Here is a 72089-nt window from a genome sequence, read left to right on the forward strand (position 1 = left end):
AGAAGGGCAAAAATAAAGGCTCAAGGTAGGCCCATCTTTGCCAGCACTGCTAAGAGATGATACGAGGACAGGAAAGACCTACAGACACAGATGAAAGGAACAATTGCAGGTTTATAAAGGACTTCTTTCAGGAAAGAGGACCGTAATTTGGGCAATTAGCCTGACCTGGGAACCTGCTGGGTGTCTGTGAAAAAGTTAAGTCTGCTTGGTTGCCTTCATTGGGGAATAGTGAGCTTTGGGTAGGATAGACCTGCATGTAGAATGTTTTAAAAACCCTTGTCCTTAAAAGCTTTGTTCCCAGGGCAAAACAAATAACATCTTTTTAAGAAGGCTGTTCGATCACTGTACACCGCTGCTCACAGACTCCTAAAGGGAAGAATCGGTGATGCCTCAACTCAGTCAGACCTCAAGGGTAAGCCCTGTGAATACACAGGCTGCTATAATCTGGAGCCTGGTCTGAAAAGGGGGAATTGGAGAATTCTTCCACAGTTTTGATAAAGGCCCATGGCGTGCCATGACATTTTGAGTAAGACATGCAATTCGGCACTTGCATGCAACCTATGAACTTGCATGTACAGTGTGTGGGGGTCACACTGTGCGGAATATACTGTTTTGACAAAATGGTGACTTTTACGTTTGTCTGGTACCAGATGGAATTGTCCCATGGACACATTTAGTGAGAGAGTCACATTCAGGACTTCCATGGGCATGGAACATGTACATAGCATGCCATCTAGTTAGGGATAGGTATTCAGTCAAAGACTCATAGACTTTACTAGGATGGGAACAGAGGCGCAGTCACACTATTCTCAGTGAAGCGTATGGACTTTTGTTAAGAAGTGCCAAGAGAATGTTCAGTCTCCCCACATATGTAAATTGTTATTAGATAATGTGTCAGTAGCTGGAACAAAATAATACATAGCATAGAACCTGGCAGAATTGTTTAGAATATTAAATTTCTACCACATGGAAAGTTCTGCTATTTTGTCATTCATTTCATTAATTGAAACGTCCTGAAAAATATCGACATGGAAACATCTGAATAAATACTTGAAAAATGTGATAAAAATTGGCATATCCCCTTGGAAAAGGTACATTTTGGAAAACAACATTTTTTAACAAGAAATATTTTTGTTGGAATACCTGTGACCAGTCGTAATTCCTGGCATCTGTAGGACTAATAAAACTTGTTATTGTGTTCACTGCAAGTGGCTTTCTTTGTGTTCTGGCCTTAGTAAAGGGGAATTCATATTTCTGTGTATGAAGGACTAAAGCTTGCAAGTGCATGGTTGTTTTGCTTTCCTTTTAGGGTTTTTTTATAGCTCTGTGGTGAGTACTTTGTTTTTAATTTTCTCATGTGTTGTGCTACTGTTTGAAAATGTACTAAAGAAATTACTTTGAGAAGAGACAGCACTGTCCTTTAGGAATTCTAAGTGCAGGAAAAGGGACTTTTCCATTGTTTCTTACCTTTCACTGATTGACTTAATCCTGGCACGAGGAAGGGAAACCATCATTTTGACAGAGTGAGACAATCCATGCTGGTTCAGCACTGTATCTGTGACCTGGTTGGATATACATATGGTGCAGGAGAAAAAGAAAAAATAGCTTTTCTTTTTGTTTGTGTAAGTATGTATGTTCAATATTCTGAAGTTTTCGGAATGATTGTCAGAAAATAGTGTGGTTCTTCTGGCAAGCTGGGTCGTGTATCCTAGCATACACTAATGCCAAGAAATATTCTTGTTGGTTACCCTCATTTCATGTGGCTGATAAGGCAAAACTTTTTAAAAAATAAATCCCAAGCAGTTTATAAGAATGGTTCTTGGCGGCTCTGTTTATCATAGAATCCTCTGGCTGGAAGGGACCTCAAGAGGTAATTGAGTCCAGCCCCCTGCCCAAAGCAGAATCAACCCCAACTAAGTCATCCCAGCCAGGACTTCTGTCAAGACAGGACTTAAAAACCTCTAGGAATGGAGATTCCACCACCTCTCTCTGTAACACATTTTAGTGTTTCACCACCCTGCAGGTGAAATGGTTGTTCCAAATACCCAACCTATACCTCCTGCATGCGGCGTCACTAGAGCAGATGATGGGGAAGGGTATTTTGCACTTAACCCAAAAGGTAGCATGTAGCCTTTTTGGGGCTTTTGAGAAAATGCAGCAGATTGTTTATCTTATCAGGGGCACATTGCGGCTGCTGCTACACTATCACTCTCCTGTTGGAGGAGCCATGGTAATGAAGCAATTTGAAGCAGGCTAATGAGTTACTAATGTGCATATTCAATGCTTCATTAGCACAATGGCGGCTGCGAAAATTTTAAAGTGCAGACCACGAATTGCAGATTGACCGTGAAATGGGGGCAGCTTTGAAATAAGCCCCCCACTTCGACATTCCCTGACTCTAACAGAACTAGTTCAGAGTAAGGGAATGTTGAAGTGGGGGGCTTATTTCAAAGCTGACCCCATCTTCACGGTCAATCTGCAATTCGTAGTCTGCACTTTAAAAGCAGTTTATAAGAATGGTTCGTGGCCGCCCTTATACTAATGAGGTGCTGAATATGCACTTTAGTGCCTCATTAGCCTGCTTCGAATTGCCTCGTTACCATGGCACCTCCGACAGGAGAGCGATAGTGTAGCAGCAGCCTTGTTCTTAGGTGCATGCAGCCTTGCTGGCGGCAGTTTTGGATGCATTTGAAACTAGCTTCAAGGAGAAGTCACTGCTTTAGGCAGTACAGTGGCTTCCGTGCTCATAATGTTGTCCTGGAGGATGTTGTTGGCTGCCATTGGGTACATCTTTGACTTATAATCAATCCCAGACCCTGTTGTACCTGTTAGTTGTATGCTAGCAGCCCTTCATTTGGGTCAAATGGGAGAAAATGAAGCCCCTTTCCTATGGTAAAAGCTTGTGTGAGAAAACAAAAGTTGCTGCCCAAGGCAGTAAGTTTGCATGGAATGCCAACAGCAACATAAGTGTCAGCAGGGAAACTGCCTGTTGGTGCATTTTCCAGGAACCAGTGCATCATGGATAGTCTTTGTAAATAAATCGGATTGCACCAAATGAACACTTGACTCATATAACCAGTTTCTCCTCCTAACGGAGACAAACTGACAAGGCTGTAGATAATGGCTAACTGCTCACACGAAGGTTCAATATTGTGTTACTTTATGGTTCCAAGTCGGGAAGCACCTGAAGCTGTCAGTAGCCCAAAGAAACTGGTGGGAGCACTTGTATCATGAGATGGAATTGAGCCTCATGAAAGCAGAATTTCTTCCTCGCTCCCCATTGCTCTGGGAGGAGCAGCGATACGTTGCTTTATTTCTCATGGTTTGTGTAGCTTATTCCTTCTGTGTGCCCACTTAGCTACCTTGTCTCTGCCCCTTCCATCGCTCCCATGTACTCACAGTGGGGAGGACATCAGGTTTTCCTGTTCAGCTACTCAGTTTTGCCAGGCTACTTCTTGAAATTGGTGAGTGCAACTGAGAGCAGAACCTAAGATGCTGTATCTGGCTTCCTTTACCCATTTCCCGCTTCCAAAAAGTACTGTGTCAGCACTCAGGAATTCCTCCCTAAGATTTTAAAGCATCACCTTTGACTTCTGTATTTCAAATCATTGTCTGGAACACGCCACATGCAAACAAGGGGCCCATTCCGTCAAATTCACATTTGGATAACTTGAGTATTCCCCTGTAAAGTTTCCTAAGCGTGTATTTGCAGGATCAGGGCTTAGGTAGACAATAAGGCCATGTGTCAGCAAGGTACTTAACACGTGCCTGACTTTAAGCATATGTGTAGTCCCACTGAAATAAAAAATCCCGACATTTCACAGTTCATTTTAAGGACACTAGTTATTTGCTTACAGTTAGGCGTGTGTATGTGAGTATCTTGCTGGAACAGGGCCTAAAACACTATAACTAAGGGAGCCATGAGAGACAGACAAACAAACATTATAGTCATGGTCTGTGGAAAACCAGGGGTGCATGCAAATAGAGGTTTTTACAGTTTTAACGTCAGTTTGTATTTGCTATTGTCAGCACTGCTTAGCTCTGTGCCTTCTCTCTGGCAGCAGAACCACAGATTTAGTGTGTCAACACTGTCCCACTTAGGTTGTTGGCAGGTGAGGTGACAGACTTGCAGTACCCCTGGGCAAGCAAGGGAGTGAGGTGGCTCCATGCTCCCAGAAGGGGTGGGGCCTTGGGTGCAAGCAGTGAGGCTCAGGCAGTCAGGTGTCAGCACCGCCTAGACATCACTGCCCCCAGTATGGTCCAGAGCACTCGGCAGTGTGCCGTGTAGTGCTTTGGTGGTGATTTAAAGGGTCTGGCAACCTCCAGTTTCACAATAGCAGCAGTGGCAGCTGGGAGACCCAGGCTCCTTGGAGTTGTCAGGCCCTGGGGCAATTGTACCTTTTGCGCCCCCTCCCATTTGTTCCGGGAAGCAGCTGGAATGTCTGGCTCCCAGGCACAGGTTTAGTCACAGGGGAGGGCAGGGCGGGGTCTGCACACTGTCCCTGCTCTGAGCACCAGCTCTGCAGCACTCATTGGTTCAGAACCATGGCCAGTGGGAGCTGCAAGGCTGGTACCTATGGACAGAGGCTGTGCCAATGCCCCCTGGCTGCCTCGCCACCTAGGAGCCAGACATGCTGGCTGCTTTTGGGAGCCATGTAGTATAAACACCACCTAGATGGACCCCCTACCACTTCAGAGGGACCCCACCCCATCCCTCCTCCCGCACCTACACTCTCCCCCAAAGCCCATACTCCATACCCCAACCCCCCCAATCCATGCCCCCTCCCATACCTCAGCCCCTCCTCCAGCCCTGAGACCCTTCTCCAAGTACAAATTCCTTGGCCGTGAACCCTTCCTTTCTGGCCCCATCTCAGACCCTGAACCTCCAGCTGGAGCCTTCATCCCCTCCTACACCTCAACGCTATGCCCCAACTCACTTTTGCCAAAAATTGAGTCAAATTCTGTTTATCTTTATATATATTTTGAACAAAATGCAAGAAAATCAACACATTTAGAACAAATTTATAAAATTTTAGTAAGTTGTGGAGAAACATTTACAAAGCCAGTATGGCCATGAAATATCTGTCTGTCTTTAATAATGAAGATGATATATAATCTAATAGTTCAGTTCTGGGAGTTACATACATGTATGACCTTAGTTCAAGAAAGCACTTACGTGTGTCGTGAAAACATGATTAAGTCCTGTTGCCTTCAGAAGAACTGAATCATGTGCTTTGAGTGCTATCCTGAAGGGATAAATTTTACTTTGTTACATGTTTGCACCCCTAATTAATTAATTAATCAGTTAAGTTGGATGCCAAATTTGGTCCTTTTTGTTTTGGAACATACTTCCAGAACCTTGGCCCAAGGGAAGACAGAAGTGGCCCCTTTACTAACCAGTGCAATTACTGGGGACTCCATGGATGTACCTTATTTGTATCACTCTAAATATTATATTCCATTGTTACCGCTCTTTAGGAGAAATTTCTGCATCTCGAAGGGTGCCTCTACAGTAGGAACTAATTTCAAACTTATCTTCTAAGTTAGGCACTACACTGAAGTACCCAGCAGAGAGTCTACACACATTTCTCTTCAAAGTTAAACTTCCAAGTAGGGAGCCCAATTCCAGGAATGGAGTAGTGCCCTTACTTTGAAGTTTAACTTCATAGTAGGGTGTGTGTAGATGCTCTTTTTCAAAGTTGTTTACTTTGATGTTATTTTCGTAGTGTAGACACAGCCTAAGAGAAGACAGCAGAATTCATAAGTGGCTGCACAGCCTTACTGACTGCTGGGTTTTACACACAGTGCTCTCTGGTATTTAAAATTTATTTTGATTCCTACTTTTTTCTCCCTCCAAAAACCTTCTCAATAGAGTCTCTGTATGGCAGCCACAATGGTAGAAATATGGGAGGGCAAATCTTAACGAGATGATACACAATACATGATAAATACAGTTCAGAAATCCTTTGTAAGCCTCTATTTGTATGCTCTCATCTACTTTGGACATTTTACATTGGGATGAAAAGAGAATTAGGCCCAGAGTCTAATAGTAAGAAAAAATATAGAAATCACTGGAATTTAAAGCAAAAGGGATAAATTTTACTTTGTTACACGTTTACATCCGCAAATAATTAATTAATCAGTTAAGTTGGGTGACAAAATTGGTCCTCTTTGTTTTGGAACATATCTGGGTTAAACAGCTAGTGTCTTGTTAAAATTCATCTAGCTAATAGAAAAAAAAAATCCTGACCTGTCTTACTAATAATGTCATTTATTAGAATGCATACACGATTTTTAAAATCTATTTTTCTATCATTATAATGATTTGTTTGCATTTGATCTTTATTCAGGTAGGACAATCAAAATAGACTACTGTTGTCAGTTTTATTTTCTTGTTCATATACACTAACACAGTGACCCACAGCTTGGATGCAAACAGCATGTTCACTCATAGGCATAGGCACAAACTTCACAATCGAATATTATTATTGTGAACCACCTTCTCACCTCCACAGATTTTGCATTTAACAGACTTGTGACATCATGGTATTCAGCTAAAAGCTGTCAGCCTTGTAGTTTGCTGAAAATTATAGAGGGTATTATCTTCTCCATGTCTCAAACCCATCCTCCCTTTTTTTCCTTACATTGCTGTGCATTGTATTTATGCAAAATCTAACCTTAAAATCTCAGACTTTTTCCCTGACTTAATTTGGTATGGTGGAGATAATACTGGAAGATTCAGGTCTGTAACTTTATGGGTATGCTTGAGTTGGACTAAGTTTCTTTTAATCTTTGTGGTGGTGTTGAAAAAGGTTCTTGGGTTTTCTTTAGATTGCCTCAAACTTCTCGCCATATGTGTTTGCTGTTGGGGCATAGGGAAAATGGGTGGTCTTGAGGCACTGAGCAAAACTGGAGAGGAACCACTTGTTTGTTTCTTTGATGTTCCCATCCATGAAATCTTTTTAGCTATGGTATCTCTCAAGGCATCTTGTCTCAGCTTAGGCAAAGGGGAAAGCGGTGGAGTTTCAGTCATGAGTAGATTAAGACTTTCCTTTTCTGAGAACAGCAGTGTTGGGGTTGGCATATTCTCATCCATTTCTTTGAGAAGGTCTTTAAATCTTGTGTCCTGTTGAGGCATAGGACTGTGTTCTAGGACTTTGTTTTCTAATAGAGACCGTGGGGTTACTCTGCTTGTACATGACATTGTAGATCTTTGAGCCTGGTGGTTTGCAGAGTGTGTTGGGTTATTTGCTAAGGTAGATGGTGGTTTCACAGGAAGACATGATTTTCTTACTTCATCTAAGTCTTTATAATGATCCACATTTTCCTGTAGATCCAAGAGTGGTTGATTCATTGTCCTACATGAAGTATTTTTATTTGGTGATTTAGGAGGTTCAAGGTGAACCCATTCTCTATCTGCAAACTTGGAAACTAAACAGAATACAGAATGGATAAGATCAATTCACAATTAAATATGAATAAAATCAAGAAAGGTAATAAGTTAATTCCAAAAGTACATACCCTCATGACTGAATTTTGATGATTGTTGGTAGAGTTTTGCAATATTATAAATAATAACAAAACCTTGATCTAATGCTGCAAATTTACAAATAGGCTTTCAAAAGTAACTTCTGGCCAACTTTAGATACTTTGAAGGTTCCTGATTTTCAGAGGATGGGTGACGAATGCTCTGAAAATCAGATCTCTTCTATGGTGTTGGCATTCAAGAATTAGGCATCACTAGTCACTGCTGAAAAATTACACCTGTGTGTAACCATAATTGCTTAAAGTGGTGGAAGGTTCTGTAGCAATGATTACGCAGCACAGCTTACATCCAAATGAGGAGGAAACTATTGATGGGCAAGATGGAAGGGGAAGTGGGCAGCTTGGTATAGGGCGCCTACTTTTTCATTATTTCTGTTCAGCACTGGGACTATTGCTCAGCATTTATTAAATACGGCATGAATCTAAAAATATTCAGTTGCACAATGATTGTGTCAGAATCGAACAACCTTAATTTAGAGGTCAGATTCAGAACTGGGATCCGATCATTCATCACTGTGTGCACCTTGCACTTATCATTTACATCATGATTTGGTGCAGGGAAATGGAGAGTTTAAGTGGGTGCAATCATGTAAGTTAGCTAAGCTTTGACTCTTATATCAGACCAGGATTCAGCCTCAAAGTCATAAGCCATGTTCTGTCTATCTCTCCCAGAATAATCAGTGCTTGGAATTTCATGACCATGGATGGTCCTCACAATACTCTTTACTGGAACTCAGGAGGAAAACAATGGAAATGACTTGGATAATGACATGCAATGGGCAATTACTTATAATCTGTATATCCGGTGTAACAGTGAGGTTAGATGCTTAGTTATGGCTATTCTTGCTTGTATATATAAAGTTTTTAAACTGATCAGCACAACTGAGGTTCGGGAAAGAATTCCTCCAAGGGTGTAATGTCAAGGCCCTTGGGTACATTAGATGATTTTGGGAGCATTGATCATCATTTATTGGGCATATCTCACTCAATGAATGTTTTCTTATTGCAGAGGAGGGCGGATATGGAGGGACCTTGTTGTACCATTGACTTCAATGAGTTCAGGATCAACCCCTAAATCTCCTTCACATCGACTCAGTTAGGGGAATGCACACTTCCAGTCATTAAAATGTGTTTGAACAGGATGTGCATATAGTATAATACTGGAGATATTTCTATGGGGGAAATGCTGTGTGAAGCAAGAGAATTAGGGCTCATCTAATTTTTTGAGTGCCTCTCTCCCCCCATAAAAAAGCAGGAGAGGATTACTAAAAAAGTCATACAGTGTTTTCACTTTTTACTGTCTTGCTCTAAAGGAACATTTTCATATTAATAAGCCATTAATATATATTAGTACAGTACCTTCTGGTAAATGTTCTTGGTTTTCCAAAGTAATTGCAATTTCATCTTCTTCAATGACATTTGGAGTTGCTGGGGTTAGTGCAGAAGGAAATGTCTGACTGTCCTGGTTGCTGAGGTTTTCTGTTGCGCCCTGTTCAGCCTTTGGGGAAATCTGAATATCGGCATCTTGATTCAGATTTTTAGGAGGTTTACCGTCACATTTTCCTGTCCCGTTTTCCTTCTGCAAACATATCAGTCATAATTCATACTGTCTTAAATTGAAAAGAAGGCATATACAGAGAAACACAATATAACAACCTCAGACAAGTGCAAATGGAAATGTGCATTTTTCGTCCCCATAAGTCCTGCAGAGTTCCCCTCCTCTCTGCAATGTGATACAAAATGAGCCAGCACAAAGTTTGTTCATTGGTCTCCCACTGATCCCCAAGAACCACACCATTTGTGACCTGGCAAGCCCTGCTTCCGGACGGAGCAATTAGGGAGAGGTCTGCAAAGACATTTCAGTAGATTTACTCTCTTTTAGCCCCCTCCTGCTGTTTTACCTGCAGAAGGAGGTGATTGTGACCAGGAACAATAATTCATCTTATCCATTCCCTCTTTGCGTCTTACTGAATTCTTGGCTTTAACTACCTCATGTGGTATTGAGTTTCGTAATCCAATTGTGTGTTATGTGAACAGCATTTCCTGTGATCAGTTTTGAATTTTTCATCTTTCAGTTTTATTGAATACCCCTTTGTTCTTGTGTTATGAGGTAGGGAGAACAGAAGGTCCAGATCAATGCTCTGTAAATTATTCATTAGTTTATATATCTCTATCTCCATTCTGGCATATTTGTCTCCCTTTTAAGGTAAGTTATCTCCTTGTAAAAGAGAATTTTTGCCATGCCCTGCCCCATAGCACCTTTCTGATTCTATACTTCCATGGAATTTGGACTCTGTTCACAAGCATGAATAAGTGGATTGTTGAGGCAGGATCATTGCAAAGTGTAGTTAGTCCCTTTCTTAATTCTAATGATTTTAGTTTGAAAATAATTTATTCACAATGAAAAAAAAATCAGTCTCTCTCACTTTTAAATTTTAACTTCTCCCCCACTCACAAAACACAAATGCTACATCGACACTACAGCGCTCCTTCGAAAGACATTCTTCCAGAAGATCTCTTCCAAAAAAACTTCTTTCAAAAGAGCGCGCCCACCCACAAAAAAAATGGATAGAAAAAAATCAATCCACTCTTTAGAGAGCATCCACACAACTCCCACTCTTTTGAAAGAATGGGCCAGGGATCAAAAAAGCTAGTGCCATGAGGACTGCTCTTTCAATAAAAGGGCCCTTGGGGCATCTACACACTTTTTTTTCCTGAAAGAATCTTTCAGCAAAAGGTGCTCTCCCTCTCTGGGGGAGCGCAAGGGCAGCCGGAAAAAATGCTGCTTTATTCTGATTTCATATTGAAAGAAGACATTTTGGCTGGGTCTACACGTGCTCCTTCCTTTTGAAAGGGGCACATTAATGAACGGGTTTGAAAGATGCTAATGAGGCACTGCAATGAATATGCAGCACCTCATTAGCATAATGGTGGCCGCGGCTATTCGAAAGTGCGGCTTTTCGAATCGCGCACCACCCGTGGAGACGGGACCTTCCAAAAGGACCCCCCACAGTTTTTGAAAGCCCTTCTTCTGATCACATATAGGAAGAAGGGCTTCTGAAAACTGGGGGTGTCCTTTTGGAAGGTCCCATCTCCATGTGCGGCGCGTGATTCGAAAAGCCGCACTTTCGAACCACCGCGGCGGCCATTATGCTCACGAGGCACTGAATATTCATTGCAGTGCCTCATTAGCATCTTTCAAACTCACTCATTAACATGCTCCTGTCGAAAGGAAGGGGCATGTGTAGACCCAGCCTTTGTGTGTAGACGCACTGTGGGACTTTTTGAAAGAGCTCCCATTTTTTCGAAGAAAACTTGCTAGTGTAGATGTAGCCAAAGCGAATGAAAAAAAAAGTTTCTTTAAAAGTTTTTCACCAAGAAAGCACTGCTTATTTGACCAGATATGATAGTAAAATGCTTCAAATTGCAGAGATGACTGCCAGTTGGACAATAGCGTGCTTTACTTTTTAAGTAAAAAAAACAAGCATTTTATGTTAACCTTTCCCGTTCAACTTTCCTTAGCTGCCTCCCTTAGTTGTCTGCAGCCCCATGATAAGCAGCAGTAGGTAGGAACCCATTATTTGCTGCTCCCTCCTCTAAAAGAATGATACAAACTAAGTGACCCTGAGAAGTTAGTGGAGGAATGAGGTATACTCAGGCCAAGTTATTGGGTGGGATGTGGATAAAGAGAGGAACTAAGGATTGTTAATGAAGCAGGGAGAAGAAAGAGAAATGAGAGAAGGTGCTCTGACAAAAACAGGGTCTAGGAATTGGAGCTGCTGAATGTGGAGCAAGAATGAAAAGAGACTGGGGAAGGAAAACTGCTCAGTGTGTGCATTTGGGGTGGTGGCAGGAGAGAGAAAACAGCTGTGGAGCAGCAGCTTAGTTGAAGGGATTTATTTTAACTCTTTTCCTCCTGACACTGCCCGTCTGGTTCCACCGTGACCTTTTCTTGATCAATTTCCCTGCCAGCATCCCACTATTGTGTGCAGTACTGTAGCCCTCTTGATCCCAGAGTATTAGAGAAACACAGTAAGAACAGAGCATAAGAACAGCCATACTGGGTCAGACCAAAGGTCCACCTAGCTCAGTATCCTGTCTTGTGACAGTGGCCAATGCCAGGTGCGCTACAGGGAATAAACAGAACAGGTGATCCTCAGGTGATCCATTCCTTGTATCCTATTCCCAGCTTCTGACCAACAGAGGCTTGGGGACACCCTTTTGATCCATCCAGGCTAATAGCCATCGATGGACCTATCGTCCATGAATTTCTCTCTGTTTTTGGACCCTATTAAAGGTCACCTTTTTATTGCACCAACTGCTGTCAGAGACAGAGAGTGAGAGACACGGTTCTAAGCTTCCCAAGCTTCTCTAAGCTCAGTATAAGTCTGAAATGTCTCTCTCACTCTCACCAATAGAAGTTGGTCTAATAAAAGATGGGACCTCTCCCACTGTGTCTCTCTAACATCCCACTGAACACTTTCACTTTCCCGGTCTTGTTGAGCATTTGCTCCTTTTTTGGCTGCTCCTCAGACCAGCACCTTCCCTGCTTGGCCCCATTGCATTTAGCAACCTCCTTTCTTTTCTCAAAACAAGACTTCAAGAGTTACTCTTCTGTGTCTGAGCAGTCTCCTGAACTTGGGGAATTTTGAGTAAAGACTACAGTTACTTTGTAGAGAAATCATGACTTGCCAGGCTGATTAAGGGGGAGAAAGAAAATCCTGCCACCCTGACAATGGCACCTTAGCTCTTGACCATCAGAATTCCCACAATTAAGTATGGTGGCATGACCTGGCTCCCTCATAACTTGGCATTGTGACTCTGCCCTTCCCCACCCTATTTTCCACATACAACATCCAGACAGCAGAGGACTCTGTAAATACCAAGGATCAGAAAATGGAAGTACACCGTGAGGTCTGAGGGGACCGGACTTTGGAGAGAGCTGGAAGTCATCTGGGAACTGGCTGCAGAGGTAAGGCCAGGTGGCGGGTGTTGTAAAGGCTGTAAGTCAGACACTCAGCCTGTTGCTGACAGGGAACTAGAAGTATCTTCAGCAGAAAGATAAAGAGCTGGGGACTGCAGGCAGGAAAACAGTACTTGGGGGTCCAGTGAAACATTAACCTTATTATAACTGTGTGTTTAGCCTGCCCTTAGGGGGTCTGAGTTAGCAACTGTTGGTCTTTCATATGCTGTAAAATGTTGCTTAACATTGTAAAAACATGTTTTTAAGCTAATGTCCCATGAAAAATGTTGGGTATGATTTATGAAAAAAGAGCTGTCTTGAAGATTGAATGCATTTTGTGAGTTAGGAACATGCTTGGAAAATTTTGAAGTTTATCTACCTTCAAACTCTTTGGTTAACCCATCCTTACTCTGCATTTGCAACACCCAAATCACAATTAAATACATGATCTTTAGATTTCTTATTAAAATAAATTAAAATACATTTAATTTGATAATGTATTGTTAACATTGCACTAGATCAGTTGGGAATGAGATGTCATAACCATTTTAAGCAATGCAGTCAAATAGTCTCCCAGGATTTTACACACTGCTTGTTAAGAAAACAAATTTTCATCTTACATTTTGCAAGCTGTCACCTTATATACAGTACATCAGAAAACTTGCCATGACTGGTTTTACTGCCAGACCTCTTAAGAACTAATTGGTTAAGCACCTGGACAGGAAGCTTTTTGGCAGAAACACTGTTTTCGACAAGGGCTAGCTATAAAGTTCTGGATGGCAAATTATAATCATTAAGGCTCTCTTCTACAAAGAACACTCATAATGCAAATTCATTACTTGGAAAAATTACCACGCAAGAAAGGAAGGGCCATGTGTTATATTTATCCAGTGGCTTATGGCTCAGATTTGAATATGAAATCAATCTTTTAAGGGCCAAACTTTAAACAGACTTCTGCAATTGCACTTATGAAAATTGGAATTGCATCTGTTTGCAGCCACAAAAATCCTTATCTGCATCTACAAATGCCAATTTGAGTGTAAAAATCAGCATTTGGAAACACAACTACTCATTTGACTTATGGAAACATAGTTTGTTGTAAATGCAAAAGAATGGACTTGCAGTTTTTGCAGTTGCAAATTAGAAAGCCCATTGAAAAATTGTCTGTAAGAATTTATATTTTTGTCTGATTTTGTGTAGAAAGAAGCTTTTGATTACTCTATTGATTGGAGCCAGCTGAATATTACAGAAACGATGTTTGCAAATAGTTGAATTTCAAAAATATCTGGTTTGGCCATATTATTACCTTTTTATTATGTGCCATTCATACATTATATGCTTGAGTTGATATATTGTGCATCTTTTGGTTTTTATTGGCTAGAATTTTCTCAAAGGACTCAGGTGCCCAAGTGTCATTGAATTTCAGTGATGAATGCGGTGCTTAATTCCCTCAGGCACCTTTTGAAAATTTAATGAGAAGTTCTGTGGCTCCTTATAGGGTGCATCTACACTAGGAACTAACTTCAAAGTTAACTTCAAAGATAGGCACCACATTGAAGCAGCCAGCAGAGAGTCTACACACATTTTTCCCTTATTTCAAAGTTAACTTTGAAATAGGGAGCCCAACTTCGAAGTCCTTACTCCATTCCTGGGAGGAGAAGTGCTCTACTTCAAAGTTTAACTTTGAAGTAGGGTGTGTGTAGACACTCAACTTCAAAGTTATTTTTGTAGTGTAGACACAGCTGTAGATTAACAGATTTTTTGGAGCCTAAACTTTTGTGGCAAAGATCCACTTTGTCACATGCATCAGACGAAGTGGGTCTTTGCCCATGAAAGCTTAGGCTCCAAAAAATCTGTTGGTCTGTAAGTTGCCACAGGACTTCTCATTGTCTTTGCAAATACAGACTAACATGGCTACCCCTCTGATACGTTTGAAAATTTCAGCCTCTAGGAATATCCATATTCAGATGTAAGCAATAGTTCATGCTGAATATTTTGGCCTCATCCAAAGCCAATGAATATTTGTCCTCAACAACTTTTGGATCAGGCTATATTTTCTGTGCATTGGCTACTCTCCTGTTTCACATGTTTTAGGCCCTGGCTCTGCAAGCACTGCTTTGTATGCTTTCAATTTATGCATCTGCAGTACCTGTTCTGTTAAAAAAAGAAGGAATCAGGTCTCAGCTGGCTCTCCACCTCCAGGCAATTACCTGGCTAGGGCTCCTGAGATGCTGGTACTCAGTAGCAGCAAGTACTGGGATAAAAAAAGCACTGTGCAGTTCTATATTGTTTTTCAGCTCTTGGAGAGCAGTCTTGTGCTCACAGTAAAGCATATATTAACTTAGGGATTAGCAGTTGTCCTGTGTGACTTAGTGACCGATCACAGACTGCTACTGTTACTATCAAATAGCAAATATTTGGCTTTATACGGTATAAAAAAAGCATCATTAGAGCTACACCAGTTTATTCTTGCTGACAATCTGCAAAATAGTCTTAACATCACAACTAGCTTTTAATGTTTTATAATTCAGCAGGTACAGTTTTTTTTTAAGAGAAATATTGGGAGAGGTGTGTACTCCTTACGTCATGTCCTGTCAAATTTAATTTTTAGGGGAAAAGCAATTATTTGCATTTGCAATATGACAACGTGGGGCTATCTCCATGTCCCTTAACTTGAGATGAAATTAGAATAGAGACACTGCATATGCCAGTATGACTTCAGGGTTGTGTGCTGGGATGCAGATCTACACCTACTTATACTTGGCTAACTAATTTCTAGAGGAGTCAACTGGACCATCTCAAAATACAGTTTCTCCCAGGCTAAGACTTTAACTGGGATTCTAATCTCTGATGTGCATTGTTTTGTAATTGAAACATTCCCTGCTGCACTTGTGTGTTAGAAATTGGAATCTGGCTTCCTGTTTGCTTAGTTTCTGCCTGAAGCAAAATTTTTATGACTGAACTGTGAACCCCTTAGTAAAAATGGTTGTAAAGGAAAAGCTTACAGACCTTTTAGCTAATCGTGGCCTCAGCAATTACTACTATATAGTATTTTCTAATTTTAGCTTGCTTCTCTCACTTAGTTAGGTTTGAAACATGAACCTGAACTACGGTGGTAGAAATTGCACAATACTCACAGGAGAAAAGAGTGGAAACGTGTAACTTTTGAGACTTCCATTCACATTAGTGAATGTAAAATTTGGCCCTCACAAAATAAAGAAGGTTTGAGGTCAGGCAGAAACTAACTTTCCTTTTTCCTACTGGAAAAATCACCTGTTTTGTAAAGAAACAAAATTCCCATTAACATTGCAACTGTCAGTCCCAATTTGACTGCTTGTAAATAAAACAATATAAATTTTCTCTGGGAGAAAATCTGTTACTGTAATCATGTCTCAGAAGGCCACAAATAAGCCTTTGCAGATTATATACATGGTTGTAGATCTGTTTCCAATTTTTCCAGTGTTTGTATCATTAGTACTTTACACAATGTATTTAGAGCCACTTTACTCACATAGCAACAAAAGGTCCTGTGGTACCTTATAGACTAACAGAAAAGTTTTGAGCATGAGCTTTCATGAGCACAGACTCACTTCATGATGAAGTGAGTCTGTGCTCACGAAAGCTCATGCTCAAAACTTTTCTGTTAGTCTATAAGGTGCCACAGGACCCTTCGTTGCTGTTACAGATCCAGACTAACACGGCTACCCCGCCAATATTTTACTCACATAAGCCCTCCTATCAACTTCTGTGATGCTGCTCACATGAGTAGGGTGAACAGCGGTTGGTCCTCAATATTCTGGTTATGAGTTGATGTCTTACCTTCATTGATTCATGTTCTTTTTGATACTTGACCAACTTCTTCAATAGTAAGCAATAAGAAGCCATGATAGAAGATGGTTTGTTGTTTATCAAAACATGGATAACTTCTGAAAGCCTGTGCTCCATTGTTTCTGTCATGTAATTTAGAACAACAGGGTTCAGTTCATCAGGATGAAGTCTGAAAGGTTAGGAACACTCATTTAAACAAATCGAAAATAGACAAGTGTAGTTGCTTGGATTTAAAAGAGAGTGGTTCAGTCATTAATGGACCTCAGTAATTTGACAATCTGGATGCTCAATATACTTCTAATCTTAAATATTCTGTGGGACAATACCAAGATCATTGCTGGGCTAAGACTTTGTTACAGTATTGTTAGATATTGAAGAAGTTAATGGGAATACAAGTGATGCAGAGCAGAGGGATTAATTTGAAAGGATGTTCCCCAACATTAAGACTGCAGTGTGACAAGAAACAAACAATTAATAATCTGCCATGATCTGGTTTGACTGCTTGTTTTTTGGTACTCAACGTAAGAGTGTGGGTGGGAGTGAAAGGGAGAAGACCTGTGTGTGTGTGTGTAAAAAGATGGTTAGACCTGAGGAGGTTGGAAGATCTCAAGGGGTAAACAAAAATCTTAGGGAAGGGGGTGAGAAGTTCTGTACATAAAAGTGCTCAGAAAACTACAATTATAAATAACTTACAAATAGAGATGTTTTTGTAAGCAGACAGTGCACTTCAAAGAAGATATTTCAGAAATGTCTTGATATCTGATTTTTAAAATCCCCAACGATTTTTTTCCCTATAAAATTCCTATAGTATTGCAGGAAGCAGTGACAAAGTCAATGCAGGTGGTGTGAGCCCCATCATAAAGGAACTGCAGGGCAGACTCTTTAATGAGCTACTTAATGAGTGCAAACCCATTGACTTCTGCAGAATTGGGCCCCAACATTTTCCCTGTATCAAATTATTTTTAGTTAGAAATAATAAAGACTTCAATCACTAAAATTAGGTATTTGAGAAGATTATGCAACTATTAGTATGAAACACTAAATAATAAAACTGTAAAAGTAGAGCATTCATGTATAAAGTGTCATATTACCTCTTCAAAGACTGATAATTAAAGTAATAACAAGACAGGTGGCCAAATTTTATCCTCGGAGTGGGAACTCTTTGTCCACATTTAAGAGAAAACAACTGGCCTGAGAAGGCAGTGTTTGGTGGTGTCTTACATCTGTACACTTCTGTGGTTTAATAGGTGCAGTGATCTGACTGGGAAAACACGAACTGCAGTAGAGCTTGATTTTTCAGATATGCGAGAATAAAATCAATGTAGCAAATACGTTTTTCAAAATCTCTCAAAGGGGAGTATATTATAATTTTGTATTTAAGAAATAACTGGAGTCAAACAATACAATGAAACATACTCAAAATAACTGCAATATATGCACATAAATTCATTGTGTGTACCTTTTATGTAAAACAGATATAAATTCAGGAAGGGTAAAGTAGAATATTAGTGATTGTTTATAGTACTTGGATTAGCTCTGAAACACAATGGACTATACACAACTAAATGGAAGAGAGATTTGAAATTACCTATTTTTATATGTAGCACAGTTCAGTGGTTTCCTGATGGACTTTTCATTCAGCCATTTGTCCTTCATTGCATCTTTACAAGTAGGCCGCTGAGAAGGATCAGGTACAAGTAAGGAACGCACAAAGTTTACAGCTCCTGTACAGAAATTTAGATGACATGGCTTGACCGCTATACTAATATCTGTTTATTCAAACAGTGTTCTGAGGATCTGGGGCATTGCCAGGTAGTTAAGTGAATTTATATGTAGAGTTGCCTGGGAAAAGGTTTTCACATCCTGTGAAAATTAATGAGATGGCAACATTTTTTCCCGTTCCAAATCAGGAAGATAAGTTGAAATCTTGATTTATTTTTTTATTTTTATTATTTTGCAGACAAGTGACCCAAAAATATTTGATTGAGTCAATCGAATATTTATTTCTTTTTTATCATTTTGAAATGTTTTCTTTCAATTTCAATCCTTTACACTTTTTAAAAAAATTAAATCTATTTACTAAAACTTTGAAACAGTCTCGTTGAATCATGATATAAAACTTGTAGTTTTGATAATGTAAAAGCTATTTGACAACTTCAGAACTTCAATTTTTTTTTCTAAATCAAAAGATTCCTCAGAACTGAACCTTTCCCATGAACAGTTTTAGTTCTGACAAATTGGTATTCTCCTTAAAAAAAGAGCAATAATTTCTGAACAGCTCTAATTATAAATCTTGTGCTGACCAACTGCTCAGGAGTATTTTCACTCAGCCAGTAAAGCTAATCTCTCTGACGGGATTTGTTACTTTGTGTGCATTTGGCACATTTTAGCACTAATGAAAGTGAGCAACTAATATCGTGGCTCCAGCCACTTGTAACACTCAGATAAAACACATGTAAACATCCCTGTGTATATATAGTTCTGCTGACACAAGTCAGGGTACATCTACACTGGGAAATTAGGTCAAATTAGTTAAGGTTGATATTTTAGTACTCGATTTTGTAAAGTCGAGGGGCATGTCCACCCTGGCACATGAAGTCAATGAAATGCGTCCCCATTAGGGTGGGCAGCTTCGATTTTGTCAGCAATGCACTGTGGGCACTGTGGTAAACCCAGTGGTAGACCCTTACCTGGAAGCTTCTAGAGCCTTCTAGAAGGACAGTATACTGGCTGGTGGGCCAATGCATTTCTGTTCCCTGTCTAGGCCCAGACCTTCATCGGTCAGATAGGCCCTGTGCTCCCTATAAAAGGCTCCCCATCTGGTAGCAGGGGGGGAGGTTTGGGGAGGTGCACCAGAGGAGCAGAGCGAGAGCAGGAGCAGGAGCAGGAGCAGGAGCAGGAGCACAGCGAAAAGGCACCACGGGGAAGTGGTGGGCGAAGTGGCCCAAGGTGAGGCTACTACTCTGGGGGAGGGGTAAAGGTCCTGCCAGTTGCCTCTTGTTCTCATAGGGACCCTGGGCTGGAGTCCAGGGTAGAGGGTGGGTCTGGACTCCCCCCACCCTTCCCCCAAGGGATCACTTTACTGGAGCAGGCGCGGGCCTGCAAGGGGACTGGTATTATTCTCCCTGTACTGGCCCTGCCTATGATGAGGATGGCTCGCTAAGCGGAGACCCCTGCCTTCGGAAGGGCTTGGGCAAAAGTGGGGCCTCCGTGAGTCTCTGAGGCAGCACAGATCTGCCAGGAAGCGCAGGGACCCACAAGGCTGACAAGGGACTTTGTCACAGCACCTAACCCAGTTCCTGCTTCCCCTTTACATTGTGGGTTAAACTCCCAGGCTGTTTCTACACATGCTATTTTGCTAATAAAGGGCCTGAAATATGCTAATGAGGCACGGATGTAAATTCCAGGCACCTCATTAGCATAAAATCACATGATTTGGAATCTGGAAGACGCTCTTTCAGACTCCAAAACAGCATGTAGAAGCGCGGCCCCTGGGGTGTCTTCTGGAAGGAAGTCCTCCTTCCAGAGGCTCCTTCTTCCCAAAATTTTTCAGAAGACCCTTCTAGAAGACCCCCAGGTGCCACGCTTCTACATGCTGTTTTGTAGTCCAGAAGAGCATCTTCCCGACTCCAAAGCACGTGACCTTATGCTAATGAGGCACCAGAAATTTACATCCACACCTCATTAGCATATTTTGGGCCATTTATTAGCATGTCACTTTTGGAGAATACATTGAAAAGTTTCTCCATGACTTTTTGGAGAAAGCGGCATGTGTAGAAACAGCCCAAGTGTTTAATGGGTCAAAAAAATGCTGCGGGTGTTTCTGGTGTGTGTCATCAACCTCCCATAGTGCACTTATCTCCTCTCCCACACTTTAGAAAGCAATGTCAAAAAAATGTTTTGCACCCTTTTTTCACGGATATCTGTGCAGACACCATTGCAAGGCTAGCACAGAACCTGTCCAGCTTCAAACTTTTATGATCACCTTCTGCATTGTGCTGCAGTGTATAGTGCCTAAGCAGCCATTAGAGTGATGAAGACTCTGAGGATACAGGCATACATGAATGTGAAACACTGGAGAGGAGGAATGGGGAGACGCTGGCTGCACTCAATGCCCTGTACACAGCGGGGCACTGGTTCTGATGCTGTGAAACAAGTTGAGATTGCTGGAACCTCATTGTTCTGTAGGTATGCTATGATCAGCAGTGGCTACAAAACTTCTGCATGTATTAGGCCACTTTCATGGGACTTAGAAATTGCTTCCCCCTGCCCTGTAGCTCAGCAATACCAAAATGAGACTTGCTCTGACAGCTCAGAAGTGAGTGGCAATAGCTCTATCGACACTTGCAGTGCCAAGCAGCTACTGGTCAGTGATCCATCCATCTGAAGCATGCAAATCTACAGTGGGAGCTGATGTCATCCAGGTAGCCAAGGTAATTAATACCTCTCTGCTGCAAAAGACAGTGGATGGTTTTGCCACAGTGGGGTTCCCGAACTACAGCAGGGCAATAAATGGAATGCACATCCCTATTTTGGCACAACACCACCTTGCCACAAAGTACATAACCTGCAAGGGGGTACTTCTCCATGATGTTGCAGGCACCCATGCATCACAAGGGCTGTTTCACCAACATCAGGGTTAGATGGTCAGGAAAGGTGTGAGATGCACGCACCTTTAGGAACTCTGGTCTGTTCAGAAAGCTGCAAAATGGAACTTTCTTCCCAGATCAGAAAATCACTACTGGAGATGTGTAGATGCCAGTCATGACCTGGGAGATTCAGCTTACCCCTTGCTCCCTTGGCTTATGAAACCACACACAGGCAGCCTGGACCAGAGAAGGAATAGTTCAACTACAGGCTGAACAAGTGCAGAATGGTAGTAGAATGTTTATTTGGAAGTTTAAAAGCCAGGTTCAGGAGCATCTTGACTTGGTTAGATCTCAGTGAAAGCAACATTCCCCTCAAGGTGGCAGCCTCCTGTGTGCTTCATAACTTATGTGAAAATCGGGGGAAATTTCATGCCAAGCTGGAGGGCTGAGGCAGATCACCTGGCCACTAATTATGAGCAGCCACACCCCAGGGCAATAAGGAGAGTACAGCAAGGGGCATTGCTAATCAGGGAGGCTTTGAAAAACAGCTTTATGAATGAGCAGACAGTGACATGATAGTCATGTCTGTTGCTCTTAAGGAGGTTCCCCCTGCATGATATGTGCTGGCCTGTAAACCTTGTAACCTCCCCACCCCCATGCAACATAGGTAATAAAAGACACTGGTTTTGTGAGCTTAGTCATTTTTACTCAGGGGACAGTAAAGGAGTTCACGGCCGTTTCGGAGGTAGGTGAGCAAGGGTAAGAGGTGTTTTGATGACACGGGTGGGGAAAAGTCACCCTTCGGCTCTCAGAAGCATCTCTGGGAGTGGAATGCAAGGCTGCCACTGACTTCCTGCCTCCACATTCTGGGGTGTTGACGGCGGGAGGACATGGAACATGGTGTGGAGGGCATGTGGTTTGTCGTGGACCGAAATGGGCCTCTGTGCACCTGTATCAGGCATCTCAGGAGCTCTGTTTGCTGCCTCATCAACTTCAACATCTTCTCCAATGTCCTCACTTCATGCTCTCTGAATGCTCTTTTCTCCTGATCCACTTTCCTGTCCTCCCAATCCACTCTCCTGTTGTCCCAATTGGTCCTCCTTTACTCCAGCGCCGTTCTCCTCCACACATTTAACTGCTTGCTCCCTGTCTGTGTGAGCAGCTTGTGTGTGCTCTAGGAATATATCTCATTGTGTTCATTTTATCCTTCAGATCTATGCTAGTCTAACAGCTGGAGGCAGGAGGAGGCGGAAGTGGTGGTCAGTGAGCCCACTGCTGAGTATACTGCAACAAAACATAAGTGAAGGACAGACATTAGGGAGATACATTTACAGTAGAAGAAGTAAATTTTACAGCACACAAAGGAATTTCATGAAGGGACCTCTATGGCCAACAATAGAGATATGTTATGTACAGGGACATATTTTTGCTTTTAAGCATCCTCTGTGCAGCAGGTACTACATGGAGATCTTAAGAGACTCGTTTGACATGGTTCTCTTCCAGTCAAGGTTAGGCACAGATTGGGTCATGCTTTCAAGCCTGTGATTCCAAAGGCAGTTTTTTTGCAGCTGTGCATGTTGCTAGTGTGGGTGGAGCATATTGGCTTCTGGGTCTTGGGAGTTACGGTCATTGTGTGCTTCTCCTCCCTGTTTTAGAATAACACACACTGATAAAGAACAGATGCTGAGTGGGCAGAAAGCTGGTCAGTTTGCTGCACTGCTCTGTGGTGCAAGGCCACCAGATTACTTACTGCTGGCTTGGTGTGGAAAGGTGTCCTGTTGTGGAGCTTGGAATAAGGCAGCCCTCCCCAAAAGCCTCATAAGAAGGATTGAAGAGTACAGGTCTGAGAGCTTTATGGAAATGTGCAGGGAAAATTGCCACTCCATCCCCAGACATATTAACAAATTGTTCCAGGGGGCCTGGCCTGTATAGGTCCAGCATCCACCACAGATCACCCAATTGCCTTAACCCACTTGTAGCATGATTAAAAATGAGAACTCACCAAAGGTGCCGTTCCAAGCACCAGGGTCCATCTGCAAAGCCTCCTGGAAGGAGGGATGAGATCCAAAGTTAAAAAAAAGTTCTGTTTGCTTTGTTTGTCTTCTGGTATGCTTGCTTGCCTGAGCTCCTTTATTTTCGTGCCCCATTGCTGAGCATTCCTGTTGTATCCTTTTCCCACCATACCCTGTGAGATCTTGGCATAGACGTTTGCATTTCTTTAGCTACTTCACAGTTCTGAGAGCACAGCTTCTTTCCACATTTCCACTCCTCACCCTCAGCAGTAAGGTCGTGAATCTCCTGCACAATCCATGCTGAAGCTCATCTGCAACTCTGAAAATTCATGGCCAGATGTGCTGCGTACTCCACTCACCATGTTGGCTAGACAATAAATTCAAACTTTCCCAGGCAGTTACCTGGAAAGCAGTAGAGATGAACATGGTGACCAGGGTGGGGACAATGTGGGACACTTCCAGGAGGCCAAGAACATCGAAGTTCACAATGGTCCCTCTGCACTACCCTAAAGTGGACCATGCAAGGTCAATTTTGGTATTACTTCTTGTGAAAAGTTGGTGGAACAGACCCTACTGTGTGGACTGATTGCTTACAAAATCGACCTAAGTCAGCTAAGTTCGATCTAACCGCCTAGTGTAGACCAGGCTTCAGTCTCCTCCCCTTTAATACTGCTAATATCCCAGTTTTGGAACATTCCTGGGAAAACAATGCAAAATTGGGAGATTTAGAAGTGAAAAAAATATTTAATGAGCATTAGACTAGGACCATAAAATTTATTTCACTTGCGATCTACTTTTGAAGAGCTCAGTTCTCCAAATGTGAAAACCTTATTCATTACTTCTCTGACATGTCTGACCTCCACATAGAAAGATTTTCAATTGGAACAAATGAAATTTTCACACTGTGCCACTAACAGTAACTTTTTATGAAGAAAAATAGAGGGTGAGATAATACACTTTGTTAGGCAGCCTCTTTCTGATGATTAAGTGATTTAAAAAAGCATTAAAATCATGAATATGTATGTCAAGTATCAGAGGGGTAGCCGTGTTAGTGTGGATCTGTAGCAGCAACGAAGGGTCCTGTGGCACCTTATAGACTAACAGAGTCTGTTAGTCTATAAGGTGCCACAGGACCCTTCGTTGATGAATATGTATGACACTTAGCCTATCAATATTCTTTGGAAGAAATTATCTACCTTATGTTACCTCAACATCATGATTTTGAACTAGACTGAGATAGATTTAATGAGGTGGAATTGTCCACTGTATGCACACAGAATTTGAGCTCAGTCCAACAAGTAGCCGACCTAAACTACTTGATTCAATGCACAGTTAGAGTTAAGTATCAGGATATAATATATGCCGGTGGTGAACTGGGCAAAACAGATTCTAGCTCTGCTGTCCCCTGCCATTCCCGCCCTTAAAATTGCTGTGAGAAGTCAACCAAACCTGTGATGTGGAAGCCAGGTGACTATGAAAAAACTGTGAAGAAGAATGTAAACTAAAACAGGTGATACCCACTAAAAGAATAGACAAAAGTCTAACGCCAGTGAAAATAAATTTTGGGCTTCTAGCCCCAATTTCATATTCACCAATAGAATCTCTAGCTTTTAAAACCCAGTGCCAAAGAGCTGAAGGTAAAAGTTTGAACTTTGAAGAGTTATACTTAAAGCAAAAGAAAGTAAACTCTTTCAGACAAGTTACCAAAGGTTTTCACAATTCTGCTTTTGTTTGCATTAAAGACATGACTTCCTAAACTTGCATGCAGCCCACTAAACAAAACTGTATGGGTTTGAATAGTAACAGAGAGGAAGCCGTGCTAGTCTATACACTATCAAAACAAAAAGCAGTCAAGGTGCACTTTAAAGACAAGCAAAATAGTTTATTAGGTGAGCTTTCGTGGGACAGACCCATGAAAGCTCACCTAATAAACTAGTTTGCTAGTCTTTAAAGTGCTACTTGACTGCTTTTTGTTTTGTATGGGTTTGAATCACATTTTATTTAAGGCCCCTTTACATCATTCTGGCAGCACAAAGGGGTCCTTAAAGTGCGTATAATTTTTATGTCCACTCCCAGATCCTTTACTGTAAATGCAAATTGTGCTCTCTCAAGTTTAGTTGACAGTATTATCTTTCTCCCCACCCCTAAGACAAGACTGAGACAGCCTAGATAGGTTGTGATCGTGTCTTTAATAAACAGAACAAAGAAAAGAAGAGCTGGTTGTGGTCTACCATGGAAATATATGATCATGCTACCTCCTGATAACATGGATACTAAAACAAGGTCTCCACTGTCATCCTTTTTGTGAGGTTATTATATTTACTTTGTTATTGATGTTAAAAATGTTGCATCTATCTAAATATAAAATATATATAAAATTAGGAGTGAGTTACCAGAAGAGATATCAGATGGAATAGGACTGATCTCACCATTGACCATCTTTTGATGTAGTTGCTTGATGTTGAATGGTTCCACAATGAAGGGCAAGGTGCCAGTTAGCATAGCAAATGTGCTAACACCTCTGTCAAGGAAAAATGCAATCAATACATCAAAGCTACAGATAAGTGTGGTAAAAACAGGAAACAAAACCTATGGTTTAGGTTTCTGAGTCTTGTCTTTTCACATCAAGAGCAGGTTACAAATCATCTCTAGGTAGTGAGATACACTGAATCAGCAGCTGAAATTATTTCCTCCATGTGAATATCATTTAACCTTACAAAAGCGTACTACAGCATAGACAGCAAAAAGAATATATTGGGGTGGATGGGAATATTAATCTGAGTGAAAGATGCAGGATGAATAGTATTGGAGGTGAAGTGTGCTATTTGTTCACAAAATAATGATATCACGTGGTGTGACAGTGTACCATTCTTAGCTCATCTAAACCAAGGTCTTTGGCTTGGACACGGAAAGTTACTCAGCAAGCGATAAAATGATCATTCAGTCCTTAGAATATTTGCAGAGGCTGCTAATGTTAGCCCCTGTTGTCACTAGTAAATTTCATTAACGGTCACAGTTTCATGCTATTCATGGCTCTTCCTGAACTAGTTGGGTCAGAAAAAAACACAACAGTAGACTGGTTTTCTGTCATTCCTGCTTCCGACTGGACCAGAAAGTACCGAAGACTATGACAATGAAAAATCTGGTCAAACTTTGTTGAACTGGAAACAGGTGTGGTGGGGTTCAAATTTTAGGCACTTCTTATTTTATCTGAGCTGCAATATTTATTACATAAAATAATTTTGATGACTAAATTTTGATGCAGACAACCTTATGTGAAGATCTCATGCATTGTCTTTTCTGCAGTCATGCCCAGTGGTCATGGGATGGGTGACATCTTCTGCTACTTACTAGCTTGGACAAAAATTGAATCAGCTGCCTCAAAATGAAAATCTTTATTATTTTCAGTACCCAATCTTTTAATGCATCCAGTCATTCAATGTAATATTTCCCCAAAGATTCCTAATTAAGTATTCACCCCAGACAATATTGACTAGAAAGGTGTTGGTGAGCATGTGTAATATTGCAATGAATTCTAGAGCCACAATACAATCTATTTGAAAAATGTTCACTTAAATTTAACAGGACTGAAAGTGAGAGACAGTCTATAAATATTTTCTGACTGTTGGAAAGAGCATAAGTTATGCAAATGGATGTGTAATGATGTATAACATAAAATGCATTTGTCTTTTCAACATTGTGAACACTTCCTTTGCCACGTATTTTAAATTGCTGGGCTGCATCTATACTGATCCATAGTGCCAGCAGCTTAATGCAAAGGAAGGCTCTTGAAAATGCAAATGGATTTTCATTTCCATATTTGCACAGCTAACGTGCATATTCATATGAGATCACCCTATCAGCAGAGGCTGCTGCCAGCAGAAATCAAGTAGTGTAGACATGGTTCTGCCAGAAAAAAAACCCTTTGTCAGCAGCCCCTTATCCCTGATTTTTTCCAAGTATAAGGGACTGCTGACAAAGGGATTTTTGCTGGCAGAACCACATCTATATTGCTTGTTTTCTGCCAGCAGCAGCCTCTGCCAGCAGGGCAATCTCATGCAAATATGCAAACTAGCCATGTGAATATGCAAATGAACCACTATTTGCATTTTCGAGAGCCCTTCTTTACATCAAGCTGCCAGCTCTACTGCTCAGTGGAGATGCACCCCGGTCGTATGATACACATAAGTGGTGTCTTTATGACTAGCAATAATTATTTTAATCAACTTACTGTATATGAAATTCTCAGTGTATGAGAAGTTGGGGAGTTGGTAGGAGCTACAAGCATAATATCTTTTAAAGTACAATAATTAATGCACAAAATTTAGTTACTTAACTAAAATGCATTCAACATTTTTAGCTGGAAGCTGACGATATATTATAGTTGAAAATTTATGGTCTGAAACAGACTTCTGCTCTTCCATCTTGCTGAAATATCTGGCTCTGAATATAGCAGCTGTTTTCTTAATTCAGCTGATATATGAAAGCTAATAATTTTCCATTCCTCTAAAGAATCTTAAAATCTGATGCATAAAACCTATGCATGGTTAAATCTAGCACTGATGTTTCCTCAGTGGAATCCTAGTTGTATTACTGTTCAACCTGATTTGGTTGGCTGAACGTGATTTTGGATTAATACAACTTTTGTTTCCGGTGATAGCCATTACCTATCAATGTCTCTATAAAGTCAACACTTTCACACAACCTAGTTGATGGATTTCATGATAATTGAACTGAGATACAAATAACATCATGAGAATTCAAATTTTACTCTCTTGAAGCTCTTTTTCCATGCTAAAGATCTCAGCAGTAACAAATCAAGTTATAAATTCATTTTTCACATCTGAGAGAAAAGCGTCTAAATTAAATACCAAAGGACACGTATACATTTTTACCACTTTTTGTGTGTGACTTGTTGACAGAATTACATCAGTAAATGGCTTTAAGGTTTCTATTTTGCATTCATTTTGCAGACATCTCAAACATGAACTAAACTGAATCAGGTTTTAAGTTCTGAGTGCATTCTCTCAGCCAAATTCAGCTTTGCTACCGCTATGTAAACTTAGAGTAGCACTCTTGAAATCAGTGGTGGTTCTCCAAATTTTTACTGGTGAAACTCAGTTTGTCCCTCTGTGCTTAACTTTTTGAACCATCTATATCCTGTATGACAGCAAGGGAGGAGCAAGGGAGCATTATAAAAAGAGTCATGTTTAGGTCACCAATATGGGTATTAACAAAATACTGTTATACGCTATGTCTGTCATAACAGTACTCAAGAAAAAAATGTGCAGTTAGTGTGCAGTATAGTTATTTTCAAAAGTATTCAGTGATCCAATTGCAAATTTTCACTCAGGAACCTCAGGTGGACATACTAGCATCCTGATGGGCTTTAAGTCCAAAAGCCAAAGAACTGATTTGTTTCTATCTGGATTGTAACAGGTCATGTCGGTCTCCGTCTATCATTACCACCTGTGCCTGTTTGTGTATGAGCACATATATATTACTTTTGAGGAAATTCTGCACCACTGCCCATGTGCATAATTAACACGCTGTGCATAATTTCTTTTCCATAGAAAATAACCTCTGTTGGAAAGTTGCTGTAGTTTCACCTTTTGACTACTGGAGCTAGTGTAGTGAGAGAATAGAGCAGTGTCTCCGGGGTAGGCCAGCCCCAGCTGCTGATAGTGAGAGGAAACAATGTTTCTGTGGGGCCAGGTCAGGAGACAAGGGACATGGGGGGAACAGACAGTGGAGAAGGTGGGTCACAGACTGAGGCTGATAAGACCTATTGGGGGAGGATAGACTGGGGCAGAGCTGAATGGAAGTGGAAGTGTTGGGTGCAGAGTCATGAAGGAGAAAAGAAGGGGTTCAGTGGGACATAGAGGGATTGGGGACAGGGACACATGGAGGATGGCTGTGTGGGGTGCAGAGACACATGGGGATAGTGGAAGTAGGTGTCTGAGTCCGGGTGGAGGATCACATGGGCACAGGGGAGAGGGTGTAAGGGCATGTGAGGGTACAGAGACACATGGGGATGGGACAGGTGTGCCTGACAGAATGGGCGAAGTTAGGGGCTAGCGAGGGTCTGCTTGGAGAAGGTTCCGTAACAATCCCTCTCTCCCAAAACACCCAGTTTAGTATTTCTCCCACCCATACTCAACAGCCCTCTAGGTTCTCTCCCACAATCCTTTCCTGTCCCTCAGCTCCTCCATCACCCCAACTACATCGAGACTTTGTAATGCTTCTGAGATGGGGTGGGAAATACAGTTCTGCGTTTAAATGAATTATTACTTAGAGTTCTGCATTAATATGCCTAATTAGAAATCTGTCTGACAAAAAACATTTCCTGAATTTTTTCAGTGTCTCTATTTTTACAGACATGCTACCTGACAGGCGTTTTGAAATAAATTACCAAAATAATTGAAACTGGTATAATTATCTTGTTATTTTGATGAATAAAATATGCAGAATTTTAAAATATTGTGTGCAGGATTTTAATTTCTTTTTCTTTTGCACAGAAGTTCTCCCAAAGTCATACAACGTATGCAAAAGTGTATGAATTAATTCAGAAAAGCCCTGCGGCATGTGTTACGTTGTAAATTGTGTTACAGATCACCTCCTGAATCCAGCAGTCTACAAGCTTTAGACCTGGGGCCTTTTTCCAATTTTTTAAATTTTTTTTTCATGCTGAAAAATGGATTTCTGATCAATGAAAAGCTTAGCAAATGTCTTTTAACACAAATATTGATAAAGCATGTTTGAAAATTTTGTGAAAAATGGAAAATGCTCATTAATGCTCACAATATCCCATAAAATGGCATTTCCAGGAACAAAACCCTTTCTATTTGAAAGAACTTGAATCTCTCTGGCTGCTAGCATTTGAAAATAGTTTAATGTTAGTGAACTTTTTCATAATTGTGAATGATATGGAAGCTAATTATACCAATAGATTTTCAGTGTGTGCTGGTTAAATGTGATACACCCATAGACTAGATGATGTTGTTAATAGTTATTGTTCATAGCATAAAATATTGTTTTTTCTTATAAATGTGCATGATGCCTTACAGATAAATAAAATACATGGTCAGTGCTATGGTCAGGACTCGACAGGTTAGGGGCATAGCCCTGACAAGACCAATGGCTGTGCTTACCTTTACACTGTATGGCCTGATCCAAGGCCAATGAAAGGATATTGATCGGTCCCTATGAATATTCCACTGACTTCAGAAGAAGTATTCACAGTGCATGAAATTAAGCACATGCATAAGTGTCTGCATGATTGAGGCCTATAAAGTAAAATTATGTCATGACAGCTTGAGTTAATGAAACAAAAGAAGCAGGAAGTAGGATAGAACCCAAGCTCTATCTCAATGTGATCATGCAGTTATAATGGATTTTTTTTAGTGGTCATATTTAATTGAAATGATGACGGGTGATAGGATGGCAATGAATCTGAGGGAACAAAAGCCTGGGGAAGGATCAAAAATTGGAGAAAAATTGAGTGAAGATAATGGGTGGAATTGTGATCCTATGGACGTCAATGGGATTTTTACCATTCGTTTCAGTGGGGCCAGGAGGTCACCCTATTTTTGATATATATATAAATAGTGTGGCCTGGTCTACACTACAGAGTGAAGGTGATGTAAAGCAGCTCGCATAAATCTAATTCTGTGTCTGCATTAAAATTTACTTCCCAAAGATGTAACATGCCCACTACACTGATAATTCAATCTCCATGAGAGATATAGCACTTAAATTGATGTGGTTAAGTCAATATGGTGTCAGTATAGACCCTACGTTCCTTGCATTGACTGTTGCTGTCTTTCAGAAACCATACAACAACGGCCCACACTGGCAGTTAGAGTGATACAGATACTCCTGAGGAGGGCACACACAGGAGTATAGTGAGGATGTATAAAATCAAATACAATCACTGTGGTGCTTGTACATCCACATAATTTAGCTCAACTAATTTGTAGTTTAGACTTTCCCTGTGCAAAGTGATGATGTGAGGGGAGTTGACAACCTCAAGTTAAGTCTGAGACAGGGGAAGGACGGAACAGTAGTGGACCAGGGAGGTACTGCCAAACAAGTTCCTGGGAGAAGACCTGTCCAGGCCTGAGGAGAAAGAAGAACACCGTTTCCTCGATGAGTACTACTTTGAAGCAACAGGAGAGGAAGGTTCTCCTGTGGGGACTTGGCTGTGAGTCTTTTACCCCTCCTCGGGTGCATCTTCACTAGCTGGCTACTTCAAAGTAGCCGGCACAATGTCAAAATAGCACATGTTGCGTCTATACGCGCCGTGCGCTATTTCGATGTTGAAATTGCTGTTAGGCTGCGAGACATCGAAATTGCTATTCCTGTCTGAAGATGGGAATAGCGCCCTACTTCGACATTCAGCGTTGAAGTAGGGCGTGTGTAGACGATCCGCGTCCTGCTACTTCGAAATAGCGGGGTCCTCCATGGCAGCAATCAGCTGAGGGGTTGAGACGCTCTGTTCAGCCCCTGCGGGGCGCTATAGTCCCCACGTGCAGCAGCCCTTAAAGCACCATAGACCTGGATTTCCTGTGGCAGGAAGCTGAGAGTGTGCAGGCAGCAGGACACACATGCACTAGCCCTTCATACCCTCCAGAGGCCCTGAACTGTCCACCCAGCACCATGGCAGCCAGTCAGCCCCCAGAGTGCCCCCAGGGCTCCCCCCCGAGGGGATCCAGGCAGGGCCTCTCCTGGTCGGATGCTGAGCTCCGAGACCTGCTGGGGCTCTGGGGTGAGGAGGAGGTGCTCCACATGATGGGGAGCAAGCGGCGGAACGTGGAAGTGTTCGTCCAACTGGCTGAGGGCCTGGCCACCCGGGGTCACCCTGACCACACTCCGGATCACGTCTGAAGCAAGGTGAAGGAGTTGTGGCAGGGTTATGGCCAGGCCCAGGACTTGGCCAGCTGGTCTGGGCTGCCCCCACTGCTTGCCCCTAATACAGGGAGCTCAGGGCCTGGACCCCCTGGACCCCCGGGACACCTCCTCCCCACCCCCTGGCCACCCTTGACACCACAGCCAATGAGCCCCAGCAGGCCTCAGAGCCAGACTTCTGCCCAGAGGCCAGCCTCGCACCCCGGGGCCCACCCAAGGAGCCACCCCTTGGGGTGGCAGAGGAGGGTCCAGCAGCAAGGAGGGGGGGCTCCTAATAGACCTCCCCTCCTGGAGGACCAGCCAGGCATCCGCCCACCAGGGTTTCCCTGACCGCGGCAGTGGACGGTCAGGTACGTACCCCACAGGGCACACACCCCTAGGCCACGCAGTGGGGGCACCAGACATGACCGGGAGCCCCACACACCCACAGTGGACCCCGACCCACAACTGCCTAGACACAGCACAGTCTCAGGATGGCGGCATGGCCATCAGCGCCTGTCAGCACCCACACCCATGGACAGCACTATGCCCTAACCACAGGGGCGGGGGAACCATGCAACGGGGACACCCAACAGGAACACCACACCCATCGAGGGGGACGGAGACCCAGCACCCCAAGGTGGGGGGGGGAATGGGCCATGGGCCAGGGCACAGCACTAACAGCCTTCGCCCCTCTCTCTCTCTCTCTCTCTCTCCACAGCTGCACTATCTGAGGCCCCAGGCAGCCAGGCACTCTCCATGGTCCCCAAGAGCCTGCTGGAGGTCAGCCACTGCCAGTGCCTGGGGACACCCCCAAGGCCAGCGGGACGGGCATGCCACCGCCGGACGCAGGCGATGGCCCCGTGGATTCCAAGCTCCTGGCGGCTCTCCGGCCGTAGGCGGAGGTGGCCGAGGAGAGACTCCTCTTCGACTGGGAGGAGTCCACCTGGCACTGGGAGGTGTGGCAGGAGTTCATGGGCATATTCTGGGACACAGCTGGGTCGATCTGGGAGGCTGTTGCCCGGTTCCTGTCCCCTGCCACCCTCCCTGCCGCTCCACCCGATGCCCCCGCTGCCACCCCACCTGCCTCACCCTCTGCCTTGCCACCTGCCACCCCACCGGCTGCACTGCCTGCCATGCCACCTGCCAGTCCCCCAGGACTGGAGCTCACTGGGGCTGAAGACCGGCTGGTGGAGGCATCCTGGCCGTACCTGCCGGTCCTCCCAGCCCCCAGCCAGCTGCGCCAGGGACCATGGCCAAGGGGGGGTTCCATGATCCGTACCTGGCAGGGGTTGTGCCCCTCTACGCCCACCCCAGATTGATGGTCTGATGGCCCAGCCATCTGCTGGTCCCCCACTTGTATATAGTTGTCCCTCTTGTGTATAGTTGTTCCCCTTGTGTATAGTTGTCCTTCTTTGTATATTGGTTGCAGTTTTTGTTGTGAACATAACACAGTTACCAGTTGTCAATAATCCACAGTTTTACTTTCCAAAGAACCTGAGATGTGTGTTTGTTGGGGGGATGATGTGTGGGCAGTGGGGGCGGTGTGTGGACAGTGCGGGTGGTGTGTGTGGGGCCCTTTGGGGAAGGCCAGGGAGGTTCCCGCCTGCTCTGCCTGATCAAAATGGCCCCGCAGGGCCTCACAGACCCGTACCCCCTCGTGGTGGGCCTGGCGACTGGGTGCATCAGCCGGCTGGGGGAAGCCCATGCTGGTGTCAACTGCCCACCCCTGGACGAAGGTCTCCCCCTTGTTCTCCACAATATTGTGGAGCGTGCAGCAAATGCCCACAACCTGGGGGATGTTCTGGAGGCCGACGTCCGGGTGGGCAAGGAGGCACCGCCAGTGGTCCTTCAGGTGGCTGAAGGTCCTCTTCACCACCTGGCGTGGTTCAGTCAGGCGTTGAACTGTTTCTGGCTGGCTTTGAGGTGGCCAGTGTACGGGTACATGAGCCAAGGCTGGAGGGGGTAGGCCATGTCCGCCACGAGGCAGAGGGGCACGGTGGTGTCCCCCAGAGGGAGATCCCTCTGGGGATGTAGGTCCCTGCCTCCAGCTGGTCGCCCAGGCCCGAGTTCTGGAGGATGCGTGTGTCATGTGTACAGCTGGGCCAGCCCATGTAGACATCCCGGAAGCGGCCCCGGCTGTCCACCATGGCCTGTAGGACCACAGTGCGGTAGCCCCTCCGGTTGATGTATCTTCCTCTGCTGTGGTCCGGGGCGCAAATGGGGATGTGGCTCCCGTCCAGGGCTCCAAAGCAGTTCGGGAACCTCATGGCAGCAAATCTGGCGACGGCTGCATCCAGGTTCCTGACTTGGAAGAGCCTCTGGAGCAGCCTGGCATTGAGCACACGGATCACCTGTGGGGAGGCAACACAAGCACCCATCAGGATGTGCAGGATGCCCCAGTCCCCTCCCCAGCCAAGCACCCTCCTGGGCACCTCCCCAGGTACCCCCCTGCCCAGCCTCTCCCTCCCTGAAACCCTCCCTCCCCAGCCCCACACCCAGCCCCTCCCTCCCCAGCAACCCTCCCTCCTCAGCCCACTCCCGGCCCCCTCCCTGGCCCCTCAGCCCCCCGTCCCCCCAGTGGGTGCATGCCCAGGTCTCCTTACCTCCATGATGATGGCCCCAACTGTGGCCTTTCCCACTCCAAACTGGTGTCCCACGGAGCGGTAGCTGTCTGGAGTGGCAGCTTCTAGACAGCTATTGCAACCCTCCTCTCGATGGGGAGGGCGCACCGCATCCGGGTGTCCTGGTGCCTCAGGGCAGGGGTGAGCCACTGGCAGAGCTCCAGGAAGGTCTGCTGGTGCATGTGGCAGTTCCACAGCCACTGGTCATCGTCCCACTCCCGCATGACCAGCTGCTCCCACCACTTGGAGCTGGTGGGATAGATCCAGAGGCAGCGGAGCCCCCAGCGGGGAAGGAACAGGGGAGTCCGGTGGTCAGGGGTGTCCCCATCTGCCCCCTGGGAGGGCCCCCCTGCCAGGAGCTGCTGGGTGGCCTCCCGCGGAGCACCTAGCAGGGCGCTTGCTCCCTGGGTGACTACGTGGAAGGCTTACAGGTGCTGCTGCTGCTGCTGGGAGTCCATATCTGCTGTGCGTCAGTCTTCAAGAGTGTGGCTAGTGCTCTGCAGACCTCATGCTGTGCAGGCTGTGTGTGTCTGGGAGGGGCCCTTTAAAGGAGCGGCTTGCTGTTACCCCGGAAGGGCTAGTCCAGCCTGTGACCTGGTCCATGGTCTTTCCTGGTCCCTTATTCAGATGGAGAGTGCTTGTGTGTGTGGACCTCCCTATTTCCTTCCAGGGCAGCTCCTTTTGACATTCCCCGTTGCTACTTTGACATTGAACGTCGACGGCACCAGCCCCGGAGGATGTGTGGATGATACGCGTCAAAGCAGCCTATTTTGATGTTGCTACTTCGAAATAGGCTACTTTGATGTAGTGTCCTAGTGTAGACGTAGCCCTCTAGATCCTCCCTGAGAAGGAGGAAGGGCTTGAAAAGGCTGAAGATATTGCACTTGGATTGTGGGGTTTTGTACTCTTCATGATCGTGTCCCAGGCTGAGACTAGGTGAGCAAGTGGTCCAGCTGAACTTAGATTGGCACTTACTGTTTTGTTTTCAGGGTCCTAGACTGAGACCCTGTGGAGAGGGAGGGCTCAGTCCCCTTACCTCCGCAAGCCCCACAGAAGGCATAGCTAAGGATTATCATCAAAGAGGTCAATCCAGCCACAACATCATCCAGAGGGCTGGGGGTGCCCTGAACTAACAGAAAGACTAGAGTCACAGGCCCAGACCATGGGTTTGGTGACTGAACAAACCACCCTGCTCATTATGATTGTATGAGACCAAAAATTGGGACTCATTTTTATACTTTGTGTCTTGATCATAAAATACAGGTGTAGGATTTATGGCTCTTGAAAATGGAGTGGAATAGAGTGTGGTTCTCATATGGATGCTACTCTGCCCACTAGTTGGATCTAAGTTAGATAAACAGGATTCAGATGTGTGTTCTGGATTGAACAATGAGAACAAAGTTCATAGTAATCACAGAAAATGTTTGTGTGGAGCCTGATTAGCAGGTGTGTGCATTAAATATAAACTAGCTTTGGCAGAATAGGCAGTTCCATAGCCAGAATCATGAAAACATGAACCATGGGAAAATGGGCCCAATATGGGTTAATTGTCCTAGCTGTGGGATAACTGTCCTCTTTCCTGGAGTATCCCCTCAGGGTTAAATCCTCCCATGTATCTCTTCATTTTCCCTGTTGCTCCCCCAAAACACAATGCCACCAAATCCTACATATCAGAGTCTGAATGATTCAATTCCACAATTTTCTGATGAGTATATTTTTTTTTACAGATCTACTTACATGGACCAGACATCCACCTTTGGACCATATTTCTTATGAGCTAGGAGTTCTGGGGCAGCGTAGGCTGGGCTTCCACACTGGGTATTCAGTAGCTCCTGAGAGAGACCCTCAAACTTCATTGTATTGCTCAGTCCAAAATCTGCCAGATTCACAAAAAACAAAGAACCTGTAGTCTCCTCTGTGGGGTATTTATCCTTAACATTTAATCAAAGACATGGAAAAAAGACACAGAAATAAAACACTGAAACAAGCAATATGATGAAGGTGGTGACTAGTTTCTTTTTCTTTCTCTTCTGCTGCACTGCTACTTAGCCAGGTCCCTGGCCTGTAACAATGCTTGGGATTGTTCCTTTCCAAGTGCAGGAATCTGCACTTGTCCTTCTTGAACCTCATCAGATTTCTTTTGGCCCAATCCTCCAATTTATCTAGATTGCTCTGGACCCTATTCCTGCTCTCCAGTGCATCTATCTGTCCCGCTAGCTTAGCGTCATCTTCAAATTTGCTGAGGGTGCTGCAATCCATCCCCTCATCCACGTCATCAATAAAGATGTTGAACAATATTGGCCCTAGAGCTGATCCTTGGGGCACTCCAATTGAAACTGATCACCAACCCCATATAGAGCCACTGATCACTACCCGTTGGGCCTGACCGTCTAGCCCGCTTTCCATCCATCTTACAGGCATCAGTGTAACCAATCCATTCTTTCTTAACTTATGGACAAGAATGTTGAGGGAGACTGTATCAAAAGCTTTGCTAAAGTCAATGTATATTACATCCATTGACTTCCCCATGTCCACAGAGCCAGTTCATAACATCACGGAAGCTAATCAGATTTGTCAGGCATGACTTGCCCTTGGTGACTCCATGTTGACTACTCTTGACCACTCTCCCTTCTTCCAGGGGCTCCTTGAGGATCCCTGCCATGACTTATGTCAGTGCAACTTCATGAAGTTAGAATATGAATTTAAACCAATATTGTTAAACTGATGCCAAAGACTGTGAGCAGTATCACATTAGCTAAAATTGATTAGTGCTATGGTTCCAGGGTGAGCTGGGTTCTGCCTTACCAAAGCAATGTAGTTTGTAAATGTCCAGTGACGAAATTACCCTCTCCCCCATATCTTTGGTCTATTTTAACCTTAGGATTAGTGCTCCATGACAGCTGCTCAGTGCAGTAAGCACTTCTGACAAATAATGTTTAAAAATAAGAATGAGTGCACCACCTCCAAATGTTGGTAAGATTATTAAAAGAGATAGATTGCGCCTGATGACAGATTTGTAAACAAGCCTGAATATTGAAGAGAACAGCATTGCATACTGGGCTGCCACCCTCTACAGTACAAACCCAAGAATGAGATATCTCAGTGGAGGCACCCTACTACAATTGTTTGTAAAGGATGAATAGTCACAAAAATGAATGTCTAATGACCATCAACTGCAGGGGACCAAAACCTGCACACAGCTATGACATCCCACTAGTACGTGCCAATGGTCTCTGGTGGGTTTTTTTCAGCAGTTTTACAGGGGGTGACATTGTCCCTGGCCACAGGCAGATGCTATCTTCTATTTCATGCTGCTCCAAGATGTGGAGACATCTGGCATGCCTGATTACCTTGCCTACTGGGAACAAGGGCTGGCATGCATATGGGTGGGATCCAGATGCCTATGCAGAGTTTGTAAATCAGACTTGTTTTGTGTCTAATCAGGACTGAAGCTCCCCCTTTATCTCCACAAATGTTATGGAGTGTGAAGTGATTGATAATTATGTCAAGAGTGATGGCCACACTGGCATCCAGATAGGTGTGTAGGCAACAAGATTTCAGCCTACCGCCTGTGCACCTCACAATCATTCTCGAACGACTGAGTTTGTATTTGACCTTCCTTTTCCCATGGACCCATACTCCATGTTAGGGTATGGGTTCATGAGGCAAGTTAGGAGCTGGAGTTCCTGGTTACACCACTATAACAGCTGGCACAGAAACAGCAATGGAGAACCATATATCTTCTGGGTAATAAATTCCCATCTTCTGCCTTCAAGCACAATCCCAGTCTTTTGGGCACCCCGTAGTCCTGACTCCTTCCAGTGTTTCACATGTTTGTATTCACAAATCTGTCTCTGTGGGCTACTATGCTTTGCTGAATGAGTGAATAATTTTTGGTTCACATACCCCTTTTGTCGAACAAAGTATCGGGATGGGAGTATTATTCATAGCCTCTGTACAGTGTTGAAACCCCATATGAAATCCAGATATTATTTATGGAACTTGGGTCATGCCACCCACAATAGCCCTTGAGTAAATCAGTGCTAATTGCCTTGCAAACTTGCAGACCCACAACTGTATCAGTGGACTTTCCAATCCCCCAAAGTGGTTTGAAATTGGCCATTTGCTGCCTAGTGTTGCCAGCTTCCAAAGGGCAACAGGCACCTGCTTTGGGTTCGCAGTACAGAGCATTGTGGCACTGGACGTTTTGTGCAAGCTTCTTACACGGCTCCATGACAATCTGTTTCCCCATCTGGAAATTCTGAATCCCAGGTCATCCTATTGTTTTCAAAATAATGTGATCCAACCCCACTGTGCTGGTTCGTCTGTATCAAAACGGATGGTCCACCTATTGGCATACTGTGTCAATACTGGCCTTCACCATGTTTGGTCTGTGGGGGGCCAAATGGATAGTCATTGACCCTCAAGGTCAACTGTCTTTGTCATGTCAGAAAGTGCTGCCCAAAGTCCACCCTGCATTTCTCCAATCATCTACTCCACAGCATAGACATTTGCCCTGCAAGTAGGACCAAGAGTATGCTCACAGCAGAATCAGTCCATGTCTTCCACCCACTTTGGCAGGAGGAAATGATGAGCAGGAATCACCACGGGCAAATGTGTGAAGGTATGGGACAGTACCGGTACCATACTGCTAAGCAGTTCCTAGAATGTGTCCTTGGGATGCATAGAACCCTGTGATAATGGCCACAAAATGGTAGTGCAAATGTTGCATAATGACTGCAGAAATGGGGATGTGTTTAAATGTGTGAACACAGTGTTGTATCCATGTTCAGGACAGCATATGTGGACACCCAACGTAAGTATAGGGACCATGCACAATCATGTATGCATGCCCAAGACTGATTTAAAATACCTTTTAGCTGCAACCCAGCCACCAAACTCACAATGATTATATATATCTCTAAAAGCCATAAAATTAATACAGACTTTGCCCATATTCTTCACAATTAGTAACAGGTTTAACTAACCTAAATAAGTCATGCTTAAAATTAAAATGTGTCCACATTGCCTTTTGGATCAGTTTAATTTTATTTCTGTAAAAACCAGCTCAAGCTGTGCTAGTGTAACGGTATCAATAGATACTGTCTCCAGTCAAAGGATGACACGAATGTCAGCATTGTTATCTCTTACAGTGCTTATCAGAGCACATAAAAAGGAGTGGAAGTGTTGTATGATGAAGAGCTATGTAAGAGGAAAAGAGGACTGGGAAGAACTAGCTGGAGGTGAGAGAGGGGCACCTGCTCGGCTTCCTTTTCCTGGTTGAATCTAAACTCCTGGAAATTTAGGAAAGCTGTGCTCTGCTTGTGCAGTCTGCAAAGGCAAGCATAGCTGTAGAATTGTGTGTGGTTTCTGTAGAATAAAACAAATGCTTTCCTGAAATGCGTTAACTACTAGGTGCAAATTCCATTGATTTAACAATAATGTGCCTCACCTTTCTGCATTCTAGCAAAGCTTCCATTGGTGACACGCAGTCTGGGGTTCTCTGCTCAGTGTCCCTCTCTGGTTCCCTCATTTTCCAACCTGTGACCTGCATCTCTGCCCCTGTTATCTCATTAGGGCCGTGTCTACACAAGCCAAAAACTTTGAAATGGCCACGCAAATGGCCATTTTGAAGTTTACTAATGAAGCACTGAAATACATATTCAGCGCCTCATTAGCATGCGGGTGGCCGCAGCACTTCGAAATTGACGCGGCTCATCCAGACAGGGCTCCTTTTCGAAAGGACTCCTGCCTACTTCAAAGTCCCCTTATTCCTATGAGCAGATGGGAATAAGGGGACTTCGAAGTAGCCGGGGTCCTTTTGAAAAGGAGCCCAGTCTGGACAAGCCGCATGGCAGTGAGCCACGTCAATTTCGAAGTGCCGCAGCCGCCCGCATGCTAATGAGGCACTGAATATGTATTTCAGTGCTTCATTAGTAAACTTCGAAATGGCCATTTGCATGGCCATTTCAAAGTTTTTGGCTAGTGTAGACATAGCCTAGTTGTCCCAAGCAAGCGGTTGGTTCCTGGGTCCAATATCCCACTTTCCAGCATCCCAATAGAGACAAACAGTTTTCTTTCAATGGCTGGGTCTACACTACGGAGTTTTGTCAAGAGAAGGGGCCTTCTGTCGACATAACTCAGGGAACAGCTACACACTTCAAGCATTTTGTCGTCAGATTCTCAACAGAACTTTGCACTTGCCTGAATGGTATAATCCTCAAAAATCTGAGGCACAACAACCTGATGACAGAGCACTGTTGACAGAAACGCAGTGTAGACACTTCTGTCGACAGCAGAGAGGGCTTCTGGTTGTCGGGCAGCCCTCTTTGCAGAGCTGCCATTCTGCTTTCTAGCACCAGAGGGCAGTGCAGTCTGTCAGATCTCTGTTGACAGAGCAAGTTCTGTGTAGATGCGATCTGTTGACAGAGGTTCTGTCGAGATTTCACTGTCGACGGTTAATTCTGTCGACAGATGCTTCTAGTGCAGACATACCCCTTAACATTAAACATTTTGCCTACATCTACCTTTAGTAAAAACTTCAAAATGGCCATGGTAATGGCCAGATCAAAGAATACTAATGAAGCGCTGAAATGCATATTCAGCACCTCATTCACATGCCGGTGGCCGCAGCACTTCAAAAGTGCTGTGGTTTGCTCCCAAGTGGTTTGTCTACACCAGGGTCCTTTTCTAAAGAACCCCACCAACACTGAAATCCCCTTCTTCCTATGAGTTCAAAACAATTTAATGAGCTCAGAGGAATAAGGAGATTTCGATGTTGGTGGGGTCCTTTTGAAAAGGACCCCCGCTGTAGAGGAGCTGCTCGGGAGCGAACCGTGGCACTTTCGAAGTTCCGTGGCCACCGGCATGTAAATGAGGCGCTGAATATGCATTTCAGTGCCTCATTAGTATTCTTCAATATGGCCATTAGCATGGCCATTTCAAAGTTTTTACTAAGTGTAGACACGGCCTTTGGCTATGTTTGAGGACATTAGTCCATAGAAGCCAATGGAGCTGTACTTGCTGAGTCTGCAGTTTATTTGCTTGTCCTCTATAATTCACCTCTGCTAATATTGCTTTGCCACACAAAACATCTATAATTCTCATTGTTTGTTGCCCCTACATCATGCAATAAAAGAAAAATGAATCCTGTGCAAAATACTCTTCTCTGTATATTTTTAAACCAAATCGAATAAATGTATAAAGACACACTTGAGCAAAGATTATTCCATTTACCCCCAATATGTTCATTAACTCATCAACAACTCATCTACCAAGGTAGTTTAACCACCGGTTGATAGTCATAGAAGCATACATAAACTACCAAATCCAGGAGCAAACACCAGCCTTCTGTGTTATTTTATGGAGGCTATCCACCTACCAACAATTTTGATGTTGTTATTTTCATCCAGAAGAAAATTTTCAATTTTAAGATCCCTAAACAAATCAAAATAGAAAACCAACATTAAAATGTATAATACTGAAGCTTAACATTTATATTTCTATTCTTACCATTTTTTTAAACAAAAGTTTCATTAAAATAACGAAGTGGTACAGTACAGAATGTACTGTTAGTGGAGTGGAAATGTTCATAAACATACTGAATAGCTTACTACTTTTAATCAATACTTATTTTAGAAACCATCCATTCCATTAATATCCCTAAATTAAGTCAATGTTAATTATTATTTTGTGTACTATAATGATACAATGTTTACCCAGTAGATACATCGTGATTCAGTACTTCAGAAGGACAAGGAAAATGTCTAAAATATGTTTATTGATTTTTCGGTTGCATCAATTCTATTTCAAGACAAAGGTTAGTATTTTTATTTTTGTCTGTATCTTTGCAAAAATATTCTTCTACTACAGTAGATGTTTTACAATCTGGCATCCCAGTGGAACTGGGGTTGCTGGATAATAAAATGTGCCAGTTATTGGAGCTGGGGCCAACAGCAGTCCTGCTCTGAACTCGTCTCCCATGCTGGGCAGCGAGCAGTCAGCCCTGCTCTGCACAATCCTGGCCAGGCAGAGTAGAATCTCTGAAGTCCATAATTGGGGTGGGTTATTCGTGAATTTCATTTTAAAATGTTAATAATTTTATTAAAACAATTTAAATAAAATAAAATAAATAATAATAATAATATTTCCAAAAAAAGCCAATACGTTCGTGCAGAAAAGCTTTGAAATAAGCTAAGCTATTTATAGCCTAAAACAACTAATTTTAATGTGTATTATATTGGTGACCTCTGCAAATTGAACATTGCTCTTGGAGTTTATGCTCAGTCTCTGTGATTTTTAATACCCTACAATTAATGTTACTTAGTATCATCAACTCTATTGCTATGCTGCAGATCAGCCTGAGAGTTTATGCAATTAGTAAAAAGTGTGGGTTTTCTCTCCTGACAAACCTGATCAGGAGGACTATTAACGTTTTCATGGTTTCAGAAGTTCCTTTGCATCAAAGGTTCTGCAATTTCTTCCTCAGAGAGAGCCTTGAAGGGAACCTTCTTCAAAGGGAACCTTACCCATGAAAATGGGGTAAGTTTAAGCAACATCATGACCTTCTTCTCACCACCATAGTTCCCTAGACAGAACTTTTAGAGAGAAGCTTTTGATATTTCTCCATGTCTTAGCTCTATCAGCAGTGGTATCTGAGGCCTGGTCTATACTAGATATGCAGGTTGAAGTTAGCCATGCTCTGTCAATTTATAACCAAAGAGTCTACATTACCAAGCCTCTTCTGCTAACTTTGTGTGTGTGTTTAAAGCTGATTTCTTTCCCCCTCCTGGGCCAGAGGAGTGGTACTGAATTCAACCTCACTTATGTCTGTCACCAAACCAAGTCTAACTTGCCTGTGCTGTGCATTCTATCTGCCTGCTAAATGCTTAGTTTAAAATGAAAAAAATTTGGCCTTGTACATAACACATGCTTTTTGTGCAGCACACTGCTTCATTCACTGTAAAAGAGTCAGTCTTCTGTGTTCTACAATGATCTTCTCTAAAGTCTACCTTTGATTTTTTTTTCCCCAAATGCAGTGGAAAAAATTAGGCCGTCACTCACTCCACCAGCAATCTGGCTTTCACCAATTAGTAGGTGGAAAAAGTGTACACAGGATGAAATGTTTAATGAGCAAATGCAATCAACCCTCACTGACAGAGCTCAACCGAATACATGGAGGAGAATGTTATTGCAGAGTACAGACCATCCACACTGAATAGGAGGACAGGAGAGCATTCAGGGAACATGAGTACAGGACACATGCTGAAATTTTGAAGGTTGTGGAGCAGACAGAGCTGATGAGGCACCTGACAGAGGTGCAGAACAAGCATTTGGAAAGCAGAATCCCCCTGCACCCTAAGATAAACCACTTGACCTCCCCATGAAGTTCCATAGCCACTGCTCCCAGGCACCTGAGAATGCAGTGGTTGGGGGGAGACGCAGGAAGCCTTTCACTCATCTGCCAGGGATGTCTCCTGGAGAAGAAGGCTTGCATCCTCTCAACTTTGATTGCTACAAACTGCAGCATAACATGCCAAGTATTTGAAGTGCTTGCCACAGCAGTTTGACTTGGTCCTGCATAGAAAAAGGGCACATAATTTTTTGCTGCTGCTTTGAAGCAAGGAAAGAGGAGATAAGTGCATTATGGGAGCTGATGACATGTACCCAGAACCATCTGCTGAGATATTTTTGTCCCATCAGACATTGGGAGTCTAATCCAGAGTGCAAATGAGTCACAGGAATGGTGGGAGGGCTACCTATGATGCTTTGCTGTTAAAGTTGAAAGCAGCCACGCTACTGGGAACACACTCCCTTGATCTCATGTGCACACTGCACACCTTTTGACTTTGTGAATTTGCATGCTAAAAAAATAAGCATTAATAAATTTATCTACATTTATAGTGTAGACATTCCTTCACATTTATAAGGGGGAGAGGAGGAAGAACTGTAGCTCCTGAAAAAAAACATGACCAGACTATTATTTTACAGTAAAGGGCAATGTAGTAGATGAATGGGTGACTGATTTAAAATTCAAAAGTGTTAATTTGGTGAATTGTAGCACCTCAGCAAAATACAGGCATGCTTACAGGATAGAAAATGACCAAATGAGGAAACTGTTCTGCAGGAAGCTGATAGATGTAGCACCAGTTTTATTAAAGTGCCGCATCAGATGCACAATAGGAATAGTGGAGCTGAGGAAGACCAAAATAACAATCAAAATAAATAAAAAAAAGAATTCCTGAGGACTAATATTCATTGTACTTGAAGTGGTCAAGTAATTGACCAATATTTAGTTAAATGTGCCACAAATGCAACAGAAAATGTTTGCTCCAGGGTATATTACAGTGTTAAATCAAGACCATCCTTGTGCCATTTCCAGGCAAAATTCTTGACAGCTGAGCTCCAACATGTGACATCTGCCAGTGTCCTGCATACTTTGCAGCCAAGATTAAATCCAGGAAATAGCATGGAAGTGGCATGATGAGCACTAAAATAGACAGGGGCTTCATCTCCAATCCTAGCCCTATCTGGGTTTTCTGCAGCTATGGACGCAATTGACCACAATGTACAGAGGAGCCCATGGTAGCTGGAGCAGACTGTGCAGGACTATGAGGCTTCTTGCTAGTTCTCTTCAGTTTGGACTCAGGCGGTGTTATGGGCAACTCCTTTTCACTCAGAACTCCCCCTCCACAGGGATCTGCTCTGTCTCTTCTACTCCCTTCAATATCTATAAGAAACAGAGTTAGAAGACACCTCTGACTCCACTGCCATTCAGCTGCACACCCTTTTCTCCATGGAAGCAACCAGCACCATCACAAGGGTTGCCTTAAAGAGTCAGTGCTTGGATGGAGAGCAACAGGCTCATACTTGAGTTGGTTGTGGGCATGATGGAGGAAGCTAGGTCACTGTCCACCTCGTCCATCAAAGGTATCTGCTCTGAATCTCCTTCTTTCATTAGAATGATCAGTTAGGAACCCACAAAAACAGAGGCAGGCTGGGACAGTCAGTAAGATTTCTGGTCCAACACCTTTTTTCACTCTGGTTTTGTTTAGTTAATTTTTTTTTAATAAAAACATTCGTACAAAGCAATGGATACAGACAGGTACTGACTGCTGCTTAAGAAGAAAGCAGAGCACCCTGTGCTGGTCTTGTTCAAGGGATAAGGGGGCCTAATGCACCCTTTGTCGACTGTGTCCTCTACACCCGCTTATGATTCACAGTACAGGGGAGGACGACAGCCTCCACAGAGATACCCACCCCTGAAAGCGGATGGCACATGGGTAAAGCTTTGACTTTGGCACTACATCTCACCAGGGAGCTCTACCAAGTCAGCCTGGAAAGGTAAATAGAATCTGTTAGTGGTCCAGATCAGTAGCCCTCTGCTTGCTCTCCAGGGCAAGTGGGGAACAAGAAAATTAACTGACTCCGAGTCACAATTTGTTCCCTGATGTGCTATGTGGACAACACAACTGTCTGCTGCCCCTTATTCCTGTCACTATGTATCTTACCACGACTAAACTAGTACAGGTTGGACTTCCCTCAGCTGGCAGCATCCCTAGTCTGGCTCACCTGAAAGCGCCAGATGCCCCTGGCCCAGTAATGCCTCCCCCGACCCTACTAGAGTGTTTCAAATAGCTCATTTGTTGCATTCAAGCTCTGGAAGAGAGACTGTGGGGAAGGGAACTTGGTGGAAAAAGGCCAAGTGGCTGAGGGGCCCTGTGACTGGGGGCTGGCAAAAAAGCCCTGCAGCTAGCAGTGCAGCCCCGTGGCTGGTATTGGGGCCCAGAGTGTTGCCATGTGGCCAGGGACCAGAAGGACAGCCCTGTGGTCAAAGGTGGTGGCTAGGAGTGCAGTCCAGTGGCTGCAGGGATCCATCACTGGCCATAGGACTATGCTTCTGGCTATGGGGCTGCCTCTTCCCCTCCTCCCCTGCAAACACCCATTTTGTCAATGCTGGCCCTTCTGCTGCTGCTGCTGCTGCTGGAGGGGAGCCCCACAGCCAGCAAGAGCAGAGGGGCCAGCATAGACCTGCCCTGATCCAGCAAATTTCCTGGCTCAGGGCTAGTCAGTGGTGCCAGACCAGGGAGGCTCAACATGTATTTAAATTAACAAATATAGTGAATTATTTTTATTTGGCATGATAACAGTTGGACCCCAATTCACTCCCATAAGAACACACCACTTCCATTCATAAGAGTCCTTGCCCTCTCAAACCTTCCACACCGGTTCCCTAGCCTAACAATTCAACCTCTGCCCTGGAATTCTCCACTCACCGTAAACACTGCACTTCATTAGAACAGAATGAAAAATGGGGCTGGAGGATAGGGGGTGTGTAAAATACTTAGAATGAAATTTTGAAAAATGTTGCTCTTCTCTGGAGTAACATTGTCATTAGGACAGGTAAAATAAATAATGTCCATAAAGAAAAATACACTCCATTCTGGAATTATTGATTTGGCACTTTTATTTTAAAGAGGGAAGCACGGGGAAAGAACCCTACCTGTGGACAATCCCATGGTGATGCAGATGTTCCACTGCAGACATGATCTGCCTGGTATAGTCCCTTACTTCCCTTTCTTCCAGTTTCTTCTTGTCACAGATTGTGTCCATGAGGTCTCCACCTAGGCACAGTTCCATTACCAAGTAATAGGAGTTTTCAGTCTCCAACGTCTCGTATAGCTGAACAATATTAGGATGCTTAATCATCTGGTGTATCCGGGGCTCCCGCTTCATATTTTTTAAAATGTAGGAATCCTGCTTGGCTTTTCTCTTGTCAATGACTTTTATGGCTACCTAAATTGTAGAATATATGCACATTGGCACCACCCATTTCCACTTGAGCAACACAGATCTACTTTTAAAATACTTGGGGAATAAGTTTACTTTAGTGAACTCCTGATTATTTAGGTTAATCTTAACAATTTGACTGATGCATTGTCAGAATGAAGCATAAGCCTTCTGTCTCCCTCAATGGAGAAAATCTGCCATCTGAAATGCACATCACAGCTATATCCCTGTCTCTTTATAATGCACTGATTGCAGTGAGTAATGTATGCATGTAAAGCACACCTGAACACAAAAAATAAATGTGTTCAGGTGTGCAGGAAGGTGGACAATATGTTCTTTTCCTAAAATGTTCCCTAAGGGTCTGATCCAAAACCCACCCAAGGAGAGACTCCCTTTGGCATTAGTGGGCTTTGAATTAAACGAAGAGGCATAAATAAAGAAACTGTATCTGTTGTTTAAAGCTATTAACATAAAGTTGACAGCAAATAAAAATTTAATAGTACATCTTAAGCTCCATAAAGAAGACTTGTGGCATGTAGTTAGATGGGGAAAATAGATATTACCTAATTACAGCCTGTCATCTAAAATATTGCTGTTGCAGTGGGCAGCTTTTCCCATAACTTTTCTCCATAGCTTTAAGGATCAGATACAGGATACTGTTTAAACACAGAGAGGATGAGAAAACAGATTTGAGGTTGTAATTATGCCACTATCCTTTTCCTCTTTCAACAGAGGATGGCTTTGTTGTCAGAACTCACACTGTGTCCAGTTACATTAGCATGAAAAGTACAATACAAGTGTTGCTGGCTTTTAAATGAACATTAAACCATATTTCTGAAGCCAGACAGGTTCAGGTTAGGACTTAATGTAGTAGTTCACTGAATGAGTTTGGTTTGTGAGATTAAAGGCAATCATCTGAATTTCTCTCACATGTGGATTTGTGACAGTTATTAGTTAATCGTATTGAGTTATGAGTTTACCTTCTCCCCTGTGAGAATGTGCAGTCCCTGCATCACCTTGGCAAAGGAGCCTCTGTTGATCATTTTGCCCACCAGGTAAGTCCCAACTTGTTTGGTATGAGGGAAATTCTTCCCAGGCTCCTGGGGTATCTTTCTAAAACAAGAAGGTGTCTGCACATCCCTGCTGGTTTTCTTGCAGTCTGGTGATATCCCATCCAAGTTGCTGGTATTTGTTGTTATGCCATCCAAAGTTGCTTTGATTGCTGTAGGCATCCTTGGAAGGGTCAGCTTTACTCACCCAACTCTCTAAACAATGCTGCTTTCCAGGTGTAGCCTGTGATTAGTAACAGAGATGAACATTAAATCTGTACATCTCAGGGTGCAAGCACCATCCCCGTGACCATGCGGTATTAAATCCTTTCCCTGCAAGACTTCGTTTCTATCCCTATCCCCGAGGCATTCAGATCTGCTCAAGCAGAACCAAGATGCAGATTATTAACCTAACCTGATACATGATGTCAATGAATGCCCCAGTGCTGCCAGCTCTGATGACACACAATCCCAGCATTAGCCTGCAATAAGTAACCCTGTTTCACATAGAACAAGACTGCAACCCAACGGTCAGTGCATGGGCAGTAACACCAATCAACTAAATTGGACTGCAACTCTCTCTGCCTGTTTTCCAAAGAGAAGAGCATAGCTGCTCATCGTAAAAACATCACGGTAGTTCACATTTAGTGTTTAATCAAACAGAAGTTGGTAATAAATGTCTAAATAGACCACTTGCATCATCACCTTTAAGTCACCACCTCTTAGCTTGCATGTGGATTTTTATATTTAGGAGACATTTTGCATTTCCTGGCCCATTGTTACAAAATTACCCTCTGCAAAATATCCCCTCATTAACTTATTGGAATATTTTCCTCATTACAGAGAGGATTTTTAAAATTTTTTAGAAAAAAGTGCCTGTTTTTAAATAAATGTAATGACTATTTTATTTGCGGTGTACTTCAGAAAGGGCAATAGTGCCAAAACAGAGTGAAAGAAAGGGGATGGAAACTGTAATGAAAAATTAGGGCAGGCAAACAAACTACGCATGTGAATAATTCCATTGACTTTAATGTGCATGAATTGAAGCATGTGTGTAACTGTTTGCAGGATAAGGACTAAAAGACACTTACTTGAAATGACCATCAAAAAGGCAATTCTGATAATTACTGTAATTCTCCTCCATGTCATCAGCTGAAAGGTTGAGTTCTGTTCCCTTTCTCTGACTCTCTCATTAACCGAAGGATAAGCTGCAGCTGAGCTGAGCAAACTCTGAATTTTCACAGAGTATTTCAGTTTTGTTTTCTGATGATTGTCACTTGCTATGCTGGGTACTTGAAATGCTGACTGAAGTCGTATTTCTGCTTCCCACAGAGATTTAGAGCCAGAGAAAAATGCATCTTTAGAGAAACTAGAGGATGGGATTCATGGAATTGAGAAATACCTCTTGATTAGTGCTTAGTTTGGGCTGTGCCTCCCTCCTTTCTATCCACTCTGCTGTTACTGGCTTTCCCATTGAAAATCAACATAGACAAAGTAACACATTTAAAATAAAACAGAGAGAGGACTCCCAACATGAAACAAAGTCTGTGTTTCTGGCACTTCTCAGATGAAAGGCAAAAAAAAATCTTTTAAAACTAAGATAAACCTTAACAGCTGGCTGAGCTAATTATTCTATTGTTGGGGAAAGGTCCAACTTGGTAGCCTTGAAAATTTTTGAATTAACGCTAGCTGTCAAATATAGTTTAATGTAATTTTAATATAATTTTTTTTTTGGTAGATGAAGGGATGTCAAATGGGGAGGAAAAACAAGTACACCTCTGTGTTGGGAAATATATTTGTAGTATTATCAATCCAGCTAAAGCTGAAATCTTGTATGAAAAGGCAACTGAAAGTCAATGGTAGTAGCCATCCTGTTCTTTGCTATTTCTATTACCTTTCAGAGTGAATTTAGAACATGAGTAGGAATTTGTTTAGCCCATCATAACCTCCATACTGGATTTTCTTGTGTGAGGTAGGAAGGGGAGATGAGGGCTTAGTGGTTTGAGCATGGGCCTGCTAAACCCAGGGTTGTGACGTCAGTCCTTGAGGGGACCATTTAGGAATCTGGAGTTTAAAAAAAAATCTATCAGGGATGGTGATAGGTCCTGCTGTGAGTGCAGGGTACTGGGCTGGATGATCGCTGAAGGTCCCTTCCAGTTCTATGAGATAGGTGTATATCTCCATATATTAAAGTCTGTGGCCATATTTGAATATTTTATGGTCTTGAATGCAGCTGAAGAAACTTGCTCCTGGTTGCTCTCTTTCTATCACTGCAAGATAAATTCCTAACTGCTTTAAAAATTATGCCCCACTTAAAAAATGTTCCTTTGATTGTAGCTATTATAAAAAAAAATACAGGGTGGAATTTTCAAAAGTTCCTAAGAGACTTGAAAGTCAATGGGACTTGTACTTTTGTGTCATGTGGGCACTTCTGAAAATCTTGCCCACTCACTTTTGTGTATGTTTCCCACTAACCAATAGTGTCACTTCCCTCTGCTTCAAGGAATATCAGGGGTCAAGTGAGGGGCACATGCATGGAGCATCATTCATGTTGTACTCCCTGTCAGTATTCTGCCTTGGCCGGGGAAGCCAATGATCCAATCAATGCACCACATTCAGAGATGGGTCCAGGTCAGATGCCACCTGAGGCACGTTGTGCATACACTAAGAAGTGATATCTGTGAAATTGCATACTGCTGTATGTAAGTCCCTTTGCTGGCTGAGCTAATGAAGTTGTTTCCCTCTCTCACAAGCTAGGCCAACTTTTAGGGCCTGTGGGTTGTAATCTGTTCACATGTACACATGTTTTAGTTTAGCTGATGGTGGGGAATGAAAGCAGCCACATATGCTCCAAGAGTCTTTTTAAGACTAAAAGCTTTTGAAGCTTCCTACTGCAAAGTGGGGTTTTCCTCCTCAGAAGGAAATCCAAGATGGCAACCTTAATGTGGTGAATGGAACAAATAAATTTAAAAAAAAAACAATCTAGGAATTGTATATGAAAGCAATGTCACATTCTATATTGTAGTAATTCTCAATGTCTGGAACTACATCAATCTCACCCTTCCTAATTGTATCTAAGGCATGCCCTTATTATACAAAACCACCTGCCATTTTTGTCTGTTATTTCTGATTCTTTACACAGCTTTGGGCAGCCACCGTCTTTATTTTAGATGTCCCTGTACATAGTGGTTCAGCTGATTTTCAACAAGATTTACTTACCGTAATGTGTGTAAGCGGTTGAAAAGGTCTAACGTTCTGGAACCTGATTCTTCTCTGATTTTGGTGTAAATCAGGAGTAACTGTTGAAGTCAATGCCCTTAGAACAGAATCAGGCTCAGGGTATTTTATTTATACCATGTCTTTAGCCACATATAAACCACTGACTATTCTGCTCCAGAGCTGGAAGAGTGGCAATAGAAACCTATGGAGTTTTTATTTTCTGATTAGTGAGCTGATCCAACTCCGAGTGAAGCGAGCTGGAATGTTTCTAGTGACTTGGGAGACAGTAGGATCAGGCTTTAAAAAAGAAAGATTTTGTTCTCTGTGATATTATATTAACTGTTAACTTGCATGTGAATAATTTATAATACAAAAAGACTCTGACAAACTTCCATTTTTACGCTCACAAACCATACCATTGCTAGGCTGAGGATGGATCCTACAGTGATTTCTTAGATTAGCTGTTAAACCAAAAGAATAGATTTACCTTTCAGACATCTTTGCCTTTTTGCAACATTGCATGTGTTTAGCATATTTGTCCTCCCCTCCCCCTGCCATAGCTCTGTGTCTCAGATTATTTTTCCATAAAGACAATGGATTTCAAGAAGACAGATTTTAGCAAAGTCAGGAAGTTGGAAGATAAGATCCCATAGGAAGCAAGGCTAAGGGGAAAAACAGTTTAAGACAGTTGGCAGTTTTTCAAAGAGACATCATTATCGGGCACAAAAGCAAACTATCCCATCATGTATGAAGGAGCTGAAGTAAATCAGTGTCTGCACTGCTCTGCAGGGGCGCAGTAAACCCAACTCTGTGCCGTGGCTGGGGGAGACCAGGGGATCTGGCCCAGTGAGACAGGGTGGTGGGGAGCCTGAGAGAGCAAGAAGTTGGATGTCTGTGGTGTGATCAAAAGGTGATGGAACATGCCAAGGGGACTTCTGTGACTGCAACCTGTCACACATACAATGTTGTCTACTTGAACCATTTCTGCACTTGACAACTCTACAAGTTTCATTTTTGGAGACATGGAATGTAATTTCAGAACAAGTCCGTGGTGCCAAATAATTGTATGCTGATGACAGGTCAGCAAAACAAAATCACCAATCTTCTGTCCTGTCTCAAATGCATCCTCAGTAACATATGCCAGTCTAATTATTTGGTATTCAGCACTCTGCCCCAAATGTAACCATGTCTGGTAATGAAACAATTGTGGGTTGATTAACATAGATATATGTCTGTAGAAGGTTATAATTTAGAGACAGTCCCTCAGAAGGACTTGGAGGGTTGGTGTAGTATCTCACCATAGACACTTTCCAGTTTATTTTATTAAAATTTTATTCCTTTCTCATTCACTGGTTTGCTATTTAATGGACCTCAAGATTGTTATGTGGTGTCAGAAGTGCTGAATGAAAAGGAAGCTACAATCAGTTTGAAGTTAACTCCTGTGTTTGCAACTGAAAGCAGAGACAAAAGGGAGCACCTGGAGCACCAGGTACAGAGGCTTTTGCATGGATTTGCTGAGCGCTGTAGTAGCTTGACTAGCAACCTCTATCCAGTCTGTATTTGTCAGGTAATGTTGCAGAGAACTGGAAGAAAATGCAGAGATTTGAATTGAATAGCCATGTGGACTGAGGAAAAAATAAGTTGAAACCATCAATCATTTTACAGATGGTGGGGGAGAAAGCATTGTATAGTTATAACAACTTTAAATTCAGTGAAGGTGAAAACATGAAGCTAAGTAAAATGCTAACTGAACTTGAGAAACATTGCATGCCAAGAAGGAATGGAATCTTTGAGAGCCAAACATTTTCACATGCATGGAAAAAACTGATGATGTCGTAGATCAATATGTCACAGAATTAAGGGAACTCAGTAAAACCTGTGACTTTGGTGATCTGACAAGCTGCTGAGCAGGGAGAAATCATTTGTGGCATTAAGAAAATGGCTATGTCTACACTTGCATTCCTTTTTCAAAAGGAATGCAAATGAAGGAAAATGAAAATGCAAACGAGGCCCTGATTTACATATTACATGCTTCGTTTGCATAATCTCTTTTCAGAAGAGATTTGTTCGAAAGAAAAGAAGCAGTATAGATGGGGCTCTTTAGAAAATGAACCTCATCCTCGAAAGAACCCTTCTTCCTGAAACAAAATAGCATGTCCCCAAACAGTGAGTTGCCCTTGGGAAATTGTTATAAATGTGGGAAAATAATCATTTTGCAAAATGTTGCAGATCCCAAGTGCAGAAAAGTCAAAGTGTACTCTGTTAAAGACAGTCGAGTAGAGGAGTTTTTCATAGACTAGAAAACCTGATGAGAAGGACAGGATACTGTCTAAGACAATGAATGGAACAATTATTCCACTGAAACAGTACATAGGAGCCTTATTTAATATTCTGTCTGAACAAGATTATGAGAGTCTGAAAATAAGTCCAAAATTGGGACCAGCAAAAATAAAATTAATTGGTTGTTCTGGACCAACTATACCACTGAAGGTGAGATGCATTGCTAGGATCAGCCATACATAGACCCTGTACAGTAAACTCTTATATAATGTGGTACTTACATTCCTAGAAAACCATGTGTTATATTATATTATATTATATTATATTATATTTAAATGGAAGAGGAAATGGGAAAATAGGGTTATGTTACAGACATGATAAAGTTGTACGTGTTGGGGGCGTGTGACAGGGTGTGGGCTCTGGGTGTGAGTTTGGGTGTGGAAGGAGGCTCAGAGCAGGGGGCTTGGGCATGGCTGGGGGCTCAGAGTGCTGGACTGGGGAGGTGGCTCCCTCCCATGCTTGTCATTCCTGGTGGAGCGGCACAGCTAGGCAGCTCCATGCACTACCTATGGGGATGGCGCCTGCAGGTGGAGGCAGTGTGCAGAGTTATCTGGCAGCTTCTCCACCACTGCCAGGAACAGCAGGCATAGAGAGACATCTGAGGTGAGCACCCCTAGATCTGGCATCTGACGTTTCCTCCCATACCTAGACCCCCTGTGCTAAGCTACCTCTCACACCCAAACTCCCTCCTCCTGTGAGTGCTATATAAAAATAATTCATACAACAAAAAATGGGTCACTGCAGGAAAACCGTGTTATGTCAAAAATTGCTGCATAAACACACATTATATAAGGCTTTACACATCAGTTTCCCCTTCATTATAGTGTCAGAGGAGGTAGTGCAAAATTTACGTTTGAGATACTTGAATCTAGTAAAATGGGTGCTTGCATGACAAGATAATAGTGAGCCTGGCTATAAGGCACTCTTTGGGGCATATCATGACCTGTTTTAAGGATTCATTTGCTTGGAGGGTGAACATACAATCTGGATAAGCAAGCAGGTCCCTCCAGTTATTCATCCGTAAAGAAGGTGCACTTCATGACAAACTCAAGGCTGTGCTTGCAAAAGTGCAAGTAATCCAAAACTGGAGGTGTCAACAGAATGGGAAAGCTCCTTCATCACTGTGGAGCAAAGTAATGCCCAGCTACATAAATGCTTAGATTCCAGGGACCTCAACAAGGCTATAAAAAGAGAACATTTCAAACTATCATTATGGCTCAGTTTGAAAATGCTCAATATTTCAGTAAGTAGGACGCATCCTCAGGTTTTTGGTAGCTAAAATTAATTGGAGGAAGCTTAAACCTTTGCACATTTAGTACCACATTTGGAGGATTTTTATGGTTACCTTTTGTTATAGTTTCAGCTCCAGAAGTGTACCACAAAACCTTATGTGTGATCTATGAACATATTATTGGTATTGACACCTGAATGGATTCCCTTATCATCTGGGGCTCAGACAAAGAGGAGCATGATCATAGACTTTGGGAATTCTTGACTGAATCTAGATCTGCAAACCTCATACCAAGTAAGGAGAAACGTGTTTTAGGGGTTATGGAACTGTCTTCTGTTGGGGACATTATTTCCAATGAAGGTTTAAAACTTGTTAGGAGGAAGGTTTTAGTCATCAAAATGCCACATCTCCGTCAAAAAAAAAAAGATATCCAGTGGTTCCTGGGAATGGTTAAGTATCTTGCAAAAATTCATATCTAATCTATCTACCAAAGCAGCTGCTCTGAGACCTCCTAGAGAATAAAAATGAATACTGTTGGGATGCAAAGCAAGAAGAATTATGAGGTTTAAATCAACAACTGATATGTGAAGCTTTATGTACAGGAAGGGCTAGTAAATTTCAGCAGATGCTTCACAGTCTGGGTTAGGTGCAGTGAGTTTATAGATGCCTGAGAATTGTTGGAAACCAATGGTATATGCACCCAGATCACTAACTGAGGCAGAAACCAGATATGCACAAACTGAAAAGGAGTTTTAGGAATACTATTTGACTGTGAGAGAGTCAGTCACTATATACTTATGGACACACAGTGGAAATTGAAATGTACCACAACCTCTGATAGCCTTATTTAGCAGTTATAATCAAACCTCACCCACAAGAGAAATGTGGTTTGAACTGGGATGGGAATTTTCTAGCTCATTATAGGGGCTGTTTTGCATACTTGGCTTTAACTAATTCTTGACTCCCCTGCCCCTTCTGCCCCTCTACTCTCTGATTTGTTCTCCTTGATAATATTTTTCTGATTTGTCAACCTTGATTACTATTTTTGGTTCTCTGTGCCTTAAATATTGAGTCTGTTCTGGTATGGCTATGGTCTGAAGAAGTGGGTCTGTCCCATGAAAGCTCACCACCTAATAAATTATTTTGTTAGTATTTAAAATGCTACTGGACTGCTTTTTTGTTTTCACAGCTATTACCAGTATTACTGTATCTACATTAGGGATTTGTACCAGCACAGATATGTGGTCAGGGATTGCACATCTTCACAACTTTGACAAACAACTGCGCTCGCAGAACTCTGCAGCCTAAGAGAGAAGTGGGTCTTTACTAAGGAAATTTCTTGGCTATTTTTTTTAAAAGCTCATGTCAGAGCCAACTGGCAGCCATAACCATTGGTACAGAAATGACCTCTCCTTCATTTCTCTTTGGCTGTGGCTACACTATCACCCCGCTTTTGAAAAGGGGACACTAATGAGCCACTTCAGCAGAAGTTAATGAGACGGTGCCTTGCATATGCAGTGCCTCATTAGCATAATGGTGGCCTTGTGTGTTTTGAAAGTGGCGCTTTTGAAACTCATGCTGCCAGTGTAGGTGGTGGCCAGTGTAGACGGGGTTCTTTCAAAAAGACCCCCCCGGATTTTCAAAGCCCCTTCTTCCCAAAATCAAATGGGAAAAAGGGGCTTCCAAAGTCCGGCGGGGGTCTTTTCGGAAGAACCCCGTCTACACTGGCTGCATTCGTTTCGAAAGTGGCAGTTTCGAAATGCATGCGGCCACCATTATGCTAATGAAGCACTGCATATGCACGGCAGAACCTCATTAGCGTCTGCTGAAGTGGCTCATTAGTGTCCTCCTTTCGAAAGGGGGCGGTGCTGGTGTAGCCATTGCCTTTTTGTCTTAGACTAGGGCCTGGTCTTCACTAAAAGGTTAAGCCCACCCAGCTGTGTTGGTAGAGGTGTGGAAAATCCATACCCTTGAGCAAGTTAGTTAAGATGCCACTGTTGACATCATTAGGTCAGCCAAAGAATTCTTCCAACAGCCCAGCTACTGTAAGGGATTTCTCTGTTATATTGGTTTTCCCCATTTGGCCATTTTATTTATGGAGTTGTCGTTCCCCTATATTTGGTGCCAAGTTTAATGTCCTTTCTGGCAAAAGTGGGAAAGATAGGAGTCATCTGCCCTTTCTAATCTGCGTGGCAACAAGAAATTATTTAAAGCTTAGAAGAATGACCGCTGGCCAGTGCCCATCATGTTCCATTGTCTGTGAGCATTGCTGCCAGACACCTGACATTACATCCAGGGTAGAATTTGCGCCCATGCAGGAGAATACAAAGCATCTGATGACCTGGTATAAGCATCCGCAGACCAACCTGTTGTATCCTGTCTCCTTATCAGTTCCAGCCTTCATGGTATTCAGTATTCAGGTCACACTCCTGTACCAGTGTGATCCTCACTTGTGGACATGGTGATGTAGTTATCTTTTGTTATTCCTTTTTATCTCATTGTGTGTACCTTTTTGGGGTCTGTAGTGAGTTGGTATGGCCCTCTGCCAAGTCAGAGGCCAAGGAGGATGTGCAGAGGCCCTGGTGGGCGGGTCCGGAGCCAGAAGGCCAGAGCCCCGCCCCTCAGAGGGCGGGGCCCAGGGTTAGACGAGCCAAGGGCGGGGCTCAGGACCCATTAAAGCCTGGGCCTCCGGGCAGGGAGGATGTGCCTGCACAAGCTCCCCGGCCCCAAGGGCAGAGGGCTTGTCGCCGCCTGGCCAGGCCGGGGGAGCAAGCCCGGAGCGGCTCCGAACAACCCCGGATCCGGATGCCCCAGGGAGACTACCCGGACTTCCCAGACCTGCCAGGACCTTCACGCCGGCGAAGACCCCCCGCCTTGGAAGAAGCCCCAGGAGCAGTCTGCCCCAGCATCCCAGCAGATCCCTACAGCCCACGGGTCCAGGATTGCCTCGGGTCCCCTGTGCTACCGCCGCCGGACTACCCCAATGACATTGAGATGAGCGATTGGCCGGAGCCCCCGAAGGTGGATGACCGGGAAGAGACCGACCTAGAGGGACCCCCCGACCAGATGGACTGGGACCTTTGGCCAGCGGAGGGTGAGGTAGGAAGTGGCCCGGGGAACGACGCTCCTGAACCCATGGCAGTGTGTTGCGGCCTGGATCCCCACTGCCGTGGTCGTGTGTGAGCGACCCCAGGGCCCCGGGCCGGGTCGCAGTGGAGTGGGAGGGCCTGCAACCCCCTACCCCCTCCCTGACAGGGCCAGCCTGCGCTGGGCCTGTGCTAACCCCTTGTGCTGGTGCCCCGCCCCAAACTGAGGGCTGGGCCTGCGCTTAAATGCTTGTGCTGTTGCCCCGCCCCAAACTGAGGGCTGGGCTTGGGCTAACCGCTTGTGAACTGCTGCCCGCCCTGGACTGAGGGCTGGGCCGGAATTGGATTACTGTTGTGAACTGCAGCCTGCCCTGGACTGAGGGCTGGTACTGTATTGCAACTGCAAACGGCTGCCCCGCCCTGAACTGAGGGCTGGGCCAGCCGTCCCTACTATTTTGCCATTGAAAACTGTTGCCCTGCCCTAGACTGAGGGCTGGACCTGTGTGGTATTGTGGCAGTGAACTGCTGACTGCCCCGAACTGAGTACGGGCTGGTGTTCTAAACCCTCTGTGTGCACCACCCGCCCTGGGCCAAGGGCTGGGCGGTTGTGGATGTGTTACAGGGTCCTAGCTTAAGGTCTTTGGTTAATTAAACTACTGAGTGGTTTGCTTTACATACTTGGTAGTTTGGAGGTCCTCGTTCTTTAATAAAATCATGTTTGCACCTTATTGGTGTGTTGGCTTTCAATCAAGCCCTGAAGACAAATGCAGGAGGACGTTCAAGCCTTAGGAGAACCTTCAGAAAAGCACTGTCACCTCTCAGGTTGGCTGACTACTTGCGTCAGTGGGAGGACCCCTCTGCATTGATGCAGACAACTGTGCTACAGGGGGGTAGCTGCAGCTGCAGCTGTGCTGTTGTAGCATTTTAAGTGTAGACAGGCCCTTTGTTCTTAAGCATCTCAATCAGCCATTTTGTCCAAAGATGTACTGGTGCAATTTCCTGGGCATTTTTTCTGAAAGTTTGATCACATAACCTAATAGAAAGCTATCTGATTTTGACGTCAGGAAAAATGTGTTTCCCTTTTGTGTTTCTTTTGATCAAGGGTTTGTCAGCACTCAGAGGACTCAATTCCAACGTGTATTTGATTTAGCTGCCAAAGTGGCATGTGCCTTGTTTCTCTGATCCTGAAAGAGCATTTGTCAATACAGGTTAAATTATTTAATAAAAACTTAATACTCCAAATGAGTTGTATTTAGACTTCAGAGGTTTGGCCAGTAAGGAACAACTTTGACTGGCATACCTATTCCCTGGGTCTCTATACTCCAATGACTGGAGACACTAGGGAAGATTTATAGATTTTTAACAGTGGTAGTAGGTTTAGCAACCACTGCTTTCCTAGCTAAATAGTCTAAGATTAGAAGTTTACAGTAACTAATGTTAGCAAATATATTTCCTTACTTTGATTTTGCCCACTCTATAAACCCTGTGGTAAATTTATGTCATGTTTTTCCATCCTGAAGGTCAGAGTTTAACAGGCTGTTCTTGAAATTCTTTTTTTTGCAAAACTTCCCTGACACAAAGTTTATGGATGCATGAGAGTCTTTGACACAGATTTGTCTCTTTGCCCTCCCTCTATCCAGGGACTAACCGTGCATTTCAGTAAGAAGCAACTTAGTGGAGTATACTGTACTTTCATTTTTAAATTTGATTACATTATGTTAATAATTGGTTTAGGATTTTAAACATATGTAGAAATCCAGCATTGTCTGAGATGTGAAAACTCTGCTTTTGCCCGCCTGAGACAAAGGGTCTTCAATGACTGGGATATCTATGCCAAGACAAAGCTCTTTTTATACTTTGCACTGGTTGTTACAACACTACTTAATGCATGTGAAACTTTGGACAACATACAAATGTCATTTGAAGGCACTTGAACAATATCATCAATGCTGCCTCAGGACAATCCTAAGTATCTCTTGGGAGGATAGGTGCGCACGCACACTAGTGTCCCAGAAGAGTTGAACGTGAGCAGCACTGAAGCCATTATCATTAATTAATAACTTCTTTGAACTGGTTACGTGGTTCGGATGTCTGATCAGCACCTCCCAAAACAGATTGTGTTTTCCGAGTTGAAGGAAGATGGAGGAGTGTTGGGAGCCAGAGGAAGCAATACGAAGTTATGCTGAAGGCACATATGAAAAAGTGCAGAATTTGAGAGGTCCTGCCACAGGACAGACAAAGAGGGTCTGAGAAGAACAAAAGAGTGGCAAAAACTGCCTCATGCTCCTCCAACAGCTACCAATGCCTGCCCCTTCTGTGATAAGACCTGCGGCTCCAGAATTGGGCTGATCAGCCCTCAACGGACTCACAGGTAGAAGGGTGACATGAAGATGCCCTACTCACTATCGAGTGACCACCAAGAAGAGAGTGGGAAAATAATATGTACATTTTCCTGAAATCATAAGTGCTTTGCATGGTTTCTTCAGTGTCTAGCTGTTAATTAACTTCTTACTGGTTGTTGTGAGACAGAGTTGTCTACAGAATATCTAGACAGTGTGAAAGCTGTTCCCACTGGAATCAAAAACAAAACGTCCATTATCTTTAATAGGAGTAGATCAGTTCCTAAGAACTTATCTATTTGGATGGAGTAATGAACACAAAGAATAGGTAATTTCTAAAGCACAAGCAATGTGTTGTGCGTTAATTGGTCCATGTAGAGTCAGCTGGTATGCACTAAAGATTCTTTGTGTGCTATATTATAGGATTGAGGACTATGTAAAAGTGCATGAGAAAGCCTTCAGTGTGCACTGCCAGGGTCTACATGGACTAGTTAATGCACAAATACCTCAGTGTGCTTTGGAAATCACATCCTCCATAGTGTGTACTGCTGCTCTGTGTACAGCTAAACCCAGTGTCTCTGTTACTGACTTGCAAAAAGGATAGTCTTAGGCCAGGTCTACAGTAGACCTGAAAGTCGATTTCAGATATGTAAATCTAGCTACAGCAATTGTGTAGCTAGAATTAATGTAAAGGAAATCGACTTACTTGACTGTCCTCACTAAAGAAGATTGATGGGAGTGTTTCTCCTGTTGACCTCCCTTACTCCTCACGATAGTGTATAGCATAGGGTTCCACAGCTGACTCTAGACACATTGATTTTGTGTATCTTTACCAGATGCGCAAAATCAAACTCTGGAAGATCGGTCCTGCACCCCCTCCCACCCGGAGTCCCCACCCGTAGCCTTCTCCTGCATTCCACTCCAGCCCAGATCACCCACCCCGAGTCTGCTTCTGTACCCTTTCCTCACTACAACCCACACCCGTAACCCTCTCCTGTACCTCCCACTCACTCTGGCCCAGATCACCCACTCTCAGACTCCCAGCCTGCTTCTGCACCCTCCCTCCTACCCTGATCCCCTGCAGACAGGGATCACATCAGTGAAGGTTGATTTTTTTTTCTTTACTGGTTTGTCTATGGGTCAGCAGCCCTTGACCTCCAAAAGGTTCCCCACTCCTGCCCCATGAGTTACTTTTTTGACTTTTTTAGAATTCAAGATGTAGAATTTATACCCAAACAGAAACAGGAACAAATTGATATTGATCAGACAGATTTTGATGGTGCTCATACCCAGGAGTTGTTGGATTTATTTGTAGTTTGATTATTTGTTCTTTTAATCTATGATAGAAGCACCTGGAGTATGAGAGGTGTGCCTTTTTTCAGAATTCTTAAAAAAAAAAGCAAAAAAAAAAAAATGAAAAAAAAAGTCTCTTTTTTTCTAAGATTTCTTGCTCAGAGTTCTGGGAAACAGCTTGTACAATACCAGGTTGTGACATCCTTCTGTGGATCAATAAATTAAGTAACACATAAATACCAGATAGCAAATGTGCAGCTGTAGTGACCGCTCATCTCTGTGGGTTTCTGACTTAGTATGAAAAGTGTTTGATCCAAGTGTGTTGTTGTAAGAGATTGTTGCTACTTTATTGTCTTCATGGAGTGAGATTTGCTGACCTCAACACACAGTGCCTATTTCTTAGCTTTAATCTGAAACCGAATGTTTTTATTCACTTGTCCCTGTATCAAGAGGATTTCTTTCTGGTTAAATATAAAAACTAACAGAATTTCAAATGCTTCTGTACTGTGGCCAACGGGGTGTTGGCAGGCAAAAGGAAAATGAAAGTAAACAATCTCTAAATTATTATATATACTAATTATGTTTGCCAGGGCCAGCCATTGTTAAATCAATTCTGGATGAAGGATTTTACCAAATGTTTAATACTTCAAATGCCTCATCAAAAAAATTCCTGTGCATGGCCTCAAGAAAAAGCCGTAAAAAGTCATTGTTGTATGTGGCCTCCAGTGTCTACACTATAACGTGCAGCAATGGCCTGCTATTTGTCTAAGAGATTAGATGTCTAACACTCAGCAAGCTAGCTCCTTAATGTCCTATAACAGGAAGGCTGCTTGCAAAACACCCTAATTCATTTGTTGCCTGCGGGGCCTTTTTTTTTTTTTTTTTTTTGTCTTTTGAAGCTCTGTGGAGGCCCTGCCCATCCCTCACGACGTCAATACGTCAGCCGCTAGATCTCACTCACAGATTTCCTGCCTGCGTGCGGTGGTTGTTTCTTGGAACACTCAAGGACTAACATACAGCCACAAGAGGGAGTGCGTCTGTTCGAGAGGCGAGGTTGGCTGTCCTGCAGTGGGGAGCTGGCTGAAATGGTACGCAGCGCAGAGACAGTAATTTCACAAGGCTGTTAACATTTGGAAATGTTAAAAAGATGTTTACAAAGAACGCTCAAGGCAAGTTATTTGATCTTCATAAAAATCTTTAGCTGAGAGGATGATGAGGTGTGAGAATGGTTAATTTCTATAGCAGTAGAAATGAATTCTTGTTTTTATTCATTCTGTTGTGCTAAGCTGGGCTAGCCACTGCGCACCAACCATTCTGGACTCATAATTTCAAATCCTTCATCTGCTGTTAGCTTGCCAGCTAAAAGGTACTTGTGCATGTAAACATACAGCAGAGTTGGCCACGAGGATGTGACTTACTATAATATCTTAAGGGACGCTTAGTATTTATCAGCACCTTTTATTTATGGTTAATAGTTGAACAAGTTCTGCTGAATAAGCCTTGAAAAAGTTTGATTATACAACGCGTTTTCTGACGTCAGTGTGCCTTCCCTACAGAGTCCTAAAACTGGTGAAAAATGGGTAGCATCAATAAACACTGAACCTGGTACCAATAAATGTGTTCCCCTCATTACTCAATGAGCCCAGAGGCATGGAAGTATAAAAGGCCCCATTCTCCCATATAGGGGAATAGCACGCGTAGGGGAGAGGAAGCTCAGTTAATTTCAGCAAGCAGAACTCTTTGCTTGTTCTGATGTGGGAAGGCAACCATTGTTTGCTTTCCCCACAGAAAAAGCTCCAGAGTTCTGCTTCCTTAACCTATTCTAGCGTTTCCCAAAGTGTGGTCTGAGGCCCAATACCAGTCCTTGGAAATAAAATACCAGTCCTTTGAAAATATACAAATTATCATTATGCACTATTATTATTGTGAATAAATAATAAACAGTGAAACTTTATTCATTTTTCATTTTTATATGCATTTATATTTTTGGGATACATAAAAGAGGTACTGAAAAAAACAGGTCCCCACTATGTAAAGTCTGAGAAATCCTACTCTATTCCACTAAACTGGTAACCAGCTATTATCCCATGTGGGATCAGAAGGAAATTAGAGCAAATTACAGAGCTGAATCTCCAGAAAACTCCTTCCTTAGTGCAGGATCTTCTCTGACCTGATCCAAAATCCATTGAGACTGCTGGCAGTCTCTTCACTGACTTTGCATCAGGCCCAGGGAGACAAAGTTTTGGGGCCAAGGATGTGTGTGTGTGTGCACATGAAAGAGAGAGAGACACCATATGCATTCAGTTTTTTAAACAGATGTGAAAGTATTTTTAATGATTACAGTGTTTCACTTTGTGTTATATTAAATTGGCATAAGTGACTTTAATACACAATAGGTTTTTTAATGTGTTTTCAGTGCGATACTGCTTTTTTCATATGGAGTACAGTACACTAAATTTCTGATTTCAAGAGTTTCACGATTTGTTGTTGCTGACTTGACATGGAGACTTTTCTCACCTTCTAGACATCATTCCTTCATGGTCATGGTGGTGGCTCACTAACAAGGGAGTGTGGAATGGACTGAATTACCGATGCCCATGCTGTGTCTATACAGAAAAAATCTTCAGGCCCCAAACCAGTAGGTCTGGTGCTTTTCGCAAGCATGAAATCACTTGCTCTTTTTTTTTTTTTTTTTTAAATCATAATCTTTTTCATGTGCTATAATGATGAGATCCATTCAAGGCTGATTTTGTTAGCTCCCATTTTCCTCTTGTTGTGTTATTCTAAGGGATGCTTTATACCAGTGAGCATCATGTCCAATGCAGTTTTGTTGGGTTAATTCAGAAAGATGCACATCCTGAAAACGTAACGGATCTGCTTGATTTCATAGACTTGCTTAGCTATCTATAGCTTAAGGCTATTTTTCCTTTGTATTCAAACTGCCCCCAATCTCCAGTTCTTACAATGTCATACACTGATGGACAAACGTGACTTGCCAAACTGCAAACGTGTATGCACACATGAAACACTTCACCCCGCACAGGAAAGCAGCCACTTCTGATGTGGAATGCGGCATCTGACTTAGCAGAGCGGTACAGGCTCAATTGTGCAAATGTTTGTGCACATGAATACCCGTACTACCTTAAGTAAAAGCAACGAAGGGTCCTGGAGCATCTGATGAAGTGAGTCTTTGCTCACGAAAGCTCAAGCTCAAAACTTTTCTGTTAGTCTATAAGGTGCCACAGGACCCTTCGTTGCTGTTACAGATCCAGACTAACATGGCTCCCCCTCTGATACCTTAAGTAAAGGTACTCAAGGTTCAGTATTTGAAGATTCAGGCTCTAAGAGACTATTGCTTTGGTCTCATAACACTATCTGTTAGTGAAAGTAAGAAGCGGGTAGCAAGTTTGCTATTTGCCCATTGTACAGACCATAAAGAGTTTTTGTTTTGCACACTTGGGGAAGCCTCACTACCAAAACATCACCTCTGCCCTTCTTTTATATAAACAGTGTGTATTTTATTAACTCCTTTTTCATATGGTGCACGTGGTGTCGACCACTAGAGAAGCAAGAGACGAAGTCTGGACTCTTGATTAAAAGAACAGCAGTGAGAAATAAGACTCGCTGCCAACAGTTTTTGCAACAAATGTATTTGGGGTGATGTGAATTATACCTGTGCACGCACATTTTCCTCTAATACCAGGACAACCCTGTGGAAGTCAAGGAGGTTGCAGTCGTGTAAATGAAATTGGTATTTGATCCATACATGTGACACAAAAGTGGTGCATTTCCATTACTTACCCAGAGAGTTTCTTTCCAGGGAATAAGTATCAGGGGGTAGCCGAGTTAGTCTGTATCTTCAAAATCAACAGGAAGTCCTGTGGCACCTTATAGACTAACAGATATTTTGGAGCATAAGCTTTTGTCTTTTGTATTTGCTCACAAAAGCTTATGCTCCAAAATATCTGTTAGTCTATAAGGTGCCACAGGACTTCTTGTTGGTTTTCTAAGGAATAAAAGCAGTAGGCTGGAGGGTTTGTGCTTATTATATAGTCTTCAATAGTATATGTTTGTGAGACTTTACTGAATGCTGCAGCAAAAACAAAGAGAAATTATGATACAGCCTAGAAAAATAAAATACATATGTCTTGCATGCAGTTTTATTGATTTCTAACAGCCATGTTATTGTCAGGACTACATCAGGGAAAATAATTTTTGTCCATGGCGGAATGATATACTACTCCTTTAAAACTAAGCTTACTCTTTTTTTGTCCTGCTGTATGCATGTGCAAAGGGGTGTCTACCTAATTGGCCACAAGAGGGGATTAAAGTAAATAAAATCACAATCCACGGGAGACCTTTAAATATGGCTTTTTAATTTGAAAAATTTTGTGAGTTACAGTGTAATTCAAGCTTTTCAAGCTTTATTAGTGCATAGCTGTTCATACAGCTTGCAAAGCTCAAGTCTTGGTGAGTTTGATATGCCCGCCACTGGTAAAGCAGAAGACAAACTGTTCTTTTCAGCTGCAAACACATGCTTTGTGACATAACAAAAGACCTACTGTAAATAAAACACATGTTAATAAAAGTGACAAGAGGCAGTGGAAGCCAGCAGCCTATATCCAGGCCGAGACAGAGTTTGAAAGCATAGCTAAGTAGAGGTAATGATAATCAGAAACCACCCTTGCACTGTGTATGTGACAAAGATGTTGCTAACAGACATCAGCGAATACCAACGATTTCACATGTTCACTGTAATTAAAGTCAAAATATGAAGCTCAGTGTAACTAATTGCTGTGGAAGGAAAAAGAACCAATCGTGCTCGTTGCTGTGAAACTGTTAATGGAGAACTTATGGAGAGAAAGTCCAAGTCCTCTCATCCAAATTGGAATGTGAAAGAAATCTGTTGGAAGGTGATGACAGAAATGAAGTAAAACAGTTGTTTCCTGATCCATGTGCCAGATGTGTCACATACTGTGATAAATAAGATCTGCATCTTACACTCCAGAAATTGGGGAATATTACAAGCGTTTATTATAGTGAGGTACAAAAAAATGTACTTGAAATGCTTTGTTTCTCCTGGCACCAAGCAGTGAACAGTTATTGCACAATGCCTGGAGCTGCTAATTCTTTTGTTTAGGTTCAAGCCAACACAGCCTATTAAAAGCTTAAATTCAATTTTATTGTTAAGGTATTTATTAACTGATTATGAAAAGACATTAAAGGGCTCATAATTAAACTACTAAATTGTTCTTTACCTTGACAGATTCTCCTATTTTCCAGGATTGACTTGCATAGTATAAAATATCAGTACTTTTATTTAAAGAGAGCTGTACTTGCTATCACTATATTTTTTACTGTACCTCCTGACTCCATCTCAGACTGACTTGTTGCCATTCTTAAACTAAGGAGATCATTGCAGAAATTCGAATGTATTGTTGGCATTTCCAAGTAACATTATTGTGTAGTACTTCTGTGCAATGTTAGATAGATACAGGATTTCACTCCAGAAGTAGCTTCATGTTGCTGATGGCAAAAATAGTATATTATCAGGAAAACTTGCACTGACTGCAGGATTTAGATTTTGGCCCACATTATTAATAACTTGGTATTGCAAATAACTCCTAGAAGCCCCTACTGAAATTGAAACCACATTTTGCTAGGCAAAGTACACTCTTATAGTGAGAAACAGTGCCTTTCCTGGAAGACTTACAGTCTAAATAGCCACAACAGACAAAGGCTGAGAGGGCTCAGAGAGGTGTATGACTTGGTCACATGCCAGGTCAGTGGTAAAGCCAAGAACTGAATGCAAGTCTTCTGACTCCTAGTCCAGTGCCGTTAACACTGGTCTACAAGGTCTCTAGATCCAGAATGTTGCCTTCTGGGTGCGGGTCATGGGAGGGGGATGACAGTCAGAGGTCATCAAGGAGGAAGACTGGCATGTTTCCTCATTAGACTTTTCCCAGATAATTTCATCAGGGGGGTATGATCTCATGTGCATCCCCAAGCTCAGCTGGAGGCCATTGCCATCTGCATGGAGGACTTGTGCATCTGCACAGGCTCTTGGGTCCTGCCTCCTGAGAGCATTTGCCAGAGGAGTTGTGCTACGGATTCTGTGGTCCACAGCTACTCCTTAGACTCCCTAGAAGGGAAGACTGCAGAAAAGCTAGTGTACTAGAAGGCCCCAAGTCAGGGGGCCAGGTTAGTGGATTCTGATACAGGATCAGAACATTAGGCTGTTTTAACCTCGCATTGGATTCTTAGTTGGTTACTGGATGGGAGGGAAATGATGCCACAAGGACACCTGTGTATCTCACTGAAGTTAGAATGAAAATTCTTCGGAAAAAAGGGCAGGTCACCTTAGTGGCATGTGACGCAACGAGCACACTTTTGTGTGCTGTCAAAGAATGCAATGGAAACAATAAGATTGTCGCTCCTTTGGCCTTTTCCTTGGCTCTCAATGCTTGCCATCTTCACCTGCCGCTCGCAGAGGGTGCTTTCTATAGCCTTTAGTGTGTATGTGCGGGACGGGGGTGTGCAGCCCTCTAACTGGGGTGCAAAAGGGAGATGATATGTTCCCAATTGTCATGAGCAAAATGAACTGTGCCCATGTGAACCACCAAAGTAAGGCGTCTCTACAGCAGATTGCCTGGATGTGCAAGATATCATCCTGTGGGCCAGTTTGGCGCCGTGAAACAACTTGAGCATGACTCCCACCCAGGGGCATGAATATGCACAGCCCCTGCTCCTCTCTTGGGAACTAGTTTATTCTTGGTTTCTTTTGGCGGGGAATGGAGAAGAAGCATTTTTTGCCCTCAGCCCCTTGCCCCCTTTTGCACTAACATGGAATGCCAGCAGATGGTGCGGATCTGAAACCCTCCCTGGCCTCTCTTACCAGAAGGATGTAGTAGTTACAATTGATATTCATTTGACAGTGCTGCCAACGTCCATAATTTTACTATGAGTCTTATTCTGTTTGATGTTGTTCTTAAGGCTCCAGCCATGAGTGCACGGCAATCTGAACCTAGGTTTTTTTAAAGTGTCTGATTCTCCAGGCTGTGGCAAGGCATTTGAAAACACAATCTATGTGCCCCTTAATGGCTCAGAAACCAGGAGGCAAATAAAAATAACCTGCAGTTTATCTTTTGAAAAATATCTCATGGTTCTTAAGTCAATGGCGATCTGGGGGCAGGACATATCATTTCAGGCATAGCAAGACTGGATTAATCATCACTGGGCATGTGGGTTAACAGTTCAGAACAATTGTTCTGGGCTGCCTATAACATCATTCTGACATCAGTTACAATTGCTCAGATTTTTTAGGGTTTCTTTGCAACTGTGATCACTAGACACATGTTTTTCCTCAAAAATGAAAGCTGACACTCTGCAGGACAGTAGGCTTAGAGAGGTTCTGATATTGTGGCTGATATCACTGGGTTTTTCCAAGCCCTAAATGGGTTGTCACCCCCACCAGCCAGTAAAAGATGCCATCCCTTATACACAGTTCCCCATAGGATCATCTAGTCTTTTGCTTATGAGTTTGTATCTGCAGAGATCTATGGGATCATTCATCAGCATCACCTCAGCCTCACTTAAAAATACAAAGAGGGAACGTGCCATCTTTCTAAATCCTTGGAATCAAGCTTGGGGTAGGTCTACACTACCAAATTTTGTCCCCCAGAATTGCATTTTGGCAGCAAAGCTGTGAGTGCATTCACTCTACAATGAGACTTTTGTCAGGAAAAAAACCCCAGTTTTGGCAACAAGAAAACTTCTACCCCTGCAAGAGACGTTTTTCTTTTCCTGTCCCTTTACTGTCAACACAAAGCCAATATAGACTCTCCTGCTTGTTTTGTCGATAGAACTGGCTTCTGCCAGTATCCCACAGTACCTGTCCTGATGCCTCAGCTTAGTGTTCTGATCTCTGCTGCCCTCCAGGCATGCACCCCTCCCCTGTCAAAGCTCTGGGAAGTATCTGACACCTGAGTGTGCTGCTCATCTGGGGAAACAAACGAAGCAAAGCATTGGAATGCTAGGAACACAGGGACAGACAGACTGCTGCTGCAGGGGGGGAGGGGCAGATTGGTGTGCTGCTTTGACGGTCCTCAGCACGGAGAGCTCACAGAGCTACGATGCCAATCTCAGAAGCTGAGGATCCCGTGGGAGAATTTGGAGGAAATCCCAAGATGTGTACAGATCAGCTCTGCTTTCCCACAACACTGCACTGTGGGATACATACCCACAGGGCACTGCTTACACTGACAGTGATGGGTGCCCACAATGAGGATGTGATCTGTCAACAAAGGGAGCAAGTGTGAACACCCTCCGGCAATTTTTGTTTTGTAGACTTTTGTTGACAGAAGTTTCGTCAACAAAACTTGATAATATAGACATACCCGTATTTTAGGCTTAGACTTCACTGCCAAAAGGTGGAAGTTGACTTTGAGATGGTTATATTGCTGTAAAATCCTACTGGAGACAAAGCACAGGTTAGTTTTATATGCTTGAGATCATTTTCATTTTCCTCTCCCCAGGCCTTTCCTGCATCCCTCACACATCTGGGGTGTACCTTAACTAGCTACATAGAGCTGATAATTCAGGGCCTTGTTTACACTTGGATTTTACATCAGGATAGTTAACTTGATTTAGTAACCTCACTGTGGAAATACGCCTGTACTTGCAGTGAGGACATAGCCATAAATATGTCTAGGAAATAAAAGTGATAAAAACAAGCGATCAGTGATATCCAGTTTACAGATACAAGGTTAAATCTCTTCTCAGTTGCTCTTTTGCATTCCCGTTTGACTGTAATACTGTTGCACAAGCATAACTGAAAGCACAGTTTCCCTCACTATGTTTTTGCTTCTTTCAATTTTTTAAAAAAGTTTTAATATTTTGTTTTAAGAAAAAATATTTCAAATAACGAAAAGACAATGATTGTAAAAACTCTAGACGCTAAAGGCCTCTTATCTTCAGACAAAGCAAAATAACACCCATTCTTTCAATATGCCTACTTGTCTTCCAATTATTTTATAATGGGTTTGAAATCGCAAACTTTTGTTAATCTGTTTTGTAGAAGCTCCCTCTGCAATATTAAAAAGGAAACAAAATACATTTAAATATGTTCCCCTGGTAATGTACATGCTTAATTTGTATTGTAGCTCATGCTTTAGGCAAGACTGTCCTTAACCATGTGAAAAAGATGCAGCTGCATGGCACACCTGAAAATCTGGGACATGACTGGGTCTTAATATCTATCTGCTCACCCCTTTCTATCCCTGCTCTGCGGCTCTGCTTCCTCTGGATGGGATCTAGCTAATTTAAAATTGAAAAAGCTTGCCAGACTTATTAGCAGAACACTGGACCTGTGAAAGAGTCGTTCAAGTGGCAATGGAGCCATTTAACAGGCATTTGCCAATCCGGCATATATGCTTTCAGTTTCAGAATGTACTGTGGTAGTTTACAGGACCTGGGTTTAAAATCTACTTTAAAATATTTCATTATTGTGCTGTGAAGATTATAAAATCATATTTCCAAAAATATCATCCCCCACCCCACTGGCTGACTTTGGAAATATAGGGACCAGTCTAAGGCTCTGTCTACACTAGAAGCATCTGTCTACAGAAGTTATTGTCAAAAGAGACCTTCTCACAAAACTTCTGTGGACAGACCTCATCTACACATAAAAGCAAACTGATCTTTTGATCTGCCTTGTCAACAAAAGGACCCCCACCACCCGCCATCCTGAGTGTCTGCACAGCTCATTTTGTTGACAAAATGCATTTTGTGTTTAGATGCTCTGCAGATTCTTCCTACCAAAGTCTCTAGTGTAGACGTAGCCCAAGAGTATTGTGTAGCACCTTAGGAGGGCCCTGGTTGTAGATCTGGATTCAGTCAATAATGGGGTTGTCTCAGGGCTGGATTCTAATTTTAAATCAATCAGTTGGTTTTAGAAATGTTTGGTATTAGATGCATGTATCTTGAAAACTTTGCAATTGCATATACATAGGAAAGCCAAGTAGATTTATTTTTATAAGAGTAGTAGAATGATTAATAATGTAAGACTGATGGTTATTTGTGCATACCAACCTTCCATTGAAGTCAGCTGAGTGTAGAAGGAAGGTAGGATGGCCCGTAACTAGTAAATGTTTGAGCACTTTGAAAATGTAAGTGCTGTACAAGCACCATTATATATTTAATGCCGTCACTACTATGTACATCCTCAAATAAAATCCTCCTTTCATAGTATTGGGCGGGGGGATTATCCCGTTATGGTAAGGATTAAAATCATTGGAA

At 43.0% G+C, this 72089-nt stretch overlaps 1 protein-coding gene across 1 annotated transcript; it reads right to left on the bottom strand.

Moving 5' to 3' along the window:
• Positions 1–6661: 6661 nt before the first annotated feature.
• Positions 6662–48468, bottom strand: LOC142010709 (uncharacterized). The gene is made up of 9 exons (XM_074989129.1): positions 48217–48468; positions 46950–47242; positions 41829–41884; positions 36185–36323; positions 25331–25458; positions 17925–18060; positions 16328–16505; positions 8905–9124; positions 6662–7431 (listed from the first exon to the last, which is right to left on the bottom strand). Exons 1-9 carry the CDS (start codon positions 48466–48468, stop codon positions 6662–6664), a joined length of 2172 nt encoding a protein of 723 aa, XP_074845230.1.
• Between the last annotated feature and the right edge of the window lie 23621 nt (positions 48469–72089).

The sequence above is a fragment of the Carettochelys insculpta genome, chromosome 3 (genome assembly GCF_033958435.1).
Source record: "Carettochelys insculpta isolate YL-2023 chromosome 3, ASM3395843v1, whole genome shotgun sequence".
NCBI lineage: Eukaryota > Metazoa > Chordata > Testudines > Carettochelyidae > Carettochelys > Carettochelys insculpta.

Coding starts and splice junctions, on each gene's coding strand:
- LOC142010709 (XM_074989129.1), bottom strand. CDS start 48,468: ATGCCTACAGCAATCAAAGCAACTTTGGATGGCATAACAACAAATACC. Junction 41,885..46,949: donor CACCATGGGATTGTCCACAG/GTAGGGTTCTTT, acceptor TGATTTGTTTAG/GGATCTTAAAATTGAAAATT. Junction 25,459..36,184: donor AAGGTGGATGTCTGGTCCAT/GTAAGTAGATCT, acceptor TTTCCTTGACAG/AGGTGTTAGCACATTTGCTA.